The sequence below is a fragment of the Xenopus laevis genome, chromosome 2S, assembly GCF_017654675.1.
Source record: "Xenopus laevis strain J_2021 chromosome 2S, Xenopus_laevis_v10.1, whole genome shotgun sequence".
NCBI classification, from domain to species: Eukaryota; Metazoa; Chordata; class Amphibia; order Anura; family Pipidae; genus Xenopus; species Xenopus laevis.
Genome location: NC_054374.1, coordinates 38,882,573 through 38,954,661, shown reverse-complemented (window position 1 = coordinate 38,954,661; position 72,089 = coordinate 38,882,573). Strand labels below are relative to the sequence as shown.

Below are 72,089 nucleotides of genomic sequence, written 5' to 3'. Positions count from 1 at the left end.
TGAAACTTATGTATTATAATAAATAAAGTACCCCCAGTTGCAAAATATGAGGATATTAGAAGTTACCTTGGAGTTCCATGACCTGTAAAAAACACTCGGCCTTCGGCCTCGTGTTTTTATATGGTCATGAAACTCCTCGGTAACTTATAATATCCTTATATTTTACAAGAGGGGGTACTTTATTCACTATATAATGTATTATATATATTCTTATATATGGCTATAAGATTCACTGTGTTTTTGGTGCTAAAATGGTCAGTTTAGCAGATTAACCCCTGAAGTTTTTGCACCATACCTGATCAGCCAAAAGAACACACTGGGATTCAATAAAGGGCGAAATGTCACCAGTGATCGCTTCATCACACATTTGCGCCACTTTGCCAGGCGAAACTTCGTTACCACTATGCTAATTCACTAAAATGTGAAGTTGAGTCCTGGGTGCCGAATGCTGGCGACTTTTTGCTAGCTTTAGTTCGGCAGTGCGAGCGTTTCAAAGCGAAATTACACTAGTGATTATTTCTATACAGTGAAACTTTGTTAGGCCTCTTACGCTTAGATTAATTTGAATAGGGTGGGTACAATAAAGTCGTATAGACGTCTTTATTAGAGATGTTGGTGCAAATGCTTGAAGTTACTACTTACTAAAATTACTAAATTATTAAAAATGTCCAAGGAACCTGAATAAAGACAAAAGAGATCCTATAATGCCCTACACATGAGCCCACCCTAAAATGAATGTTCCATGGCCTTCAAATGTCTGGGGAAAAATGTTAACGCAAAAAAGTTTAATAGTTAGTACTTTTGCAGGCAATCCCGCTTAATATAGAGGAAAAGTCGCCAGCGTTTTTTTCAACTTTAATGCATTTTCGGCAGACAGGATATGATGTAAGTGACAAAAGATTGAGGAGGCTGTAGCTTCATTTTAGCAGTTCGCCTGGTCTGAGGTGACAAAGCAAAAGAGGTAATGTTCAGCGGAGTTTTTGCGGAGTAACAACAGTTCGCCAGAGCGAAAAGTCAACTGGCGATAGAGTGCGAATGAACGCTAGCGACAGTTCCATTTCACCTTTACCTAATAGTAAATTGGTGATGTCCCTGCAGATGGGATTTCTGGCGAAAAGGCGCTAACGTTAGCCACTTCGCCCTTTAGTGAATCTGCCCCATTGACTGATTACATCTGGTCCCTGTGAAGGTCCCTGTATTAACTACACCATCTTATAATTCTGCATGGATCAGTGCAGTATATTGGTAAGCTTGGACAAACCAGCAAGATATTTAGCAGAGGAGGCAGGTGAAGTTTTTATTTGGGGAGGAAGCCAACACAATTTTTCCATTAAAGATCCTATAATTATATAGGAATATATAGCAGTTGGTCTATTTTGAGGTGGATTAAGCCTCAGTTAACTTTAGTTATAATACAGTCTGATGCAGCAGAACTCCAATCAAAACAGCATCAAAATATTATAAATTCCAAGCAGGTGTAAAATCCTGGAACATACAAATTGGGCATAGAGGAGGGCAGATAATTACTTTCACTTTCCATTCAGCACTTCCTAAATGTCACTGCTCTCCCCACATTCGCTCGTTCTCTTCACCGTTTAATTCTGTAGCCAGGGCATGGGGATGGACATCAGGTCCCCATTCTGGTGCACAAACAAGATTCTGAGATGATGCAAGGCTTGTCTTAAAAATAGCTCCTGCCTGCTTGCTATAATTATGAATTCCCAGATTGAAGGAAACAAGATTCAAATAATTTACACAGTGTAATTAAAGTTCATTTTGCTTGACTAATGTGATAATATAGGATTTTGAATCATTTTTTTGGGTGACGGGTCCCCTTTAATAAAGCCCACTAAACATTTGTACCTCTCCCTTCTACATAAACGACAAACTGTGGCTTGCAACAAAAAAAAACCTCACTTTGAGATTCTCAGCATCTACCATAAGCCAAGTGTTTTTCATTAATTTAATCGAAAAGCTGCTGTAGGTTGGAGAACGAGGATTACAATGGGAAAACACAACAGTCAAATGCCTCAGGTGCCATAGGCCCTAAAATCAGAACCTGACTAGAAGGGCCTGTGGCAGAATATTACCCAGAGGATTATAACAGAGACCTGGTTGTCTGACTTCTTATTGATGGCTACAGTCTTGGAAAGCTCTCTCCCCTCAAGAGATAGAAATGCTGTATTTGTTAATGATAAATGAAGCGTGAAACCCATAACGCCTAAATCAAAAGATAATGTTCCTTTAGGGCTAGTCCACACGGGGAGATAGCGACGCGTTTGCGGTCGCGGCGACAAAGCGTGGCGAGGCATTTTCAGGCGACTGTTGAAAAGCGCATCGCCTCGTGTGGTTAGCACAGGCGTTTTTACATAGGCGCCCATACAAAACCGGCGCAGGCGACAGTTTTGTATGGGCGCCTATGTAAAAACGCCTGTGCTAACCACACGAGGCGATGCGCTTTTCAACAGTCGCCTGAAAATGCCTCGCCAGGCTTTTTCAGGCGACTGTTGAAAAGCGCATCGCCTCGTGTGGTTAGCACAGGCGTTTTTACATAGGTGCCCATACAAAACTGTCGCCTGCGCCGGTCGCGGCGCTTTGTCGCCGCGACCGCAAACGCGTCGCTATCTCCCCGTGTGGAATAGCCCTTAAGAGCAGAGACACAGGTGGAGATTTGGGGAGATTTAGTCAAACTGCCTCTTCTTCTGGGGACTAATCTCCCCTAACTGTCTTCTTGCTGGCTAGAATCGAAATCGGCGGTGGGATGGCACTCGGAGTGCTTCGTTTTCCGAAGTCGCCCAAAGTTTTCTTGTGAGGCAACTTCACGCGAATTAATTCCCTGGGCCCTCAGTAAATATTGCTTGGGCAACTCCAACTTGTGTGGCCTAACTGACCTGTGGTTTTACTGTCCCTACCCTACAAGCTAAGCATAGTCCCAGGGGGGGAAAAACAAAATTGTAATAAATATGCAGGTAGTTCCTGAAGATAATGACATTTAGGGGCATATTTATCAAGGGTCGAATTTCAAATTTGAAAAACTTCGAAATTTAAATTCAAAAAGACCAACCGAAAATAAGGTGTTTTTTTTTTGGCAGAATATGTCAGTTTTCGATCGAATGGTTCAGTTTTCGGGCGAATTTGAATCGTACAACTCAAAGTAATAGTTCCCAAAAAAAATTTAGGTTTTTCAAAGTCCACCAATTGACTCAAAATAGGTTCTAGGAGGTCTCCCGTAGGCTAAAACAACAATTCGGCAGGTTTTAGAGTAGTCGAAGTCGGATTTTTAAAGAGACAGTACATGAATTTTCGTATTTTTTTCAAATTCTAATCTAATTTGGACTATTCCCTGGTCGAGGTACTCTACTGATGTCTTGCCACACTTCTGGACTGCTGGACTGAATAGAATTAATGGAATCTTGTAATGGAATTATAAATACAATCAAAGGCCTGTTGGTTGTCATAAAAGTGTGGCCGTGTATGGGGGCCCCTTGGCGTATCGTAATCTGATCATGGATTTGGATTACCCCCGATATAGCCATGTCTTTAATGCCATATTGGGGAAAGATCTGCTCATTTGGCTATGTCGCCAAACGAGCGGATCTTTGAGTCTATGGCCAGCTTTACTTCAGAGAACTGATCAACCAAGTTCAGAAAATGACCTTTGGTTATTCTGTTTTTTGGGGTTTTTTTTGCCACTATAGAAGCAGGCACCCTACACAAAGGGTATGCACGGACCACCCTATTATTTAGAAATCAGGGCTTTTCCACCAGAAACTTGACCATATTGCAGGTATACTGGGGTTACCTGTAGCTATCCACTTTGAATTTATTAAGCCGTTCTCTCTCTTTGTAATATTTAGAGGTGGGTCTCACAAATTAGGGTCCTGCATGGGTTGGGTAGATGTGGGTAACCACAGTATACCTCAAAGTGCAAAGTCCTGGGTTTGTTTTGGAGTTTATGTGTTTACTGAATTAATTAGAGGTTTTCATATACTGGAAAATACATCTATATGTCCTTTGTCTGCTAACAAATATGAATTTTCTCTTATTAAAGACTAATTAGTGGTTTCTTTGAGAAATGGGTGCTTTATAAATATTGTGGGGGTTCACTCGCTGGTAGGCTGCAAAAGAGGCGACTTCACACACCAGGATCGGTTTAAGGGCTTCCTGCCTGCGTTTATTTTCCAGCGGCTGCAGAAATTTCCCCTCGCAGGGGGAAGGTAACTGAAAAACAGCAGTTTAACAGAAATATCCAGCCTCCTGGCTAACACAAAATAAATGCTTTCTCTTCTGAAGCTGAGAACACCAGCAGTTTGTCTCACACACATTCAGCCCTGCTGCTCAGCATCAGGTGTACTAAATGGCCTAGGGCCTCTTGAAAACCTGGCCTACGGATTTGGGAATCTGCCCCACCCTACTCTTGCGGGTTCCCAGTAAGACCAGTCCCGGGTTCCCAGTAAGACCAGTCCCGGATCATCAATTACCCGGGGCATTGGATATGCATCAAACTTGCTGACCTCATTTAACTTTCTGAAGTCATTGCAAAATCGGATGCTACCATCCGGTTTTGGGACAAGGACAATGGGGCTGGACCTTTCACTATGGGACTCCTCAATTACATCCAGCTCCAACATCCTTCTAGTCTCCTCTGTCACTGCCTGGTGTCGTGCCTCGGGTATCCTATAAGGTTTGACATTGACTTTAACCCCAGGTCCAGTTATAATGTCATGTTTAATAATATCAGTAAGCCCAGGAGAAAATTTGTCTATTCCGGATCAGAAACTCTTTCATCTCCTGCTTCTGACTGTTAGTGAGGGTCTCAGCCACTTTTACCTCAGGCACCTGTGGGATTTCTACCTCTATAACTGCAGGACAGATGGACAGCGATTCTCTATCCTTCCAGGGCTTAATTAGGTTAACGTGGTAGAGCTGCTCTTTTTTCCGCTTGTCTGGTTGGGACACTTTCTAATTAACGTCCCCTACGCGTTCTATAATCACGTAGGGGCCTTGCCATTTGGCCAGGAACTTACTTTCCACAGTAGGAATGCTCTGCCACTGTCACCAACGCGTCCAGGTGTACTGAGGGCCACAGTAGATCCACCCCCTGAAGGCGCACCCTGGGACTTCATGGCCATGTGAGCGTGAACATGTGGAACAGCTCTCGAGCTATGGTCTTTGAAGAGGTGTTCCTTAAGGGGACAGCCTCTGGATACCGAGTGGCGTAGTCCATGACTACCAAAATATACTGATGCCCCCTATCAGATTTTATTAGTGGCCCTACCAAGTCCATGGCAATACGATCAAATGGGATTTTGTTTACAGGTAAGGGAACTAATGGGCTGGGAAAATGGGGCATTGGGGCCGATTTCTGACACTCTGGGCATGATTCACAATAGTTCTTTACATCTGCATGTACCCCTGGCCAAAAGAACCGCTGTAGCATTCGGTCTTTGGTTTTCTCATACGCTAGGTGGCCACCTAGTGGATGAGAATGGGCCAGATTGAGAACTGTTCTCCTATATGGCTGCGGGACCACTAGCTGTCAGTTGTTTTTCCACCTCAATTTGCAGCTGCCAATCTTTCTCTGCAGCCTGCGCCAGTGCAGTGATCTGGGCCTCCAACAGACGATTTGCCTCCTGCTGGGTGGCGTTAGACTGCTGCTGTAGCAACTGGCTCTCCTGGTGGGCCTTCTGTAAGGTTGCAGTGCGCTGCAGCATAAACCTTGAGGACATCCTCCATTTCACAACTTTTAAGTGTACTGTCTCTTTAAATCTCACTTATAAACGATACAGTCCGCACAATACCCACAGGAGACTAACTGTGGTTAGGCCACTTCCGCGTGTGGCAATCGCTACCCGCATCCGAAACCAATTGTGGGGGTTCACTCGCTGGTAGGCTGCAAAAGAGGCGACTTCACACACCAGGATCGATTTAAGGGCTTCCTGCCTGCGTTTATTTTCCAGCGGCTGCAGAAATTTCCCCTCGCAGGGGGAAGGTAACCGAAAAACAGCAGTTTAACAGAAATATCCAGCCTCCTGGCTAACACAAAATAAATGCTTTCTCTTCTGAAGCTGAGAACACCAGCAGTTTGTCTCACACACAGTCAGCCCTGCTGCTCAGCATCAGGTGTACTAAATAGGCCTAGGGCCTCTTGAAAACCTGGCCTACAGATTTGGGAATCCGCCCCACCCTACTCTTGCGGGTTCCCAGTAAGACCAGTCCCGGATCATCAATTACAAAAACCTTGCAGAGAGACATAGGGGCAAATTCACTAAGCACCGAACGCTAGCGTTAATTCGCTAGCGTTTGGCATTTTCGTTACTGCGCAAATTCACTAACGAACGCTGGCGTAGTTCCGCTAGTGTTACTTCGCACCCTTACGCCTGGCGAATTTTCGCTAGCGACGTAACTACGCAAATTCACTAACTTGCGCAGTGTACTGAACGTTACCTTTTACGCTAGACTTCCTTCGCCACCTCAGACCTGGCGAAGCGCAATAGAGTAGATAGGGATTGTTTGAAAAAAAGTCAAAATTTTTTCTAAGTCCCAAAAAACGCTGGCGTGTTTTCTACATTATGGGTGATAGGCTGAAAAAGATCGAAAAATGTTTTGGGGCTCCCCTCCTTCCCCCCTACATTTCCTGACTCATGGCAACTTACCTAGACAGTGGGCACATGTGTAGGGCAAAATCAAATTTTTATTTGCTGATTTGAAGGTTTTCTAGGCATTTGTAGTGCTGATACATATTCCTCCATTGAAATTTGAATTTCGCGCCGTATGCAAATTAGCCTTCGCTAGCGTAACTTCGCTTTACATAGCGAATCAACGCTATCGCAACTTCGCAACCTAATGCGACCCCTGTGCGCAACTTCGGATTTTAGTGAATTTGCGGAGCGCTGGCGAAACTACGCCTGGCGAAGTGCGGCGAAGTTGCGCCTGGCGCAACTTCGCATCTTAGTGAATTTGCCCCATAGTGTTTCTCTGCTAAGAGCACTACTGGTCTCACCTCAGTAAAAATATCTGAGAATCCGTGGCCCAACATACAGTACATACCATCAATCACTTTTCACCAGGAAACTGGGGAATATATATACATTTCCCCAAAAGTGGAAATCTGTTGGATGACAGTTTATGGGCTTTGGCCTTTGAAGATTCTCTTGTGGGTATCCCAGGGTTACAGAATACACAAACGCGTTGATATGGGGAGTGGAAGAAATTAAAGCACAAGCTTTCAAGGTATATTTATTGCAAAACTGGATTAACCATTGTACTAGCCATGAAACATGGCAACAACTGCCATAAATCAAATAGATGACTTCCAGCATTTAAAGGGTTAATAACTATTTGTTATAAATGAATAATATATTATATTTTATGTTGCAAACAAGAAACTCTGGGGTAAATTGAAGTGCCGAAAATTTACCAGCGACGGCTTTGCACCCATCGCAACACTTCGCCAGGCAAAAAATCGCAGGATAGCGCTAATGTATTAAAATCCGAAGTTTCGTCCTGGCTGGCAGGCGCTGGCGAATTTATGCTAGCATTACTTTGGCAATGTAAGCAAATCAAAGCGAAGATTCGCTAGCGTTCAATTCTGCCTAGCGCAAATTCGTTAGAGGTCTTGTGCTTAGGCTAATTTGCATAAGGCTGGAAATTTAAAGCTGAATGGAACTCTTTCTGTTACATGTTGCATCTAATACATTACATTGACACTGATAACTGGACATGTCCAGGGAACCGTTGTTTTAATGTCCTACACCTGAGCCCACTGTAAAATAATGTTCCATATGTTAAAAAAATAGTTTTTTAGGACTTTTGCAGCCTATTATCCTGAAAAAAGGAAAAGACGCCAGTGTTTTTGGAACTTAGAAGTTTCTCCACTCACAAAATATGATATAAATAACTGAAGATTGAGGAAGTTCTATGCACTCCATTGCACTTTGCCTCGTCTGAGCTGGCGAAGGCAAGTCTGGCGAAAGAGGTAATGTTCCGTAAAATCCGCATTTTAGTGAATTTGCGGAGTAACGTCCATTCGCCAGAGCAAGAAGTCATCTGCCGAAAGAGTGTGCATGACTGCTAGCATCTATCTCCTTCGCTAGCGAAGTGACGCCTGCACCCGTTAGTAAATTGGCTAAGTCCCTGTGGGCAGAAACACTGGCGAATCGTTAGTCACTTCACACTTTAGTAAATCTGCCCCTCTGTGTTCAGAATGCCACTACTTGTAACACCAATGAGAACACATTGTGCCAAGTGCAAATAAAGGCCCCAACTAGACAATTTTTGCACATTGTGTTCTGCTCTGTGGTGCAGGCCTCTCCTCTCTCCCTACCTATTCCCTAATTTGCACATCATTCAGACACATCAGAAGTCTTAGCCCATAGCAGGGCCCTGTCTTGTCCACCTACTTTATGGCAGTAACAGTAAGGACAAGGCTTGGCTGTTCCTCCTGACACTGTACTTTTGCAATTGCCATTTTTAAGCCAGCACACAGAACAGAGCATAGACTACCCCAGGGCACCAGTATTGGCAAAATGAGCATTAAGAGGTGCACTCTTGAGCCCCTTAGCACTCTAGTACTAGCGTCCCAGGGGGAATGTAAATGACCCCTTGCTTATTGCCATGAATCATTTCCTACTGACAGATTCTGGGAAGAGTCTGACAAGCACTAAACAAATATTGCACTAAAACACATTAGTGCTGCTAATACAGCAACAGGTCCCTGGGTTCTTGGTTCTGAACAATATGATATTAAATCTCTAGTAATTCACCAGCTGATCTGGAAATTATTGCTACAAAATGCAGGCTAATGAAGACATTCAGAGTGCTTTGTTGCTGGAAACTACTGTGACAATATGCTTGTATTCCCAATGATCCATTTCCATTAGAGTGCTATTGTTTGTCATAAATGCTAATCAGAAAAATTATAATTCATTACCCTTTTAAATACAATTTGACATGTTTATTAACTCCAAAAAGGCATGTCCGTAATGTATGTTCATAGAAACCAGAGCAAGCTTTACAGGTTCCAGTAAAATAACTTTGTCCTTAAAAATCTAATAATCATACATTATTTTATTTGCTTCCTGTATTTATTAACTTTAGCCACTCGGCTGCCACACATCATTATTGTATCTGCAATTGTTCAGGATGTTTTTACCTCTCTGTTGAAGAAGTTATCATCGTTTTCAAAAATATTGCTTGTACTGAAACTGAAATCCGGTATAATTTTCCTCAACCAATATCTCCCCATTTCCCCACTGTACAGATTCCCTCTTCACAATTCGACTCCTGTACTTAATTTGTAGGGGTCATTTACAGCAGACATTGCACAAATATTGGGATTAATTAAAGAAACTTGCACTCCTGCATAGTTACGCTCAGCATTGCTCTTTCCTGCCTTCTGTTGCAAATTGCTCTATTTAGGGTACTTAAAGGGATCCTGTCATCGGAAAACATGTTTTTTTCAAAACGCATCAGTTAATAGTGCTACTCCAGCAGAATTCTGCACTGAAATCCAATTCTCAAAAGAGCAAACAGATTTTTTTATATTTAATTTTGAAATCTGACATGGGGCTAGACATTTTGTCAATTTCCCAGCTGCCCCAGGTCATGTGACTTGTGCCTGCACTTTAGGAGAGAAATGCTTTCTGGCAGGCTGCTGTTTTTCCTTCTCAATGTAACTGAATGTGTCTCAGTGAGACATGGGTTTTTACTATTGAGTGTTGTTCTTAGATCTACCAGGCAGCTGTTATCTTGTGTTAGGGAGCTGCTATCTGGTTACCTTCCCATTGTTCTTTTGTTTGGCTGCTGGGGGGAAAAGGGAGGGGGTGATATCACTCCAACTTGCAGTACAGCAGTAAAGAATGATTAAAGTTTATCAGAGCACAAGTCACATGACTTGGGGCAGCTGGGAAATTGACAAAATGTCTAGGTGATTCACCTTCAGGTTAACTTTTAGTATGTTATAGAATAGTCAATTCTAAGCAACTTTTGCATTGGTCTTCATTATTTATTTTTTATAGTTTATGAATTATTTGCCTTCTTCTCCTGACTCTTTTCTAGCCCCTCTAAAAAACAAAATTGCTACCTTTTATTATTTATCTTTCTGTTCCAACCATACCCTATTATTATTCCATATTCTCATTCAAATCAATGCATGGTTGCTAGGGTAATTTGGACAAACTGAAGAGCTGCTGAATAAAAAGCTGAATAACTCAAAACCCACAGATAATAAAAAATGAATATCACTCTCTACATCATACTAAAAGTTTACTCAAAATTGAACAACCCCTCTTGCTGATGTCATTTGAAACCCATGTCAGTCCTTTCTTCCTTGTTGGTTCACATGCTGATCACCTGCCTCCTATCAGCACCCATCGTCTCCTACATCGCCCACCCTCAGCCCTACATAAAAATATAATCTCTTCATAGTATGTATTATTTCCCATTATGTACTATAAAAAACAGTTACTGGTGTTCATCTCCAATTCCCTGCATCTAATGAAATAATGATACTGTTCTGAGCACCAGTTTCCTTCCCTAGAAGAGGGCAACATTTCTAGGCATTACCCACAAAGAGAGCATCAACCCCCTGATAGACTTAAGCTGGCCTTAGACGCAAATATCCGATCGTACGAATCATCGTACAATCGGACTTTCCCACCTTCCGACATGCCACTAACTATTCCGATCAAATAAAGTACAAAAGAACAGATCAGCCGATGTTCTGCCCCTGACAGCAATCATATGAAAGTTATGTCCGAGAAGTGGAGATTTGTCGCCGGGCGATTAATCTCCGCGAATCTGCCGTGTGTCTCTGCCCTAAGAGTTGCCTCATAGACACATGCTAGAGTGGGATCTCTTTTGGTTTCATTCTTAATCATTTTACAGGTTAGAGGAAGACAATCTGATGTACATTATCTGCACATTGTTACTTATTTTTATCAAATTAGAGAACAACAGCTTCAGTTTTGGTTTATCTCTAACTCCCTTCACCTAATGATAAACTTCTCTGCACATTAGTATATATTTTTATCTAATTACAGAACAATAGTTATGATTTCTGCACATTAATGCCTCTTTTTATGCTATTATAAAAAATAAATAACAATGTGCAGAATTAGTATACGAGCAGATGCAGGGAGTATCGACATAAAATTATATATGCAGGCTGGGAAGTTCAGCCTTTCAGTCAGTGTGTGACCATTTTCTGTGGGAGAATGAAGAGACACTCCCAGTAGTGATGTGCGGGTCAGGAAAAACTCAACCCACACTTGACTCTAACCCCCAAAACCTTAACCCACCAAATGTTGCCATTGTAGGACCGGTGCTATATCCGTACCACGTCTTATCGCTCTGTACACTACTTCTGTGCTGTCATGGTTCAAAGACAGGGAATCTGTGGGAGCATAAAAGGATTGTATTTCCCCAGTCTGACCCACACCCAATCCTAACCTGCATTGTTCACCCAAATTTCAACCCAAACCCCCCAGTAAACCCATGGGTCTCCCTGGGTTTTGGGTCAACCCACACCCCACTAACTCCCACCCCTCATTTTAGATTTGGAAGGGAAAGGAACTCTCTGCAGCTCTAATATAATTATAGAAGGTAAAATGCATTCATAATTTTTTTTTGTATCAATACATATTGTAAGTATGAGAATAATATAACTAAATATAATTATTATTTAGATTTGTATGGACAATGGCACATAGAGCTCTTTCATTACCCTCACTGCACAAGGGGCAGATGTGGGTCGACCTTCTATCTGCTGATGTTTTAAAGTTGACAGAGAAATAATCCATGCGTCCATTGGCCTATGGGTCTTTTGATGAACCAGTCTACGTTGCAGCTAAAAATATGCTCTGTCTAATGTCAACTTAGAACTAATTATTCATTTTAGATTTCATTAAGGTTAAAAGCAACCTTCAGCCTTTCATCTTGGTAAATAATTGTCATTATTTGTATATATAATTGTCTAATTATCTAGCAGGTTTTTACATAGTTTTAAATAGCTCTTCTTTTCAGCCTCTGCTTCAACTTTAAACATGTGTGTCATGTATTACATAACATTCTGAACTAAACATATATTATAAAATGCATAACTTTAATTCTATTACCCATGTTATTAGTGCTTGAATTATATACTGTAATTATCACAACATTTATGTTTCATTTTTCCCCATTTGTTTTTAACATTACAGGTATGGGACCTGTTAACCAGAATGCATGGGAGCTGGAGTTTTCCAAAAAATGTGTATTTTCAGAATTTGGATGTCCATACCTTGAGTCTCCTAGAAAGTAATTAAAATATTAAATAAACCCAATAGGCTGCTTTTGTCTTCAGTAAAGATTAATTGTGCAAGGTACTGTTTTGTTTTTACAGAGAAAAAGAAGAAATATTTTTGCAAAAATTGATTATTTGGATAAAATGGAATCTATGAGAGATAGCCTTTCCGTAATTTGGAGGTTTCTGGATAATGCGTTTCCAGATAACAGATCCCATTCCTGTACAGCATATTACTTATTAACCAAAGTATGCAAACTTTGGGGAGTATTGTGAGAGCGATAAATAACACCTCTAATATTCCATTCGTGGCCATAAACAGCAGGTCAATCAAAGAATTCCTGGACTCTGGTGCCCTCCCATCTGCTGCTCTCCCATGTGTTACCACAGACCTTCCCCCCTGTTATGCAATGGTGTATGTGGGTGCACACACAAGGGTGGAAGAAGCATGGTGGCCGGACAGGTTGCCAAGGGTCCAAGACGGCTTTGCTCGGCCCTGCCAGGATACAACAGATTACATCAATGCCTCCAAGCTCAAGAGAAACTGATTTGCTGATTTACTAAATCATTTTAAATAGCTCCTTAAAATGACATAGCTCCTTAAAATGATTTTTTCTGGGAACCTAGTCTATGAACACATGCATGAAGTACCAAATTTTATTCCCATGTCCCTTTTGTGCACAACACAAATGAACAACTAGCAGGTAGGTAGGTTTTCCAAGTCAACCGCAGCTACTATAAGACAAACCACAAATCATTTTACTGAAAAGCAAGGGTATATCTATAGAGTAAATGTACCCCACAACTGCTGGGGGGGACCAGGAACAATAGGGGGAACCCATGGGACTTTAACTGATAAGCAGCTGCAATGTATGTTTATGGAAAATCTCTTGTTCCAAAATTTTAGAGGTCCATTTGTAAGGAAAACTCACCGCCACTCCGTTCTGCCTTCCCAAGATGGTGTCAGATTGGACGCAGTGTCATGACGCCAGCGTCAGAATGGATACAGAGTCACAACGCCAACATCATGACATCATCAGGTCCGTTTTGGTGCCAAGAGACCTATTTAAGACGCCAGGACACTACAAACATTGCCCTATTATAGGTTCTACCTAGTGTGTTCCTGGTAGGGTTGCCACCTGTCCGGTAAAAATGATGGCTGATCCCAATGTTATAAATAGGGAAAAAAGATAAACATATAGGAAGGCCGGTATTTTTTTCCAAAAAAGGTGGCAACCCTGGTTCCTAGGTACGCTTTATTGATTCTATTTAATAATTCCTGTGTTTGACCTCAGCCTGTATATTCCTCTTGAACCTTTCCTGCCTGCATTGACCCTTCTGCCTGGACATGAACATTCTTCTGCCTCATCCTTGTCGGTTACCTTGAACTGTGTTGGACTGGTGTTTCCTCCTTGGTCCGCTAATCCTAACAGAGCCTACGGACCCCTTACACTATTGATGTTGCTGTGGTCATTCTACTGCTGAGAAGTCCATGTTGACGATATATAATATATAATTCATTAAATAGATAATTAAATAGATCCCAATTAATTCATGTAATTCATGTAAAATCAGTCAATTCATTGTGGGTCAGAGTAATTCCCCTTGAGTTTTTCAATTTATTAGTAAATCCTACAGTCATGATCTGCTGCCCTATTCATTGCTTATCATTGCTTGCTACATCTTACCATCATTTACAAACACTTTGTGCTATGGGCCTGGAAAAACAGTCCCCCTCTCCGCCCCACGATGTTGGCCCTGATTATCAACACAAGACTGAGAAGTAGGCTGGTTTTCTGTATAACTGATCAGTCAGAAATGAGAGGTGTTCAGGCTATTGTAAATATATATGGCTATGTATTTCCAGGAGTCTCTGTAGGAGGTATTATCTCCTAGCTTGGCATGTTTATGTTGGGATATCCATGAAAACATGGACAAATTTCTTTATATTTTTGACATTTCATATTAATGGATACTAAGCCGCAGTTATTGTTTCAATACTGAATGTGTATCATCTTGACAGTGTCCTAAGGACTGTATTAAAGGTTGAGTTATTCTACCCTAGCACTGTTAAGTGGACTTGGAGTAAAGGAGGCCAAAGACGCAACAATAATTTCGTACAATATTTGGTGCGTCTTTGGCAGGAGACAAGCTGATCAATAGATGTTTCCTGCAAATTGTACTTGTAACATCTATTGTCACATTTAGGGGCCGATTCACTAACTTCGAGTGAAGGATTCGAAGTTAAAAAACTTCGAATTTCAAAGTTTTTTTGGGCTACTTCGACCATCGGATGGGCTACTTCGACCTTCGACTACGACTATCAAAGGATTCGAAGTAAAAATCGTTCGACTATTCGACCATTCGATAGTCGAAGTACTGTCTCTTTAAAAAAAAATTCAACCCCCTAGTTCGCCATCTAAAAGCTACCGAAGTCAATGTTAGCCTATGGGGAAGGTCCCCATAGGCTTGGCTAACTTTTTTTGATCGAAGGATATTCCTTCGATCGTTGGATTTAAATCCTTCGAATCGTTCGATTCGAAGGATTTAATCATTCGATCGAAGGAATTATCCTTCGATCGAACTATCTGCGCTAAATCCTTCGACTTCGATATTCAAAGTCGAAGGATTTTAGTTCCTAGTCGAATATCGAGGGTTAATTAACCCTCGATATTCGACCCTTAGTGAATCGCCCCCCTAGTGTAAGATACTGGATTCTGAACCTAAACTCAAAATTGTACCTCTGAAAATGAGGTTTCATCAGTGTTGGGACTGTATACACTTGCACAGGCAGTTATGGATAGGAAACCCAAATATTTCATCAGTTGATTTTATTAAAGTTTATTGTTTTGAAAAAAAAATGAGATCATTACAAAGCTGTGATAGATTTGCTGGTGAACATTCTGGCTGAGTTTTGATGCAAGTTGTCAAAACTTGCCATGTGACCCATTAACAGAGCCACCACCTTTGGGAGACAGGCAGTGCTTCCATCAGGGGCCCCATTGCACAGTAAGGCCAGGACCAGAATAAATGTTCTTGAGCTGTCAGGCCTCAATCTCTATTCCTGATTTACAGCCCCCCTTTCTAATGAGATGACAAATTACTTCTTATGAAGAATTTTCATCATATTAAATGTGTGGATGCCTTCTCTTCATTCTGTATTTCTTGGGCATCTTGGCCATTGAGTTCTATAAAGATAATCCTGTTAGACAAGAATAAATACAGTAGGATATTAAAAAGACACCACTTTTAAAGGGATTGTTTGACTTTACATTATCTTGCTAATTAACTAAGTATGGTGTAGACCGGTGATCCCCAACCAGTAGCTCGTGAGCAACATGTTGCTCCCCAACACCTTGGATGTTGCTCTCAGTGTCCTCAAAGCAGGTGCTTATTTTTAAATTCCAAGCTTGAAAGCAATTTTAATTGAATAAAAACCAAGTATAGTGCCAAGTAGAGCCTCTCGTAGGCAGCCAGTCCACATAGGGGCTACCAAATCATGCCAATCACATCATTATTTGGCATGCCAAGGGACTTTTTCATGTTTGTGATGCTCCCCATTTTTTAACATTTGAATGTGGCTCATGTAGACAGTGTATTCTAAGACAATTTTCTATTGGTTTTCATTTTTTGTTATTTGTGGTTTATGAGATTTTTAGCTTTTTATTGAGCAGCTCTCCAGTTTGCAAGTTCAGCAATCTGGCAGCTAGGGTCCAAATTACCCTAGCAACCATGCATTGATTTAAAGGTGAGTCTGGAATATGAATAGGAGAGGGCTTGAATAGAAAGATGACTAATAAAAAGTAGGGATGCCTTTTTCAGCAGGAATCGGCCGAATCCTTCTGCCCGGCCGAACCAAATACCCACCCCTAATTTGGTATTCGGCCGAATCTTTCGCGATGGATTCGGTGCATCCCTAATAAAAAATAGCAATAACAATAAATGTGTAGCCTTACAGAGCATTTGTGTTTTAGATGGGGCCAGTGCCCCCCATTTGAAAGCTGGAAAGAGTCAAAAGAAGAAGAAGGCAAATATTTAAAAAAAACTATAAAAAAGAAAAAATTAAGACAAGTTGCTTAGAATTAACCATTTTATAACATACTAACAATTAAAGGTGAACCACTCCGTTTACACAGAAGAAAACTGCAGTTTGTTTTATTGTCAGTACCTCTAGGGGCACATTTACCTGCTGCTTATGTTTGGGCCAGTGGTGCGGTCTGGGTAATCAATTGCTGAAAACGTCAGTGAGTTTTATCACATCGACTGTATACTCTGTCCATTTCTACTAAATCCCATACATTATAAATAAAAATCATTTCTTTAAATATACAAATATTTTTTTATTTGCAGTTACAGAACAGGTTTTTTTTTTTGCAAGTTAAATACAGATTAAGCTTTCAGCAATTATACTCTTTTCCTCAAGCTTCCAAAAGGCTGGCCATAGACGCAAAAATCCGATCGTACGAATCATCATACGATCGGACTTTCCCATCTCCCGACCTGCCACTAACCATTCCGATCAAATAAAGTAGTGAAAGAACAGATCAGCCGATGTTCTGCCCCTGACAGCAATCGTACGAAAGTTATGTCCAACAAAAGATGGTGACTGACTCCCACTGAAAATCGTACGATCCGCAATACATGCAAAGATATTATCGTCAGCCGACAGAAATCTCCAATCTCCCCCGGACGAAAAATGTCGGGACTCTCCACACACGGCCCGAAAATCGTACAAATCCTCAATTCGTACTATCAGATCTTTGCGTCTATGGCCAGCTTAACATTCCCTTTGATCTTATGAAATGCATCAACCTGCAGGGTATCTCTTCTTTACAGCATATGTATATTTCCACCAGTCTGTTCTTACATTTGGAATTACTTCTCTATTTGGTTTTGTTTAATTATGTTATTTTGATTTGATCTGATTTGATAGAGCATTGTTAATAGATTGGGATATTACCAATAGATGATACAGAAAAGGCTTGCTTTAGGGAAGGACAGAAATTGAATTTTCCCAGGGCCGTCAGTATCAGATTGGCTACTTGGGGAAATATTAGATATAAGGACATGCTAGACCTGTGCCAATTTCTTCCAATATCCATATCACCAAGTTCACAAAAGTATTTACTTTTGGCAACAATTGTGGCATATCATGGGGCATTAACACCTATAAATAGCACTTCCAAATCAATTACATTGAATTTATGGTAAAGAAGAAGTTTATGACAAACTACTTTCTGTAGTGTAAAATCAAATACAGGCATGAGATTGTTATCCGGAAACCCTTTATCCAGAAATCTCCAAATTACAGAAAGGCCATCTCCCATAAATGCCACTTTATCCAAATAATCCATATTTTTAAAAATTTAGATATAAACTAAGATATAATTAATCCATACTGAAGGCAGAACCAACCTATTGGGTTTATTTAATGTTTAAATGATTTTCTAGTAGACTTAAGGTATGGAGATCCAAATTACAGAAAGATCCATTATCTGAAAAACCTCAGGTCCTGAGCATTCTGGATAATAGGTCCCATACCTGTATAAACTTTATAAATATGACTTACAGACGAAAATGCATCAGTACTCACCTTCAGTCAGAATGAAGAGCTGCTACCTATAAAACTGTTATACTCAGTAGAGGTACTGTGATGTCACATCACATGTCATGTTTAAGACTATGCATGCGCACAGCAACTCAATGAAATGTTTCTTTTGACCAAGTTAAAGGGGAAGCATCGTGAAAACAAATATTTAATGTTAGCTTCATCTAACTGAAATAAGAAACTTTTTAAATTAAATCATTTAACAATTCTGTATTGTTTCTGACATAATCGGTTTAGTTTTCCCTTCTCAGCAATCCTTCTTTATATGCAGGAGTCAGAATTTTTTAATTGACAGCTCTTATATATCTTTAAGAGCCTAGTTACTGTATATATAACTAGGCATTAGTTCCACAGTGCTTTGCTCATGTTAATTATTTCTTTCATGTTTTTTGCTCACTGCAGTAATTGTTGGTTTCCAGGCCATACTGTATTTCTGCAGATTGATGATTCTGGCTTTTGAACTAGGTGATTCACTATATTTGATAGGATGATTAATGTATACATAGACAGATTTACAGAATTCAGGAGCTCGCTGGCCTTTGTGGCTAATTGCTTAATAAGTGACTCTAGTTTGTGATGAAAATGCCAAACAGGTTAAGCAGAATTCACCTAAAATGACTGATCCAAAGTACACAAAACAGCCGTGCACTTTGGATCTTCCCCCAGATATTCTGCAACAGGAACTGGTGAGTTTCATTACCTGCTGAAAATGTGCAAATAACTATGCTTAGCAAACATTATACTTTTATACTCTTTATAACATATATATTTGAGTGTATTTTTATGATAGTGTCCAGCTTTACTGCCCCTCTATCCAGACATGTGTCCCTTTTGCATAGCCATATGACTGTAATCTGGAGCTATAGTATATCCTGGTAGTCTAAACAGCCAGGCCCAGATTTGTTACATTGGATGTTTACCCTGCATGCCCCCCCCCCAAACACACACACACACAAAGTCTGCTCCCCACCCTATGCATGTGTATGTGCTCACCTGTCAAGTTACTGGAGAACTGGGGACTTGGAATGGGATATTTAAACAATTGTCAAATCTCCTGTGTGCTGAGTCTCAAGTGCTCCAATTGCACATACAGCTGGGTGGCACCCAAGAACTGAGCCTTTATGGACTTCCCACAAGTCCAGGCCTGTAAGCAGCTTTGATGATTTGACAAGAGCACTGCATCTCTGCAAGCTAAGACAGCTGTACTTAGGCAGGAAAATGTTATTCAAATATACTGCATGCCATTGGCTGTTTGCGATGCACAGGTCCGACATGTTCTTGCCTTTATTTTTTCAACTTGGGGCTCATTTACTAATTTACTTTCCATTTACTTTTCCAACTTGGAAAAGTAATTTACTTTTTCAACTTGGGGCTCATTTCCTAAAATTTATGAAAAGGCTTTTTCCAAATTTTACAAACTTTCCCCCTATGTTACAATGCTTTAATTATTATAGTTTATCACAAACACATCCGAAATCATAGCAAATTGTAGTAAATCACTATGCTTTTGTGATATCTGCCCTGAGCCATGTCTTACCTACTTGAGTTGCTATATACTAAGTAATGTCATGGGAAAAAAATTTTTTCCCCAAAACTAACAGTTAATAGTGCTGCTCCAGCAGAATACTGCACTGAATCCATTTCTCAAAAAAGCAAACAGATTTTTTTTATATTCTATTTATATGAAATCTGACATATAGATATATTGTCAGTTTCCCAGCTGCCCCAGTCATGTGACTTGTGCTCTGATAAACTTTGGTCATTCTTTACTGCTGTACTGCAAATTGGAGTGATATCACCCCCTCCTTCCCCCTCCTCCCCAGCAGCCTAGCAACAGAACAATGGGAAGGTAACCAGATAACAGCTCCCTAGTAGATCCAAGAACAACACTCAATAGTAAAATCCAAGTCCCATTGTAACACATTCAGTTACATTGAGTAGTAGAAACAACAGCCTGCCAGAAAGCAGTTCTATCCTAAAGTGCTGGCTCTTTCTCAAAGCACATGACCAAGCAAAATGACCTGAGATGGCGCATACAGACCAATATTACAACTAAAAAAATACACTTGCTGGTTCAGGAATGACGTTTTATGTTGTAGAGTGAAATATTTGCAGTGTAATCACTGTAATTTAGAAATAAAAACATTATAAAAATCAGGACAGAATCCCTTTAAATATTGCATTGAAAATGTCAGGGGTGGTCAAGTCAGGTGCCTAGCATATTATATATTATAAACAAAATAAAAACTATTTGTGCATGGTAATACCAACACTTTATTATCTAGCATGAAGTGGTGACTAGACATAGGTTCCATAAATAAAACCATTACACAAAAGAGAAATGTAGAAAATAAAATAATTAATTAGAAAATTTTTTTCTTGTTAAAAGACATTCACTACTGGTGCTTCATATTCAAAAGCATCCCCTTCAGTTGCAACTGGTGATCAGACTGGTCCCCATTTCAGCATTCAGCTTTTTTTCATCTCTGCTATTTGTGGCTCTGAGTTTCTTGGGAGCCAGAAAAGCAATAAATGTACACAATTGTATTAAAAAAATCAATATATAGTGTGATACATGGTGCTATCCCATGGTTACTTGTCATGTGCTTAAACAGGGAGATCATGTTGCAAAAGGGAGACCATTGAACTCTGTAGAATACTTTTGCCAAAGACAACAGAAGTTCCAGAGCTAATGGCTAGATGCCAGCTGGGGTTTAGCTGTAGTGATGGGATTGTGCATATCAGTCTTCCTCTGCATCACTCACTAGTATATTACTAAAGCCATGGGGTGACCTTCCAATTTGGAAGACAGGGCAGTGTTTAAAAAAATAATGGGGCCCAGGCCAGGACAGGCAATCTTTGGCTTCTGGCAAATGCCAGAGGGGCTGCTGTAAGATGCAATAGACAGTCACTTTTTAAAGGGGAACTGGTTGGGCCTCTGTACACTTACAATGCCTGGTCCTATTCTGAATTCCAATCCAAACCTCGTGGGGCACAACACTGCTAATGAAGTTTTTTTTACATTTGTTACCAAATCCCCCAGCAGGGGTCATTTAAAGGGGAGCTATCACATATATTTAATATAATTACATCATACTAGAATTAAGAAACTTTCTAAATACAATCAATTAAATAGTCTGCATTGTTTCAGAAATAATCAAGTTTATCTTCACTATCCCTCTCTCAGCATCTGTTTCTCTTCATTCTTTCTTCTTACATGAGTTGGGTGTCAGATAATCATTGACAGTTATTTCCAATACATCTTATGGGGGGGACTTCATTTCCTAGCAGATGTATTAGAGCTCACTCAGATAACTGATTCCAGTACAAACAAAATCTAACAAAACAACTGCCTTTTGCAGAAATCCTGCATGTAAAGACACGATGTCTGGGGAGTGAGCTCTAATACATCTTTTAGGCCAGAGATGCCCAACCTTTTTCACCCATGAGCCACATTCAAATGTAAGAAGGGTTGGGGAGCAACATAAGCATGAAAATAATTCCTGGGGATGCCAACGAAGGGCTGTGATTGGCTATTTGGCAGCCCATATGTGGACTGGCAGCCTACAGAAAGCTCTATTTGCCAATACAACTGTTTTTTATGCAACCAAAAGTTTTCTCATAGCCTGAAATTCAAAAATAAGCACCTGCTTTGAAGCCACTGGAAACAACATCCAAGGGGTTGGGGAGCAAAATGTTGTTCACAAGCTACTGGTTGGGGATCCCTGTTTTAGGCAAAAGGAGCCCCCCTATGAAATATATTGGATCTAACTGTCAATGAATATCTGATACCCAACACCTGCATGAAGAGAGAAGCAGAAGCTGAGAGAGGGATAGTGCAGATAAACTTATTTCAGAAACGGTATGGAATTTTTATATATAGAAAACTTCTTATTTCAGTGTGCTGAAGCTTATATTACATTTTCATTTCTGCGATAGTTCTCCCTTTAACAATGCCCCAAAGGTAAGTACAAGAGCAGCATGATGGGGCACAAAATCCTCACTCAGTGCACCTCTACATCTTGAAAATGACTGCACAATGCACAGCTCTAGTAGGCTCAATACAGCCCTCTCCTTACAGCCTGCAGTTTTAGCAACATTTACTTTACATGCTAATTTACACTACAAGGAGAAGCTTTATATTAATACCTCAGCCGAAAAAAAGACCGCTCCAACCATGCCGTTTCGCATCAATCCCCTTTTGGTGCATGCGTGTCGGAGTGCTGGCCAGTGTCGGACTGGCCCGGCGGGACACCGGGAAGAAACCTGGTGGGCCCCGACTCTCATGGGCCCCCGCTGGGCCAGACTCCCTCTCCACACATGGTCTTCATGTGTGCGCACCGAGCGGCGCCTCATAGTAGGGGGCGGGACGGAGAGGCGGGAGGGGGGCCCTGGACAGCGGTCCCGGTGGGCCCCAGGCCCCCCAGTCTGACCCTGGTGCTGGCTACAAATAAAGTTGCATGAGTCAAATCTTGAAAAACGTGAACCGCACATCCAATAAAAATATATCCTTTATTGTTTGGCTAACAAATTATTAAGATCAAAGACCACATCATTGCCTGACGCGTTTCGAAGTACACTAGTCCATAATCATAGGCTTCATAGTGTCTTATTCAAAGATCATTTAAATACACAAACGATAAAATCCTATGGCATTTAAATCCAATCGAAAACAGCTTAGTCTCAAAGATACAAATATCTTTGAGACTAAGCTGTTTTTGATTGGATTTAAATCTATTTAAATATCAAAATATTATATGAATACCTCAACCTTTTCATTTACTCATAATGCTGGGCATTTGGCTTGAAATTAAAGTTTTATAAACGCGACCCTCAGTTGTTTCCCCACATTCGTTCTGTTTGGTGGGCAGAACTGTAAAAAAAAAAAAAAAAAAAAAAAGCAGTTTTGCTTCTGTCACTTTAAGGCGTTTCGTGATTCAGCAGCCAACGAGAAGATTGTCCTTCAGCGGTTGCCGTCAGAGGTGTGTGCTCTGGAAGGTCGGGTGGCAGAGGTTACAGCTGCACCACGTGTGTATGTGTGTGAGAGATCAGCCGGCTCTGTCCTTCCTCTTAACTCCGGAGACGCACTGAGACACACAACGGAGGACATGGTCAGCAAGACGGAGGAGCCCGGCGTGCACAGCCCGCTTCCTGCAGCACAGACTCCTGACAAGAGCCCGGAACCCTGCTGCGGTAATTAGGGGAGCTGCACATACAGCCCCATATCATTGCGTTACCCTTTAGCTTCTTATAAGGCACTTGGCATTCTGGCTGGACTACGAGCCCCGACATCCTGCAACGTTGACTTCAATGTAAAAGCATGCTGGGTATTGTAGTCCAGAACCAGATGAGGAAGCCAATGATTACTAGTAGTTTCTCTCTCTTCTACTCACTAGGTCTGTTCTGTGTGTTTCCCATCTGTGACAATGTTTGAATCACTTACAGCCAGTGCATTGCGGGTGGGGGGATTCCTCAGGAATATGCTGAAGGAAATGTTTGTCTGGATGTCCTTGAGTAGTTTCCTTACAGAATGATGGAAGTACGTTAAACCTTTATTATCCGAATTAAGAACATGATCTATGCAGAATATGACTGTGCTGAGGGTTTGACTTTGTCCATGCTCTTGTACAGACTTTTCCTTTTTTTCAATGGGCAGTAGAGACTTGAAGCACATCATGAAAACTAGGGTATTGGCTCAAATGGAATTAAAAGAGTGCTCCAATGAGCAGTAGTTTATCGATTTTTAGTGTTGTCTCTGATATTAATGCCAGGCTCTCAGCTCAGCAGATCAACAACCTTAACTCGCTGCCTGCATAGTCTTTTAACCCTATAGTCTCTGACAAGGATCCTGAGAGAGAGCTGTTGTAGTGAAGTCTGATATTGGCAGTGTAAAATCGCTAAAGTCTCAGACACTGCTAAAATGTATTTAAATTAGAAAAGTGTTTCGAGGGGCATTCTGAGTAAGTTTACATTTATTTCATGCTGCCATTGCCATGCACTTTCATTCATTTGTAGGATGCCTCCAACCCTGTTTTGAATTTTTTCAGGGGGTGGATTTTGTGCAGCTTCCTTCAATGGCAGCTTTGATTTGTTCCCAGAAAGGCCTGCTTTGTGCTTGTTGATGCATGCAATTTGTTTTTCTTAATCCAAGGACTTTGAAGTTAAACTTAGCACTGTCCTTGGTTTCAGTGCTATCTGGAATGTCTGGCTAATGCATAAAGCAAGGCTGTGGTTATTCAATTCCCTTCTTTTAAAACCCTACTTTAGCTTTAAAACACTATTATATATATAGCGCAATCATTAAAATCCATATAAAAAGCGAATGGCTGCAAATAGTAACATAGTAAGTTAGGTTGAAAAAAGACACATGTCCATCAAGTTCAACCTTTTAACCTGCCTAACTGCTAGTTGATCCAGAGGAAGACAAAAAAACCCCATCTGATGCCTCTCTAATTTGCCTCAGAGGGGGAAATGTGTTCTTCAAATGCCCATCAATGTCTGGCTCTTGACCCTTTTAGCTGGCATGAAGTTTTTTGGTGTGTAGCAAAAGTGGCTGCAGATCTGGTTGTGCAGGAGTTGGGTTGATGGACTGGACCTACGTGTATGGCACCAACATAAAGGACACCTGTTGGGTAAAAATGTTATCCTAGACAAAGGTGCTGGCTAATAGAGCCCGCATTCCGGTTGGGGATAAACGTAGGTTTTTGTTTTTTTTAATAAAAGCCCCCCGCCAGCGCTACGCTACCTGCACCGGAGGGAGCTCCCAGTGCGAGTAGCCATGTCCGGTCACTCGCATGCGCATAACGAAAAGCTGCCCCGGATTGCTCATTATGCATGTGACATCACATGCGCCTTATGCACATGCCAGTGACACAACATGGCTGCTCACACTGGGAGCTCCGTCCCGGTGCTGGTAGCGTAGCGCTTGCTGCTTGTATTACTTGTCTTGCTAATGGCCTCTCATATTAATATACCAACCTCTAATTTAAACCAGTGCATGGTTGCTAGGGTAATTTGGACCATAGCAACCAGATTGCTGAACTTTCAAACTGGAGAGCTGATGAAGAAAACACCAAATATAATAAAAAATAAAAACCAATTGCAAATTGTCTCAGAATATCCCTCTCTACATCATACTAAAAGTTAACAAGCCCTTTCAGGCATCATATAAACTATAGGGTCACATACAGAATTTGTAAAATAAGCCAGAAGGTGATTGGCCAGTGGATAATGGAAAGCTTTAGTTGGTTACAGGTTGAATCTTCGCTGTGACATTGGGTCAGTAGATTATGTTGTTGGGGGGGGGGTTCATAGGAAAATGTGTCAGAATGTAATAGAATGGACCAGTGACAGTGTATTATAGGCAATATTCTCTTTTATAAGCTACTCATGCGACCCCCCCCCCATCTTTAGAGGAGTGGTTTCTCCCTAAGGGTTGTCCCACTGGGAATGTTTATGTTACGCTAGAAAGTTAATGTGAAGGCTTCTACCCTTGTTCCGCTGCACTGCTGTGGGATAGGTACGTTACTGATTAGGCGCTATCGCTGAGCCTTGGAATACGGGTAACTGATCTATTGATTAGAGCTGTACTGTACTGAGAGCATTCCGACTGGGATTCATAAGGGGACAGTACTGTGTGGGCAGCGAACGTGACAGGCTGATGGTCCGGGCTTCCGCATGTATTTATTGGCGCGCGTTTCTGTCTCAAGGGTTGTCTCAAATATCGGGCTCGCTCGAGTAGTTACGAGCATTGAACCTGTCCCCCCCCCTGTTGCTGTGGCGATGAAACCCGGTGTTCGCAGCTTCCTGAAAAAGGTCACCTTCAGCAGACACTACCATTTGTTCACTCTTGGAGGGGTGTTTAGAAAACCTGAAATACTTATGCGTTCTGTAAGCGCGTTCTCCACACGTGCTGGGGCAATCTACGATACACGCACCTCGTTGTATTTATAGTGTGAGTAGTTCTCAAAGGCTTTACACGGTAATTTATACGGCTTAAAGGATTTGGTTGTTGCGCTGCCTCCTCCTTTTGTTTTAGCCTATGGTGGTATGTTCCATGCCCTCGGAACTTCTCCCAGACAACGCTAGGATTAGCAGGTTGTGTGGGAGGGAACCGGAAGTAATTGAGAGGTTAGTGATGAGAGGATGTGTTAACCCTGTATTACTTACAAAAACAATTCTTCCACATTTCTACAAATGAAAGCATTTCATAGATGTAAGGGTAACCTGCAAGACCTATTACTGTGCATTTTGGTAGATACACAAGCAGCAGCTTTGAGAATTCTGTGAATTTTATTTAAAGGGCACATAAAGGCAAAAAAAATAAAATCCCATTTTTACTTTCTTTAATGACAAAGAAACCTGTCTCCAATAAACTTTAATTAAAAAACGTACCGTTTTTAAAAGAATCCTGACTGTAGTGAAATTCTCCCTTCATTTACTGCTGTAAATTTTCAGATGGTCCCTAACTGCTGAGCGGGGAAACAATCATACTTATGAACAGCAGGGGGAGCCCCCGCCCAGACTACACTGAGCATGTGCACAGTCTTAGTCTTGCAAAGATGTTTAACAAAGTTACAAGATGGTGACCCCCTGTAGCCATTATTTGTTTGATTAGGCTTGTGGTGCAGTAAGTTCATGTTTATATTTAGTATACAAAAGAGAGCATTTCTAGCCTTATACTATTTTAGACTTTACAGGCCCTTTAAAGAGAAAGTGTACCCCCATTTCAACTTTAGTGCAATGAATTGTGCTTGGACTGGACCTAGTTTTTTAATGGAATACTGATTCCAAGTGTCATATAGCAAAGTGTAACTTACATTTAAGCAGTTTGATTAATTTTCATTAACACCCAGGCCTGTATAAATACTGGGTAAAATGTCTCTTGTGAAATTACCCTTAATAAATGTCTTTTATTTGTGAGGTTGAGAAACAAGTTTTAAAGATTTCCTGTGTATTTTGGTGCAGTTCACCATGAAGTATTTCCTTACTGTGAACATGTATATGTATTATTTACTTCTGATGAAGACGTGTTTTTCTATGGCACGTTTGATGAATTGAGTTTTCTTAATTTTCTTTTCGTTAATTTCTATTGGAGTTGTTAAATGAATCAATACGATAAAATGGAAGAGAGTCGCACAACACCATTATTGTTGCAGGTGGGGAGCTTCCCCTTATATTTTTCACCACTAGTAAATCAACGTTTCGGGTGGGGGGGGGGGTTTCGATAAAAAACAGCACCTCACTTTTATAACACACAGAAATGGGACCTGTTATCCAGAATGCTCGGGACCTGGGGTTTTCCGGATAATGGATCTTTCTGTAATTTGGATCTTCATACCTTAAGTCTACTAGAATATCATGTAAACATTAAATAAACCCAATAGGCTGGCTTTGCTTCCAATAAGGATTAATTATATCTTAGTTGGGATCAAGTACAAGGTACTGTTTTATTATTACTCAGAAAAAGGAACTTTTTTTTTTTAAAATTTGGATTATTTGGATAAAATGGAGTCTATGGGAGACGGCCATTCCATAAATTCGGAGCTTTCTGCATAATGGATCCCATACCTGTAGTTTTAAAAAAAATTAACATATGGAGTAAAAAAGATTTCGGATTTATGAATTTTGCTTTTTGCAGATGCTCTAACTAATTGTGAAAGCTCTCGAAGGCTGTAGTTTGTGTTAAATTTTGTACTTTCTAATGCTTAGTGTGGGTACTGGGGTTCATTTTGGTCTGGCTTATTTTAAAACTGGACTAACCGATCAAGGAAAAGTTAAAACATTTTCCATTCATTATCCAATATGTCAGCACTCACTCATATTTAATGGGAAGATAGCCATTAAAATGAAAAGAAAGGGAACACTGAAACCGTTTTGCATATACAAATGTACTGTAGTCATCGTAGCTTCATTAGAAATCCTCAGGATCTAATGAATTTTGAAATTGGTAAATCATTTTCAGGAAGTACAACTATAATGGTAGGGAGTTCAGGGTACCAGTAACTGATTGTGTGAAAAAACGGTAAAACTTGTAGAAAACTTGTAGAAAATTTAAATAAGAGGGGCTACATCAACTTAATATAAATGCAGTGAGTCTTCATTTAGCACCTTGCATTTAATAGGTGTGGCCCTGTTTTTTCAACTGTTTCCTGGGAAATATTAAGCCCATGTCCGATATTTAAACTCAGACTCATTCTTCTGTAGAGCGAAGTCAGACAGTGCTTTTAATTCTTTCATTTTAGAGTTGTCTATTTCTCTGCTGTCGTTTTCTCTGTGCTGATTAAGATGGGCAACAGCATTTGCTGTTGTTACTGTAGATATTGCTTGGAAATATATTCTCCTGGGGCGGTCTCACATTCAAAAGGAGAAACAACTTACCTGCTTCCACAATTGAACAGTGGTTCAATACAACCATTGGCTAAAACTAATTATGGAATTTTTGAAGGTAACCAGCATGTAACGTTGCATCAGGATGTGCTTGCAAGTGACCGCTCCATCTGGCCTTTCAACTCGCATAAAGAAGTGAATAAGAAGCTTCATGATTGCAAGGTGTATGAAAAAATCTGTGGCTGTGATGAAGTTTATCCACACTGTTGCCATTGGGTGCACTCTGAGGCCTGTCACGTTCCTTTTGCCTTTCCCAGTGACCTTGAATCAGCAAAGTGGGCAAGCCAGACTCCTTCACTTCTCGCATGTATTAAACCCAATGCTCATGGTCTGACTTTTTCTTCACAAGAGCAGAAGAAACATGTGGAAGCAGCTGACATGAATGCCTGTCCACAAGCAAATGCAAGGACATTACAAAGATAAATACATTTTACAATCAGGATTTGTGTGCCTACTTAGGGTTTTTGTTTAACTGTTATGGGAATGAGTTAAATGTTACAAATCAGTGCATATTAGTGAATATGACAAACCAAATGCTCATTTTGCCATGCTTAAACATCAATCTACAAGATTCAACCCAGTAATCCAAATGTGATGCAAATACTGATTCAGTCCCTACTGAAAAGAAATAATCTTAGATGAACTTTGCTAGAATATGCCCTGTTGCAAAATGTCAACTGCCATTAAAAGAAGGCATAGAAAAATAGCCCTGTAAAGGGTCAAGTTCACATACTTATACCTATATTAAATATGTTATATTATTGTACATATATTAAATATGCGTTAAAGGGCAACTTAAGCTCTCTTTAAAGGTTAGCTTTATTACATCTGCCAGCTATAAGAATTTTTATTTATTAGAAGTTACTTCAAGGCATGTTTTGAAAAATTTATTTTGGTTTATACAAAAGTTTGCTGGGGATTCAAACTCCCCTACAGATTTAAGATGCCGTGCTCACAAATGTTGTAAACACTAAGTACATTTGAGCACAGACTCCCAAGACTATAATCATTCTTAAACCATATCCTGGTTTCCTTTCAGCAATATTTGGGATCTCGCTCACTGTCTGATTTTTATGGAGCACCCATTAATTTGGTATTGTGTATAACAATGTTTTTGCAGTAAGTTTTATGGTGTATTGTACTGCTTCTCTTTCATTTAATTGTGTTACACAGATAAACTTGTGTTGCTGGTAGAACAGCTGATTTCAATGCTGAAATAATTCACACCTTTCGTTCTTCTGTTTGAGCAATTATGGCTGCTGTTTGAACCTGCCCTCACATGTTTGTATGAGCGCAAATAAAAATGGAAAGTGTATTTCTCTGGGTGCCTGGTGCAGTAGTTTCCTAGATTGTGTAGTTGCCTTACTGAGGGGTAATAGTACTGGCAGGGGTACTTAGTCTGAAGGGCAGTTAGGGTGAGATATGGGGAGAATTCCATTTTCTCTATAAATGCATTAGGATGCCCAATTTAAAGTAAATTAGGGTGACATTTGGGGTAAAAACCTATCTGATGCCATACAGTATATATTATTGAAACTATGAATGAATTGCTGATTCCAGTGTTTTCCTTTACTTGTATCTTTAATAGGATCCTGATTTAAAGAGATACTGATACTTATAACGTTGCCATAAAGTATTTGCAAGACATTTGCATGCAGGGTAAGCGTAGCGGAGCACATGGGCGCCATCTTCTTCTCTTCGTTAATGTTCGGAAAGTAAGCACCATATCGGCACATGCGTAGTTGATGCAAACCTCCGGTTCTGGACAACTGCGCATGCGGCAAAAGGGACGGAAATAGCCAAAGGGAAGGAAGAAGACCTGAAGATTACAAAGAGAAGAAGATGGTGCCCGTGAGCTCCGCTGTGCTTACTCTGCAACAAGGGGTAATTAAATGATTAGGGGCAATTACTGGTTATCACCTGTGTGGGCGGGAGCAGGGAGGGGGCACTATGTAGGGTCGGGGGTAGTGGGTTTTATTATATGGGGGGTTGAATTCTCCTTTAATCATACCATTACACAGAATCAGCAGCATGTATGTCATGACTGTTGGGTCTTTTGGTTTTCTATTACTCGACTACACCTACTAGTAAATTATTTTGTGTGTGTGTATATAGAAATACTTTTTATGGGGTATGGTAACCCCGTATTATTGCTCATTCTACTCCCAAATTATTTTGAAATTATGATTAGGTGTGCTGTTTTTTTGCTCTTCCTATGTTATGACAAACAATTATGTCAGCAGTTGGGAACTTCCTTATATTTGGAGTTTAGGCTTACATAGGCAACTTTTTTTTCTGCTTGGTTGTTGCCTTGCCCATATGTGACAAATAGGGCCTGACTACTATCACACATGAGTGTATATCTGAGACAACATTCTTGAGAGCCTAGCCCTAGGCTCCTTGAGAAAGGAGGGACCGAAACGTCGGATTTACATGTAACATTATATGAAAATAAAGCACTTTTTTCACTTCAACTACAGTGTGTGCTGATCCTCCATTTGATATATATATATATATATATATATATATATATATATATATATATATATATATATATATATATATATATATATATATATATAAATAAATAACACTGTAAAGATGCACTGAAACACATTTATTTATTGTTGCTGTGAGTGCTTTTGTGGACTACTACTTATATTTGTGGTTAGCACCTGGCTGAGCCTTTTGCTTTGTCTCACAGTCTGTGGGAACCACCTTTCTGTTCACTGGAAATTAAGAAATGAGATCTCAAACGGCAAAATATTTAACATAGGCATCATTTAATCTGGTTTTGTGATTGTCATTTTCCTGGGGTACGTGGAATTGGCAGCCTGTTTCTGTGACATGATGCCTGTCTACTAATGCAGCTTGGCCTGTAGGTTTCTTTTCTGTTAATGGGAAGGGAATGTATAAACTCACCAAACCAACACATCCAGTTCACTGTTGTGCAGCCTCTGCCCCAGGTGGTTGACACACCCATTGGAGAGCATTTTTCTAAACTCTGTTTGCAGCATTTGAACATATTTCTTCCTCCGCCCACTCTCCTGTATCAGTCACAGTCTTTTATTTGTGCCATTCATTTGCAATAGAAAGCAGATCTTACAGAGCCAGCTATTTCTGTGTCCTACAGGACACTGGAGTTGTACAGGTAATAATCTCTCTCCTTTCAGCTTCTATTCTTATTTCCTACTGGAGGTAATAGATAAAAGTTGCTTGTGCTTTGGACTGATTAGCTTTTGTACTTTCTTTCTTCGATTGTACACTGCTTGTCTTAACATGCTTCGTGTAAAAGTGTGCTCTAGTGGGGTTTTGGCTATAGCAGTATATTTACTGATAAGAACTTTTCCTCGTCAGTGAGGAACTATACCGGTGATTCAATCAAAATATTTTTGCCTAGTTTGTGTGGCCTATCGGTTTAAAGGAGAACTTTTATGTTTGTGTATCTTCACTACCCCAAGGTGACCACAAACATTTAGCTGTAAAGATCTGAGCCTTTGAAAATGCCCACAGTAAATCTCAGTCTTCTATGCTGCTGCTTCAAAGCACGTGCTATTAGTTGCCCTAAGTTAGGGACTCACTCACAATGTACAATGACTGTGTGTGTTTATGTACTCATACAGTGCATTTTAGGCAAATCTAATTTTTAAGTGATTTGCTTCTCTAATAAACTAATAGTAACCTTGTAATTGATGGTGACCAAACATTAATCCATATTGGTGGCAATCAAATCCAATGGATTTAAATAATTTTTAGCAGTCTTAAGATTCAAGATCCAATTTATGGAAAGACCCTTTTTGGAATAATTAGCTCTGTAGCATTTCATGTAGCTTGATATGAGTCTCATTATCATGAACCTCATTATCATGAACCTCTTAATAAGAGTCCAGGTCACACAGAGCATGTTGAGTGTCACATGATGGCCTTAAAAGTTTTAAGATGGCGAGCTCCTGTGGATAACTTTAAAGGCCTGAAAGGGGTTGTTCACCTTCCAAACACTTTTTTCAGTTGAGTTGTTTTCATATTGTTCACCAGAAACAAAGACTTTTTTTCAATTGCTTTACATCTTTTATTTTTTACAGTTTCCCCAAAATGTAAGTTTAATAATGTTCATGTCCCTAATGTTTCAATCTAGCAGCCCAGTGATCCAGGAGCATCTGAACTGTTACAATTTGCTACATTTAGTTGATACAATTAGTTGGTACATTTCTCGGAAGCATCTGTGGAATATTAGCAACTATTGTATCCATTCTAACAGCTGTCTTTAAAGGGGAACTCCGGCTTCCAAACCAAAATTTGAAAAAAAAGGTCCACATAACATAGAAACCCCTAATATACCCATCACAGTTACCTGTTTCTTTAAAACGTATGAATAAAAGCCATTTCTATGCTGAAATCCAGCTGTTTAACAGTTCTTCTCTTTCTGCATCTTTTGATATCCTGGCAGGGAAGGAGGGACTAAATACTGATGTTACAAATTGTTACAAATTGTAACAACTTCTCCACAGCTTACAGACAGCATGCAGGAACTACATAACCCACGATGCATTGCACTGTGATGTTCCTTTCCTTATTAAAATCACGTGTGCAGGGAATTGTGGGGTTTGGAGGGTGCAGACTAAGGACAGATGGCTGCTGATACAAAGTAACAGTAGTCAGCCAGCTCAGCAAAGTAGTCAGACAGATCAGCAGAAGAGCAGTGGGCTAGGCATAGGGAACTGTTCCAAACCATTAGAAATCATGAAAAGTCTGCATATTTTCTAATTCATGTATATTGCAAAGTTGCGTGAAATTATGTTTACTTTTCAAAAAGCTTTAATGAAACTCAGGGATTCTGCTCAACAGGGACAAAGATAACAAATGTATCAATATAGAGCAGTGTAAGAGTAGGCGACCCCCCACCCAGAGCTGGTTTAGCAGGTGAGAAATGAAACTTTAATCTCAAATATTAGATATAATAATAAATAATAAATAATTTAAATCTTAATATCTTAAGTCTACTATCAAGTCATTTAAACAGTAAATAAACCCAATAGGCTGATTTTGCCTCCAATAAGGAATAGTTATATCTTCGTTTGGATCAAGTACAAGGTACTGTTTTATTATTACAGAGAAAAGGGAAATGTTTTTTTTTTTTTTTTATACAAATTTGGATTATTTTATTATAATGTAGTCTATGGGAGCCGGCCTGGCCTCCCTGTAGCCAATAATAATAAACCCCAATAATTTTTATGCACACAATAATGCTATCCTACTTTACTATGTCCTTGAAATTCTACTAGAATACGTTTCAAACAGGGTATAGTTCTCAGACGATGCCTAAATAAAGTTATGTAATGAGATATAGTTTGAAGGAAATAAAAAACGACAACAATCAAAACAATTTAAGTCTTTGTTGGCAGGTTAAGTTCTTTTGGCAAGATGTAAGCAGTATGGAATAGAAACATGCAATCAGACTGCTTCTTCTACTGATATCTTTAAAAAATGCTTATAGATTATTTTCATATGAAGTTTGACTTATCATTTTTTATTAGGTCAGTGGGTCAGTGCACAAATGGGGTTAATGGTTTATTTCTTACTGAAAGCAGAATTTATCAGTAAGTTGGCCCCTGTCCCATAGAGGTTACATGTTTTTTTGCTTGAGAGGGGGTACCATGTTTAGCATTGCTGCTTTGCAGTATTTGGGTCCTAAATTCTATCCCAGCCAGGGCAGTACTCCTATGGAGTCTATGGGAGATTGGCTTTCTGTAATTTGAAGCCTTCTGTATAATAGGTTTCTGGATAACAGATCCCATACCGGTAATAATAATATTAAGTGACTTGCACACAGCCTTAAGTTTATATCAATACATGATTTATTAGTCTGATGTCTCTGTTACTCCTGCATATAGTAAAATACAGTTTCATATGAAGTTTTCTTCCTCAAGTGAGCTGGCAGATATAAATGTTCATTTATCTAAATTGGTTGCAAACAGGTTGTTTTATGCTACAGCGTGGCTCCTGATCTTATAACCCCCTTTGGGCTGGCAGGATTTTTTAGGGGGTTATATTGTCTACTGCCATGGCCATTCAACCTGCCAAACTTTGTGCCACAAACGACCCCCTGTATCCATGCTAGTATACGTAGTAATAATTACAGCTTTGCTGAATATTTGAAGGTGTAGTGGTCCTTTAATTCTCCTCAAAAGTCACACTCCTAACTTTTATTCTAGACAGCAGATTAAAGGGGTTGTTCACCTTCCAACACTTTTTTTAGTTCCGTTTGTTTCATAAAGTTCTCCAGAAATAAAGACTTTTTCCAATTACTTTTTATTTTCTATGTGTGACTGTTTTTCTAATATAGATGTGAAAAGTGTAATTTTTCACCTTCTAAAGCAGCGCTGGGAGGGGGGTCGTCGACCCTGTAAACTGTTCTAAATTGATACATTTAGTTGATGTTAGTAAATGCTATGATAGGTTAATGATAGGTTAATATGGGTTACTAGACAGCAACTTGTATACAACTAAGATACAGAACTATTTTCTTAATTCCCTCTGCCTGCCGAGTTGGATCTAGTTATCAAGCTTTAAGCTATTTCACATGCACATATCATTGTAGTCTCAAAGCATTCTTTGCATCTCTGCCAAAATATAGGTTAATTAGCTGCTCATATGCTACAAAGATATACCCAGCCTCTAAGGTTTGCCTTAAACAATACAGCTGCTTAGTGTTCATTGCTAAATCGAGTCTGTAACAACATGTATCTGGAAAAAAACAAAAACATACGGTATGTTCTGAGGACATTCATCGTGGAGGAAAAACTGGTTAGGCCCAAGTTCCATAGTATTGTTTTATAATACACAACAGCCATATATAAATGGGTTTTTTTTTCCCTCCAATTTTCTTTTTTTATTGAAAAATATTTACATCAACTTCAAACAGTATCGGTCTCGCAGGACCTACAAGTGTATCATATGCTTGATCCGTCTCATACCAGGTCACGAGAATTATGCATATATCAATGGGATGGGGAGGGGGGGATAAATATGTTTTTTTGACCCATCCTCTTGGGATACTGGTCACTTACTACTTACCGCAGACTGGCCCTCTTTTTCTTCAAAAAATACACCTGTCTGGGGTAACTTTTATGTGCACCATCCAACCATATCCTGCACTGCCCTGGGCCATTGAATACGTGGTAGAGAATGTTTATAGACTCCTTTTGGACATGGAACTCCCCATGTACTTCTAATATCTTAATATTTTAGACTGGAGTGTACAATATTCAATATTCAAATACATAGAAATTGCACCTTAAAATGTCTGCATTCTACTAAATAAGGTACTGGTATGGGATTTGTTATCAGGAATCCTGAAAAGAGGCTTTTTCCATACTACATAATACTGTGTAGAAAATGACTATGGTATTTACACTAACTCCTAATACACATTGCCCCCAGTAAAGAATAAAATACTTTTAATAGCAGATTATGTTTTATTTATACAGCAGTTTGCTTTTCTTTTTGTCCCCTCCCTTGTCATAGCATGGCAAGGGAGAGAAACACGCAGTGAAGGGAGGGGGGAGGAGGCAGGACAACAAAAAGGGCAGAGAGGGGTTGAATGAACAGGGCAGGGAGGGAGAGAGAGAAAAACAAATACTGCAGGGAGGGGTTAAATGAACCGGGCAGAGAGGGAGAGAAATGACCAGTGTAGGGAGGTGGTTAACTGAACAGGGCAGACAGGGAGTTAAAGGAACAGTGCAGGGAGGGGAGGGGGAAAAGAAACAGGACTGAAAGGGACAGTTTAGTGAAAGGAAAGGGTGATCTGATGTCTGCAGCGAAGGACTGAGTGTGACATCACAAGCACACCCACTCCTCCCTCATTGGCTGCTGATCTGTAATTTAGGGAAGGACTCCACAAGCGTTTTCAGCGCAATCCGACGCGCTGCGGACAAAAATATGGTAAGTAATACAATTGTTGCGACAATTTTTGACGCATGCGTTTTGTCGCAGCACGTCGGATTGCGTCAAAAACACTTGTGGATTCCTACCCTTAGGCAGAAGGTTCCGACTGCTCTACAGCCTGGAACTGGAAAACTCTGAACAGAAAGTTGCACAGGGGGAGGGCTGGGCACAGTTTTCAAACTAATAGACTTTTCTGACCCAAAAGGTATTCAAATAAAAACTATTTCTTCTACATTATTTTACATGGTTTGATGCATTGTGAAAATGTATGGTATAGGTGCAAAACTTTCCTTTGGCAGAAGCTCAAAGTTGCTTATTTTACATTGGAATTCAAAGTTCCTTATATTACATTTGCATATCATAAGATAATTCTCTGTTTCTCATTGAATGTAGATCATTCAACCGGCATGAACTTGATGAACGGTGATGGAGCCCATGAGCACGAGGCTGAAGCAGAGTCAAATCAGAATGGACATGAAGTGGAAGACAAGACTGAGGAAGGAAACGAGCAGGAGGTTATTGTTATCCAGGACACCGGTTTTACGGTGAATGTTCAAGTTCCCGGAGTTGAGACTTTTTCTATCCAAGTAAGGTTTTGGTCTATGTCTAGTAACTTTAATGATTAAAGAAAGGTCTAGCTTAGTTTGTTATGGACAGATGACTGTTGCTCTGTTTGGAAGGAATGCTTACTTTTTGGCGTTTCTTAAACCTATATTGAAGGCACCCGAGTTTGTTGAGAACTCTTTGCTACTAGCATATTGTTATAGGATGTATATTTGTTGGCCCTCAAACTGCTGTGTAGTCTGAGTGACCTGTCCTATTTTTAATTATTTGGCTCTTTGTTCAGCAGAATATTGATTTGGAATTCAAGTAGCTACCTGGTTGCTAGGGTCATGTGGTTTGACTTAAAGGTATGTAGGAAAGGGACTCAACTGAAAGATAAATATAAAAAATAGCAATAACATTGTGGCCTCTGCCTCTGCAAATGTAAAAATTATCCAATCAAAAGTTGCTTAGAATCGGCCAAGAATGTAAAGTACAAGAGGTCTGTCGGAGTCACAGTGCAGTAGTGATTATATCGCCCTACTTCTTTATGTCAGGTCTCTCCCCAGGAGATGGTGCAGGAGATCCATCAAGTTCTCATGGATCGAGAGGACACCTGTCACAGGACATGCTTTTCTCTTCAACTTGATGGAAATGTACTGGATAACTTTGCTGAGCTGAAGACTATAGAAGGCTTCCAAGAAGGCGCAGTTCTAAAGGTTGTGGAAGGTGAGTGTGTGCTCAGAATTCAGTTCTAATGGTGCATGTGTTTAGGAGTTTGTTCTAAAATTGGTTAAGGGCAAGTCTGTTTTTCTTCCAGGAACATATAAAATGTAGATTTCTCCCTCCAGCTTGTAGGAGATAAGCACATCTGGTTTAATTCAATGAAATTTGTTACAGTATTTTAAGGCTATAATTGGTAGAAATGTTTTGGCACACCACTGACAAGTGAAATTATATTTAATTCTATGTTAAATTGTTTGTTTAAATTCTCAAATGAGCCATACATACCACAGTGACAGGCCCCTTCATTATTCAAGATAAGCCTGCAGTCTAGAATATATTTAATTTTTTTTCAGTTCTAGTTTTGCTCCAGCAGAATCCTGCTCAGAAATCCATATTTTAAAAGAGCAAACAGATTTTTTAAAATATTTAATTTAAAAAATTGGCATGGGACTAGACATGATGTCCATCTCCCAGGTGTCCCTAGTCACGTAACTTGCTCTAATTTCATTCACTTTTTTCTGCTGCACTGCAAGTTGGAGTAATATAACACCCCTCCTCTTCCTTCCTACTCATGCAGCCCATCAGCAGTTTATCAACAGAACAATGGGCAGCTAACAAGATAGCAGCTCCCTGAAGGAATAGTTTGCATCATTAGGTGAGACTAGGGAGCATGACTATGGTCATATTAAAGTATCATGAGAAGGGGAGAAATAATATTTGTCTCAAAGCAGTTCCATCCCGAAGTTGGCTCCTTTTCAAAGCTCAGAGTATGGTCTCCACACCAATATTACAACTAAAATATTTACATTTGTTGGTTCAAGAATTATAGTTTTAAATGGTAGAGTGAATTATTTGCAATGGAAACAGTGTAATTTAGAAATATAATAAATAAACCATAAAAATCATGACAGAATCCTTTTAAAATGTCTTTCAGCAACATGTTTTTTTTTTTTTTTTTTATCACATCTTTGCTTCCCCTCATAGAGCCATATACCGTTCGGGAAGCCAGAATCCATGTCCGTCATATTCGAGACCTGTTGAAAAGTTTGGATCCTTCAGATGCTTTCAATGGGGTGGACTGCAACTCCCTGTCATTCTTAAGTGTCTTCACTGATGGTGATCTTGGAGGTATGTAGCATAAGAGGATGCCTGACAGATTAGTTTAGGTATTGTTATACTAAGGACACTTAGTTCATTAATATTTTTTAGAATCAATATAATATTTTTTTCAAATAAGAATTGAGGTACCATTTGCTTTGGAAACACATGGACTTGTATATAATCACTGGGCAAATTATTGGTTGCCTTTGGTTACAGGCCATTGCTCATAAAAGAGACCCACCGTTATGTGCCATATATGTAAAGATCTGCTTGTTTAAGGAGGTTGTCAAAAGAGCAGATTTTTCCCTGACTGTGACTGCAGGCTGTCAAGACAAGAATGGCATCAATGAGCCCCGACAGCATTTTGAAATTTGCCCGGTCAAAAGTTATCAGCTGGCAGACCCTTAAACCGAGCAACTTTTATTTGCACTTATATGGCCACCTTACGGCAGGGAGTTGCTCATCCCTCATTATATTTGTTAGCATGCTGATTTATTGTTAGCAATAAATTAAATGCATATGCTTTGAAATAAAATTAGTAATAAGTAAGGAAATTAAAACCCTTGTTACGTAATAACTTAAACCACTGGATCAAAGCAGAGGTCTGACCAAGGTCCGTACTATTATGATTCTAAAACTAAGGCGAGGAAAAAGAACCCCACTTGGCCTCTTATCATATATAATAGTCACTACACAAATATTGCTCCTCTATTCATAGATAATAACTTAAGAGCTAAATTAACCTTAAAAAAAACTCATCGGCCCCTTGGAGTGAGTTGATTGGCAGAGAGGGGCATCTGTGTGCTCTCTTTGTTTTTACTTTATACCATATCTGATTTTAAAAATAATTTTTGTCCGGTAACGTTTGTGTATGAGTGGCGATTAGGTGCCTCATTGTTCAGTTCAACCTTATTCTCCATCTCTCTGCCAATCTACTCACTCCAAGGGGGCCAATGATTTGTGTTTTTCTTAGGTTAATTTAGCTCTTTACAGCTTGGGGCAAGTCTAAACAACGAGATCACAGTCATAGTTACCCTGCCTTCTCCAGCTTTGTGGTGTCCCAGGGATACAAATTACTAGGCAGAAGCTTTTGGGACAACTCCACCACTCTTTATATCATTTCTCTCTGTCTTCATGAACTTGAGCAAGTGGCCGTATTATTTATTCCATTGATTTATAATTATCGACTCCATTTTCTATTTATATATCGGAATTAATTTGGGAATCAAATCTTTTTATTAAGTATTGCACAGCACTTTAGATCACTATTTATTTAACTTATTGGTGAATTCTTAAAATAATTGGCGCGCTAATTGAATTAAGTGATTGTGTTTTCTAATTAGAATTATTCATCACCTAAAATAATTACTTGATAACCTTACACTGCACTTTAGTTATTAAACTTAACTGTAAGCATCTGCACTTAATATACCAATTAGTTGGATTAATTAGTGTGATTTTTTTATAATCGATTTCCTGATCTTAAGTTATTATCTATGAATAGAGGAGCAATATTTGTGCAGTGGCCATTATATATCATTAGAGGTCAAGTGGGGTTCTTCCTCTCCTTATTTTTGAAATAAAATGAATCATGCACATGAGAACACAATTAAATAAGAAAAAAAAAATCTAGGTTTGGCTTATTAAATCTAAAGCTATCCTTAAAGGTGATTTGATGGAGGCCCACATAGCACAGAAACCCCTTTTATACCCATCACCGTTACCTGTTTCTTCAAAAAGTATGAATAAACGCCATTTTTTATGCTAAAATCCAGCTAACAGCCCTTCTCTTTCTGCATCATTTGAAATCCTGGCAGGGAAGGAGGGACAAACACTGATGTTACAAATTGTAACAACTTCTCCATAGCTTACAGACAGCATGCAGGAACTACATAACCCACAATGCATTGCACTGTGATGTTCCGTTCCTTATTGAAATCATGTGTGCAGGTAATTGTGGGATTTGGAGGATGCAGGCTAAGGACAGCTGGCTGTTTATACAAAGTAACAGTAGTCAGCCAACTCAGCAAAGTAGTCAGAAAGATCAGCAGAAGAGCTGGGGGCTAGGCGTAGGGAACTGTCAGAAACCATTAAAAATCATGAAAAGTCTGCATATTTTTTAATTGATGTATATTGCAACTTTGCTTGAAATTGTTTTCTTTTCAAAAAGCTTGTTATGTTTTGGTGGAGTTCCCCTTTAAACAGAAATTTGCAAATGTTTTTTTGTGCTATGTATTAATATAGTATTTATTTATTGGTGAGATGCTTCATTATCCATTGTATAAATGTCACCATTTAGACAGTGGAAAAAAGAAAAAGAAAGGAAACGAACTTGAGCAGATTGATTGTACCCCACCTGAGTACATTGTGCCTGGGAGCAAGGAAAGACCATTAAGTGTACTGCAGCCTCAGAACAAAGACTGGAAGGTAATGTGTCTTGGGTGGCTTGTCCTTTCTTTCTAATGAGAAAAGATTAATGCTTGCCATACACAGGCCACCACCTCCATACTACTTCAGCAGCTTATTGGCTTGTGTATGGGACCTACCAAAGGCCTACATAGTCAGTGGCTAGCTGAAAAATCATCCAGATATCTATTGGGCATGTTTGAAAGTTCCACTAGGCAAGGACCACGTCAGTGGGGTCATTTTAGGCACCTCAGTATGATCCAATCTTTGGCCACCCAGCCAACAATCACATTAAAACTGACCTACTTGTTGATTAGCAGTCTCACCAAACATACACATCTCAACGTACATGTCCAGTTTATGAGGCTGCATAATATTAGCAGCTGTATGTATTCGATAACTGGAGGGGTTTCAGTCTGATTCCAAAGGAAGAAGATAATATAAAAATAAAATAAATCTTTTGCATGTTTTTTTCACTCCAAATGCTTGTGTTACAGCCCTTGCAGTGTCTGAAGGTCTTCACTATGAGTGGCTGGAATCCACCTCCTGGCAACAGAAAAATGCATGGTGATCTGATGTATCTTTATGTGATAACCATGGAGGACCGGCATGTCAGCATTACTGCATCCACAAGAGGATTTTACCTCAACCAGTGAGTCTTGGGCTTTACATAAACATGAGATGACTCCGGCAAAATAATTAACTCAAATATTCATGAGGCTGTGCAAGAACTTGAATGCATTTTAGTTGCATTAATTGGCATTTTACAGAAAAAGATATGTTGACATTACATATTCTTTAAAGTGAAATACTACTGTATTGAAAGTGATTCTCTATATACTTGTTTTTTCCAAATAAATTCCTAGTAAATTACAATACATGTAGCGCTCTCACTAATAATATAATCCGTATAATATAATATAATATCGTATTTGTTGATATCCCATACACAACATACCTCATAGGAGTTCCTGATGTTATTTCCGGAATTATTTACCATGGTCACCCAGTTTTTTGACTGCACTCCATGGCAATAGGCTATGACCACTAGGTAGAATTCTTTGGCACTTTATTGTTCAATTATCAGAATGCAGTGGATCAGGCAGTCCTTTCAGTTTTTTCAGAAATAATTGGGAGTGCCAGCAGACACACAGCACTGTAATACCTTTCTGAAGTTTAATGGTGAGATGACCTATCCATGGTATCCGGTTCTGGAAGAAAGAGGTGTAGTTCTCCACAATCCTTTAATGTTAATAACTTTTATTCCTCTTCCTTTTATTATTCATTCACAATTTCAGAGACACATTTGTGAAAAGCCTTTACAGAAAACAATGAAACATGTTTGCTCCGAGCTTTATGTAGCTTATCTGTGCCTTTGTACACTTTTGTATTGATTTATGCCTTTTTCAATTTTCACATGCAAACAATTTTTCTGATGATTTTATGTGAATGTGTGCCACACCCTGTTTTGTGTTACTGTAACAGGCACACTAATCTTCATGAAATACATTTACAGCAATTAAATCAGTAAATGTTCATTTGCCAAGAGAATCAACTTGCATAACTTGTCAAACCTTGCTCCCCTGCAGATCAACAGCATACAACTTTAACCCCAAGCCAGCCAATCCCAGTTTCCTGAGCCACTCCCTAGTAGAACTGCTGAATCAGGTCAGCCCAACTTTCAAGAAGAATTTTGCCGCCCTACAGAAAAAAAGGTAAATCTTGTTCTGTTTAGCTTCGAGTGTAAGTATATCAGTGGAAAGCGTGAAAGCACAGTGTCTTCTTCTTGTGCTGAAACTAGGGATGCAACGAATCCACTATTTGTGATTCGGCCTAATCCCCGAATCCTTGGTGAAAGATTCAGCCCAATACCGAACCGAATCCTAATTTGCATCTGCAAATTAGGGGCAGGAAAGGAAAAAAGGGGAAAAAAATTCTTCTTTTGTGACGAAGTCACGTGATTTCCCTACCCACCCCTAATTTAGGAATCCGATTCAGTTCGGTCAGGCACAAGGATTGTGTCAGTATGGAAATTTGCTTGGGTAGGGGTGCTTTAAGGGGACATGTCATCCAGGCAAAAAAGCTGTATAATAAAAATTCATTTTCAAATTAAACATGTAATTTTTTTTTCTTTAAATATCCATACATTTTAAAAACCTCAGTTGTCAATGATATTTTGCCTTCTCCTCCGGCATAGAAATCACTTTAATTTTTGCAATTGCTCTCATTGCCATACCTGTGTGGGGGTGCATTTGTCAGGTTGTCCTCCTTTTCTGGTGCATACATTAAGCCTACATTGATAACTGTTTCCAAAAAGGTACCTGCCTGTATGTTTTAATCGTGGATTTCCAATGAATGAAGAAAACAAAATTTATATCATTTTATAAGTTATTTTGCTCAACTAAAACAATAAAATAGGACTTAATTTCTTAGGGTGACAGCTATTGAGTCCCAAACATTTACATATATAAGCATGTACCTGTTGTCCTTAAAGGGCATGTAAAGTCTGAAATAGAATAAGGCTAGAAATGCTGTATTTTGTATATTAAATATAAACATGAACTTACTGCACCACAAGTCTAATCAAACAAATAATGTTTGCTTTCAAAGTTGGTTACAGGGGGTCACCATCTTGTAACTTTGTTAAACATCTTTGCAAGACTGAGACTGTGCACATGCTCAGTGTGGTCTGGGCTGCTTAGAGATCGTCACAAACAAAGCTTGAGTTCTGCATGGCTGAGAAGTAAGGTGGGGGCTCCCCCTGCTGTTCATAAGTATGATTGTTTCCCTGCTCAGCAGTTAGGGACCATCTGACAATTCCTATCCACAGCAGTAAATGAAGGGAGAATTTCACTGCATACAGTCAGGTTTCTTATAAAAACAGTACACATTTTTTAATAAAAGTATATTGGAGATATGTTTCTTTTTCATTAAAGAAAGTAAAAATGGGATTTTATTTTTTTGCCTTTACATGCCCTTTAAAAGGGCCGTTATATGCCCCTTTGATCATTTTCAGTTACATTTTTTGTGCTAAACAGGGCAGACATGCAGATTGAGGCATTCCATTTTTGGTCCTTGTGAGGAAGATAATTAGATAACCAGTGCACATATAATCTCCAAGCATAATGGACTTCTGCTAACAAAACAGGCTCAGCAACGTGGGTAAAGGAGGGGTTAGTATAGAATTTCCTACCTTACAAACGCAAAACATGTAGTAGCTTTATTCTCTCTGTTTGCCCTGTTAAACTCAAGAAATGACAAAAAAATATTAAAATTATTAAAACCATTCAAATACTATTTATTGAGCTCATGTTAAACAAGGGGGTATGCTGCCTTATCAAACTTGTATCATAAATGTTTATATTTGAATACATAACAATAGCAATCTATATAATGTTTAGATAAATGTAGTAACCAGTTACCAATTTGCTGTACATTTTTTTGTGCTAGTGCACATACTAAAGAACATTTGCCAGTTTCTTATAACAGAAAGGGTACTGTTACTGAAATTAATATGTGGGTGTAAAACATTTGCCTTACTTCATTATTATTTGTTAAGCCCAAAGAACATTTACTTGACTAGTATTTTTTGTTTGTTTTTTGTTGAAAAGAGGCTTTTCTCTCTTAGGGATCTGTGTGTAATAATGGAGAAAACAATAGAAGCTGATTAGCATTCTCCATACCTAGAAGAAATGTCTTTCTTTTCAAATATTAATTTTGTTTGTATATTTAGTTTCCTTTCATTCTGTTGGCTTTCAGAAATAAAATCTCTGTATGCTGCTGAGTTTAGGAAACTAGGATCAATATTCCATGTACGGTACCTGATTTTGGGTACAAAAGCCCATTGCCTCCCTTTGTTCTGTCTCAATTATCTGAGTAAGAGCAAATTCCAAGCTATAATATGCCAGCTATATAATTTTAGACTCTCCACAGGACACGAACCCCTCATGCGAGCATTGTGGGCTCTTTTCCCCCTTACCTTAAAATATTTTGTTGAAAAAAAATCTCAAAATGAAGAATGTGATGGAACTTCTAACCACAATATCTGTTTGAAATGTATGATGTTTTATTAGAGAGTATTTAAAGTGGTCAAACATGCAGGTGTCGTGGAAAGTCACCACTTGAGGTATAAAAAAAAAAGATAACGTTTATTTGACTCAAGCTCCGTGGATTCTGAAATTGCCAAGAGTCAGAACACCAAAGGACAAAGGAATCGCTGAGTTTTATAGACTTGGGAACATATGAAATGAGAATCTACCGATGGGAGAGCATAGAGATATCCTGTTCCACAGCAAAGAAAAACAAAGAACCTCTCTCATAACAAATCAAGTGCATACACTAAATTGTATTCTTTCTCACAGAGATAGCATATATTTATGTTTAATGTGCCTAATGAATGTGTGAATTTGTAATAAATATCACAAGGATTTTTTCTTTCATAACCAACCTTTTTTAAAAGTGTATTATTAGCTGAGTAACAGTGGTTTTTATCAGGCGTACCTTTTGTCCATTCAATCATCATTTCATTGTTAGTTTCTATATAATTTTCACGGCTTAATGGACACCTGTCATTAATTTTCAGATTGTTCCTTTTGGAGAGATTGATTTGAAAAGCATTGTCTTTAAAGGGGAGGTTCACCTTCATAAAAATGTCATAACATTTGTATGAAATGGCACAGGAAATATGAACCTACAACTATTCAAAGGGCCACAATAAGCCTTTTCAGAGATCTTTCCAATGCAATGGATCACCCCTTCTCAGTCCTCCTAAGCGTTTCTTTTGTCATATGCAGTTTGGGTAACTGCCTGCTTCAGGCACTTTAGAAGTCTATTTAATACTTGCAGGTTGATATCTCCTAAGCCATTTATTTTTGGGAATGCATATATATTTTGAAAATGCTTGAGTAGTGTAGTGAAAGCCAAATGCACATTTTATTATGAAGGTTAAAATACTCCACCTAAATTAAAAGTTAAAATTCTTACATTGCAAATATCGAATTGGTTGCATTAGTACAAATTTGGCCAATGGATCCAAGTATCCTTGCTATTCATGTTCCTTGCTTATTATGTTATGCATCTAACCTTAAATATTGTACACACTTTTTTTTACCTCTATTTTTAAGGATTTTAGAAAACATCTGTAATCATATAAATGTAATTATCAGTCAACGTATGCATTTTAACAATAGAATAATATCCATTGTAATAAACATGTCTTTTTTTGACTAGATATATGTATATAGATGGAACTTATCCCTACCCTATTAATTTCAAGACTTCCGTTTTATAGGGTTCAGCGCCATCCATTTGAGCGGATTGCAACCCCTTTCCAACTGTACAGTTGGACTGCACCCCAAGTGGAGCATGCCATGGATTGTGTTAGAGCAGAGGATGCATACACCTCCCGTCTTGGATATGAAGAGCACATTCCTGGCCAGGTAAAGACGTTTTTGCTTTGCAAAAAAAAAAAATCTGGCTTACATGCATAATAACTGTGTGTGATACTGTAGGAAAAAGACCACAGTAGGGTTGGTTTGTAAATGTGCAGACCTTTGGTAATAATCCTTCAACACTTGGGTGTAAATTTATTAAAGGGCGTGGCTAATGCTGGTGACAATTCGCCAGCATTACCACTTTTGGCCACTTCCCCGATTTACTAACCGGCATAGGCGACAATTCGCTAGCGAAGGAGATAGACGCTAGCGCTGATTCGCACTCTTAACGCCAGGCGCCTTTTCGCTCTGGCGAATGGACGTTACTCTGCAAATTCACTAAGATGCGGATTTTACTGAACGTTGCCTCTTTCGCCAGACTTGCCTTCGCCAGCTCAGACCAGGCAAAGTGCATTGGAGTGTATAGAACATCCTCAGTCTTCAGTTACTTACATCATAATTTTTGAGTGGAAAATTTTCTAACTCAAAAAACGCTGGCGACTTTTCAGTTTTTAAGGGTGATTGGCTGCAAAAGGCATAACATTTTTTTTTCGGGTACCCGGTTTTCCCCATACATTTTCTAATATATGGAACATTGTTTTAAAGTGGGCTCATGTGTAGGGCATTAAAACAACTGTATTGGCTTTATTTAGGTTCCCTGGACATGTGTAGTTATCAGTGGAAATGTAATGTATTAGCTGCAACATGTAACATACAGACCTCCATTCAAGTTTAAATTTCCCACCCTATGCAAATTAGCCTGACCAAAGTTCTGTTAGGCAGATTTGAATGCTAGCGCTTATTTGCTTTGATTTGCTCGCATTGCCAAATTAATGCTAGCGAAAATTCACCAGCGTCCGACGCCCAGGACGAAACTTTGCATTTTAGTAAATTAGCATTGTCTGAGCAATTTTTGCCTGGCAAAGTGTTGCGATGGCTGCAAAGCCGTCACTGGCGAATTTTCGCCGTTTAGTAAATTTGCTCCTTGGAGGGCTGCGTGGAAACGATCCTTGGTTTATAGGACCCATTGTATTCTACAGAGCTTATCTGCTATGTAACCTCTTTTCCCTTTCTCCTTTTTCAGCTTTAATGAAAAGTGAAGGGTATCTGTATTTCAGGTAGAATTAGATGGAAGCCTATTATTAAGGGGCAAGATAGAATAGCAGGGATTGTAAATGCAAGCAGATGCTGGGGTCTTAGGAGCATTGTGGTGGGATCAACTGTTACACTCCACTTGCAGTTGTAGGGGGGTAGATAAAAGGCATGGGGTTTAACTGGGAGCACACCTCACTCAATGTGGTCAATAGGGAGGTGCAGACTCCCAAAAATGTTGTTTGCTGTGGTTTATTGGCACAATAAATAAAGTTTGTTGCAGTACATTAGTGTTTTTGCTTCCTTTATTGTCTTTCTACATGCTTACTGCTTTTTTAATACCACTGTTGTTTTATTGTATTGTTTAATTACATTTTATTTCAGACAAGAGACTGGAATGAAGAGCTGCAGACCACACGGGAATTAACTCGGAAAAACTTGCCAGAAAGGTTGCTGCGTGAGAGAGCTATTTTTAAGGTAAAATATAAATACATCTAAGTATTGAGAGGGCATTTATCGCTATTACAGAAGATATGATAACGTAGGTGGACTGTCTTACATATCAAATTCATAATTGAAATGTCACCCAGGCTATCGGATTCATTTTTTAATCTGCAGTAATGGTATAGTATCTTCTAAAAAAGGTTGAGAGTAAGAACTCGGCCTCTGTTTTGGGCACTAATCCTGCTTGTCTTTTGTAGTTTGTGATCCATGTCTTCTATGTGCCAAAACTGATTGGAAACATGATATATAATTATGCTGCTTTTGATCAGGGTCATCAGATGCATGCACATTCAAATACAAAAAAAACCCAAAAGTTAATATAATGTAACAACTTTCCCAAGTTAACTAGCGGCATATATGTTTGTGTTCTCATAAAATGAATGGTGTGTGAGTTGTGCGTTGTGCCTGTGTGTGTGTTGTGCCTTAAAAGGGGGACCACGTCCACTGATCTGTGCAGGCACTTCACCTGTGGCCAAAAGAAGGGAATGGTCAGGTGGGTTAGCAGCTGAGAAGTTTTTTTTTTTGGTTTTTTTTTAAGGCTTTCTATAGGTGCACTTTGGCAGTATTTAAAGGCACAGTAATGGCAATATCTTGTACTGTTGCCCTGCACTGGTCCACTGGTAAATACGTGGACAGCCATTCAAGCACAGGATAAACCATAGATAACAGAAAAGTTCTGTAGAATCCCATTATATACTATAGAGCTTATCTGCTATCTACTGTGTAGTTCAGCTTTGAATGGCTGCCCCCATAGCTACTATAGTTTAGAAAAATAAGCTGTGTGTAGAGTTTCTGAAGCAAACACACCAGTTTTACCAGTGCAGGGCAACCGTACAAAATATTGCCATTCTTTTAAAACGCTTACATTTTTAGATGTTACTGTGTTTCTAAAGCAAATACACCAGTTGTACCGGCACAGAGCAACATTACATTGTATTGTACTTACTTTAAAACAGTATAATTTTTTTGGTGTTACTGTTCCTTTAATGTCAAAAGGACCCCATTCTTAAAACAAGGTTTTTATTTGTAGATTTAGAAGAATTGCTCATCACTGCTCAACATTTTTTGCTTGTAGGTCCACAGTGACTTTACAGCAGCTGCTACAAGAGGCGCCATGGCAGTTATTGATGGAAATGTCATGGCAATCAACCCCAGTGAAGAGACAAAGATGCAAATGTTTATATGGAACAATATCTTCTTTAGCTTGGGGTTTGATGTCCGAGATCACTACAAGGATTTTGGTGGGGACAGTGCTGCATATGTATCACCCACAAATGATCTAAATGGGGTAAGAGCATATAATGCAGTGGATGTGGAAGGACTGTACACTTTGGGGACAGTGGTGGTGGACTACCGAGGTTACAGGGTCACTGCTCAGTCCATCATTCCTGGAATATTAGAGCGAGAGCAAGAGCAAAGTGTCATTTATGGGTCCATAGACTTTGGTAAGACAGTTGTGTCCCATCCAAAGTACTTGGAACTGCTTGAGAAGACAAGCCGTTCCCTGAAGATAATAAAACACAAAGTACTAAATGAAAAAGATGATGAAGTGGAGCTTTGTTCCTCTGTGGAATGTAAGGGTATCATTGGAAATGATGGGCGTCATTACATTTTGGATCTACTACGCACCTTCCCACCTGACCTCAATTTCCTACCAATTGAAGGTGAGACTATGCCAGAGGAATGTACCAAGAATGGATTTCCTAAAGAGCACAGACACAAACTGTGTTGTCTACGTCAGGAGCTGGTGGACGCTTTTGTGGAGCACAGGTATAGTTGTTGATCAAATATCAACACTTCTGCGTTGAAGTGATATTCTCAATGATGAATATTTGTGTGGAGTACGTTGTAAGCTGTATCATCTGAGCATTCCAATGAGGTTTAATAATGTTTATTGAAGGATTGAAATTTCTTTATGTAAAAACAGAATTCCTTCTCTCCCTTGGCTTAATGGAGAACGGAATAAAAAGACAGTCCATCTTGAGATGAAATGCATAGGCCCTCCTATACTAGGATGTGTGCTTGTGATCGCTCTATTCTGTGTCATGAAAGAGCTGTGAATGTAAGCACATGAGCTAACATTATAAATGACGTGTAAAATAACATTGGTAAATTGCAAATGACTGCAGCATAGGACATATGAAAAGCATTTACAGCCACCAGAGAACAAGAACTCTTTACTGAAGGAGACCAAAAGCCACAGTATAAAGTAGAACACTATACAATAATTCCAACATGCAGTGAAAATTGATAACTGAGTTAATCACTTCCCTACATTTTTATTACATTATTGTTTTGGCTTTTGAGTAATACCTTTTACAGTGAACTTGAATAGAACCCACTTGTAGTCGAGTAGGGTTGGGATACTTACAACCTACAGCAAAAATACCAATGAAGTAAGCCAAACCTGCCTGTATGTTAACAAATCAGCTTGCTTTTCTAAACGGATCTCTGCATTTTCTCAGTTTGGTAATTTCTTAGTATTTTTTCATTCATTTTTTTGTAAAAGTGGTTAATTGAGCCTTAGTATGTAAATACACTAGGGATTTACACGTGTACATTTCTGTAATGTGCTTTTCATGCCTGCATTCTTTGTCTCTCAGTTAAAATTGCTTTTAGCAAAGGGCAAGCTATCCATTACACAGCAAAATAATGCAGATTCCTTAATGTATGGCTGTATATAGACACTTTTCAACAAATGTTCTATAGTTTTCATTTTTAATGGTACTGTATAGCATAAAACTAACTAAGCTTGAGCTGGCCATAGACACAAAGATCCGATTGTACGAATCGAGGATTCGTACGGTTTTCGAACCGTGTGTGGAGAGTCCCGACATTTTAAAGGTTAAAAGATTTCTGTCGGCTGCCGATAATATCTCTGCATATATTGCCGATCGTACGATTTTCAGTGGGAGACTGTCACTAGCTTTTGTCAGACATAACTTTCGTACGATTGCTGTCAGGGGCAGAACATCGGCTGATCTGTTCTTTTACTACTTTATTTGATCTGAATGGTTAGTGAGATGGGGAAGTCTGATCGTTCGACAATTTGAACGATCGGATCTTTGCATCCATGGCCAGCTTTCGCTTTGCCCTAAATTTCTGCACTAGAGATGGTAGGTAGTTAAATGGGTTGTTCACCTTCCAGTACTTTTTTTGTTGGTTTCAGATTATTCACCAGAAATATAGACTTTTTTGCAATTACTTTATATTATCTATTTGTGACCATTTTTCTAATAACATTTTTAAAGTTTAATTTTCACCTTCTTATGTCTTTCTAATGGTAAGACCACACGAGGAGATTCGGGGAGATTTTGTTGCTGGCGACTAATCGCCTCGTCTTTGGAGCAACTATCTCCCCAAACTGCCTCAGCGTTTTTCCCCATAGGCGATGGCGCTTTCTATAGTGGCCTGAAGTTGCCTCAGTGAGGCAACTTTGGGCAACTATTGAAAACACATTGCCTTATGTGCATTAGCACAGACGACTTTTCATTGTAGCCTATGGGGAAAAACGCTGAGCTGAGGCAGTTCGGGGAGATAGTCGCTCAAAAGACGAGGCGATTAGTTGCCAGGCGACAAAATCTCCCCCGAATCTCCTCGTGTGGACTAGCCCTTAAGCCGCTCTGGAGAAGGGGGGGTCACTGACTGTAACTTTGATACATTTATTATCATTGGCCCTGCTGAGCAGAATCCCTGAGTTTCATTGCTAAGAAATGTATCTACTAATGTAGAAAATTGTAACAGTTCATAGTCTGAACCTGGATTACTGAGCTGCCAGACTGAATTCTAAACTTGAAAAACAAAAAAGCAAATTTAAAAAGTTATTTCTCTTGACCAATCTAAATGCATATGAACTGCAAAAAAAAGCGTTTGGAAGGTGAACAAACCCTTTAATATCTTTTTGGCAATTTATGAACATTCCCATAGCTGGTTCTGTGAGCTTAGATACTATAGAGGTGCCCTCTGGAATGCACAACCCATAGCTACTTGTGAGCACATTATATATCTTCCATTATTATTTGTACTGCATTGAGCATTCCTGCCTTATTGCTTGCCATGATAAGGCAAACCTGCATCCTTTATGGCCATAAATGCTTCTTTTCAAGTTTATGGAGAAGGTTTTTACATAAGGAAATAATCATCTAAGTACCTCAGGCCTTGCAGACCTCACCTCTTCTTTGTTCGTTAAGTTACCACATTCTAGTTCAATGAGATTAAAATTTCCCCCAAGAAACTGCTGGTGTATAACTAGATGCTGGAGCGCAGGCCAAAAAAAAAACTAGAACCTGAAAGTTTTGGCATGTGCACCATTTCCTGGGCTTCTACTTTCGTTGCTCAGATACATACTTCTTTTGGACAGTATTAGAGATGCACCAAATCCGCTATTTTTCCCCGTCCCTAATTTACATACATACATGCAAATTAGGATTCGGATTCAGTTCGGCCCGGCATAAGGGTTCGGCTGGGCAGAAGGATAGGGCCAAATCGGAATCCTGATGAAAAGGGCTGAATCCCGACCCGAATCCTGGATTTCGTGTATCCCTATACAGTATGGACGCTTTGATAGCTTTGCATAAACACAAGTGTGTGGCAAACACAATCTCTATGCACATAGCAAGTCATGATGTTTATTATGGGGACTATGTGAAAGACTGGAGTAGTTCAGTTAGAAAACCTGGCATGGAGAGTAGGGCCTTAGGGCAGAGACACACGTGGAGATTCGGGGTGATTTACAAATCGATTTGCAAATCGCCTCTTCTACGGGCGACTAATCTCCCCGAAGTGCCTTTGCGCCGACTAGAATCTAAATCGCCGGCAGGATGGCACTCGGAGCGCTTCGTTTTCCAAAGTTGCCTCACGAGGAAACTTCAGAAAACAAAGTGTTTCGATTTAAATTCTAGCCGGCGGGAAGCCATTGCAGGGAGGAGATTAGTCGCCCGAAGAAGAGGTGATTTGTCATTGGTCGTCTAATCTCCCTGAATCGCCACGTGTGTCTGCCCTTAAGGAGGGGAATCTAATTACTTTAATAGAAATATATACACGGACCTAGACGTTTAGTAGATTAAAAAAATAAAAGTACAGGTATAGGATACATTATCCAGAATGCTGAGGACCTGGGGTTTTCCGGATAATGGATCTTTCCATAATTTGGAACTTCATAAGTGTCTACTAGAAAATTATGTAAACATTAAAGAAACCAAATAGGCTACCAATAAGGATTAATGATATCATAGTTGAGACCAAGTACAAGGTACTGTTTTAGTATTACAGAGAAAAAAACTTAAAGATTTGGATTATTTAATTGTAATGGAGTCTATGGGAGACAGCTATTCCATAATTCAGAGCTTTCTGGATAAAGTTTCCCATACCTGTACCATGAGAATGCAACAGCCTCAAGCAAAAGTTAAGGGGATAAAAGATATGTATGTTGAAAAACTAGTAGTAGTTTTAAAAATAGCCCAAGCAGGGTTCTTTTCTTCAGTTTTATTAACCAGGCTTGTTTCTGGTTTTGTTTATTCCCACTCTTGGCTTTTTGTTCCTGTTTATTTTAACATCTACGGTGGCGTATAATAGCTTTGAGAATTCTGCTGTAAAGTCTTATAAATAGGCACAGCAGGACTTTTCCATACTGAAAAACAACACTGTACAAGTATATTATACTCTTTTAAATATAGAAGAATTGTGCTTTAAAAAGTAGTGTTTCAGGCTGATTTATTGAATATTTCTGCAAAAACCTCCCTTCTGTTCCACTTTCTGGTCAATGAATTATCTGGCTGTGCAGGGGACCCAGCAGCACTCGGCATAATGCACTGTAGGATAGGAACCAATCAGCAGCTAGGCTGACCTGATAGGGAACTGAAGCCTATCTTTACTTGTGTGACTGCAGGGTTGTTATTGGCGGGGACTGGACATGCCCACCCCTCATTTGATAGATGGGCAAGGACCAAATAACATTTAGGGGGAGCTCCAATAAAGGGGCCATTTCTGAAGACAATATTAATTTACAGCCCAAAGTATAACCAGCACCATCTAGTATTCATAATTGCCTACAATATTAGCGAGTTTTCATCTATCCTATATGTCTCCTTTAAACTGATATTGGAATATACTGTTGCCATTATGGGTTTTGTCAGTAGATTACCTTTATTTTGGGAATGCTGCGCTACAGCCAAGGCTGGAATTTAAATGTGGATGTAACTAAGCTTTTAATAGTCTTACAAGTTAGAGCCAGGGATTTAATTTCTTACTGAATGATGCACAGCTGCCAGGAGTTGGCAAATCTTTTTTTATAATAGGCTTTAAATCCACTTTGGGTTCTATAAACATTGAACCCGCCAAAGCATGGGAAGAACATATACACTCTTTGGAGACAGTGGGGCTCATTTATAAACCCTGGGCAAATTTGCACCATAGCAACCAATCAGTGATTAGCTTTTTTCAGTCAGCTGCAGGGTGACCACTGAAAGCAATCATCTGATTGGTTGCTATGGGTTACTGCCCAGGAGAACATTTGCCCAGGGTTTATAAATGAGCCCCAGTGTCTTATTCTCTAGACCTCCAGTGCTGCATATGTGCAATGCCAACAGCTCTGCCACCAGGTAGAGTCCTGCAGCGGGTCGGGTACCCGCAAAAACCTGTGGTACCCTGTGGGTTGCAGGTAGAAGTTCCGGGTGCAGGTATAGACGTGGGTCTTCTCAATAGAGATTTTCTCTCCTTTTTTATCACAACGTCTACTTTTGATGTCACTTCCGGTTTAAAATGACAGCACTTCCTGATTCTTGATGGTCAGCGGGTCCGGGTTGCGGATAAGGTATTTGCAGGTTGGGTAGCGGGTTCAGCGGGTAAGAATGCGGGTTGCGGATCTGAGGTTGCAGGTACGGGTTCCAAAAAATGGACCAGCGCAGGACAACCAGGATCTGCCCAACAGTATTCTGCTTCCTCCCAAACTCCAAAAACCTTGTGTGAATGTGTACAGATCCTTAGAATATTAGCTCCACTGATGAATACTGCCTGTAAAGTGCTGCAAATATGTTGGTTTTATGTAAAAAAAATAATTCTAAAACCGAATCAAAGTTAACAGAAACTCCACTTCAAAACCGAAACACTAGAAACGATTAAATGCTCTTCATGCCCTCTGCTTGTCTGTTCCTCAGATATCTCATGTTCATGAAGTTGGCTGCCTTGCATCTAATGCAGCAAAAAGCATCAATTAAGGACACACTGGGAGCTGATGCTCCAACTGCTTCATCTGATTCCACAGAGAAGACTGAGCAGCCGGAAGGAAACGGTCAGTCTGAAGAAAAGGAAGATGAGGATGAGGATGGAGAGGCTCAGCTGAAGGTGCTGGAAGAGACCATGGCAGCCCATAAAGAAACAGGTATTTTATACTCCTATCTTAACAGTGGATATTTCTAATAGTACATCTATGGGATCCCTTATCTGGAAACCCGCTATCCAGTTCTAACTTAAGTGAAGTGAAGGACATTTGCTAGAAAAGGATTTTAAGCAAATATTACAGCTTTTTAGGCAAACATTTAAAAATGTCCATTTTGCGGCATAAACCCATATTTGTGGCAAAAAATCCTATTGGGTTTCTTTAATGTTTAAATTATTTTTTTTAGCAGACTTGAGTTCAGAATTCCATTATAGCCCTTATCTGGAAAACTCCATGTCCTCAAGAATTGCAAAAAATAGATCCTTTACCTGTTTTTGTGTCTAAGGATGTTTGAAAGAACAAATTCTGATTTACATTAGTTTTTATTGCGCACAAGTTAATGTAGTTAACCAATTCCGGTGCTCTGATCGCTTCTCTTAATATCGACAGCCAAACTTGTCACTTAGCGTCTACTATACATGGACAAATCTTGCCCAAATAAAACAAGCTATAGGTGGACATAAAGTTCCAAGATACCTATTTTGTCACAGATAGGTACATCTCTGTAGAAGTGTGTATCCAGGGGATAATTTTTAACTTATTTTTGGATCATGTAGTTCTCAAGATGGTCTTATTTTGCAAATACAGGTATGGGACCTGTTATCCAGAAAGCCTGGGGATTTACGGATAATGGATCTTTCAATAATCTGGATCTTCATACCTTAGGTCTACTAGAAAATTATGTAAACCATAAAAAACCCAAATAAGCTGGTTTTGCTTCCAATAAGGATTCATTATATCTTAGTTTGGGTCAAGTACAATGTACTGTTGTAATATTACGGAGAAAAGGGAAATGATTTTTAAAAAAATTATTTGATTATAATGAAGTCAGTGGAGACCGCCTTTCCTTAATTCGCAGCTTTCTGGATCCCATACCTGTAATACTTTGAGTTTAAAGCTGTTGGCTGCCCCTTATTTACTTATAAATATTTGATATAAGTAATATATATTCATTTTATATTTGTGCACTTCCATATTCTACCTTTGTGAAGAAGCTAACATATTTTTTTGTAGAAGTTGTGTGTCAGTTCCCCTGATACAGAAATGTTGGCTTCACCAGTAGTGCCATTGCTATAAAAGTCCATAGCGCAATCCTATTGGCAGTTGCACCTTTAATGAAGAATGTGGTTTTCTGCAATATGTACTCTAGGCCTTGATTGTCTTTTGTAAGAAGGATTACATATTTGGAATGTTAACATGTCATCAATTTTCCAAACAGTGGATGCCAAAAGCAAAGAGGTGATTCTGCAGGCTTGCCAGGAAGTTGGCTCCATCAGCAATACATCTTTCGACATACGATTCAACCCAGACATCTTTTCCCCAGGTACAAAAAAGATTCATTACTGTAAAACTGGTTACATATTGGCTTTCCATCTTTGCTGGTAGTAAATTCCACATACAGATGCCAAGCTGCCACAATAAGTAGGGAAATTCAAAGGCAGAAAGACCTGCAAATAACAAGATAAATGCAGTGGCTGGTGTAGTCCCACATGTGATTCAGTAAATTAGACTGTAACCCACCTCATGCAATATTATTTACACGGAGTTGCTCATAGTACTTGGTTTATTGTTCTATTGTGTTTAACACCCATATTTAATTCAGTATATGAAAGCCAATATTTCGCAGGCTGTTCAGAGATCACAACCTCTCTACTTCATTGGACATAACAAAGATTACAAATTGCACTTATCAGCAAATGGTTTTGGGAAATATGAAAAGAAGGAAGTAGGATTCATTCTCAATTTATTTTGGGTACAGAAGATTCCTTCCCTGCCTATTTGTTTGTGAAGCCACAGAATGTCATACAACGACAGGGCTTGACTAGAAACGTTTTTGTTACAGGAGTGGTTGATAAGGGCAGTAGCACTCTCAACTATGCAGTGGTTACTTCTGTGTGTGTGTATATATATATATATATCTCCATTCTGCCTTTGTGTAGGTGTTCGTTTCCCGAATGAGTGCCTGGAAATAGTGCAGAATCAGAAGCAGCTGTTGAAGGATGCAGCAGCCTTTGTCTTAACATGCCAGATTCCATGTTTGGTAAGAAATGCATTATGTGAAAGAATAAATACACTTGTGCATTGCAAGTGTGACTATCACTTGCCAGTAACATGTGGCAGCTCTGAAGATGTGATATATTGCTTTATGTAATAATGGCTTTAGCTGTATAGTGTTTGTTTGCTGTAGTTAACCAGCATCTGCAGATTCTCAGGGTGAAGACATTTGAACTAGAAGATCTCTTTACGGGTCGTTAAAAGCATAAGCTTTAGTAGTCTGTATTAAAACATAATGGTTGATTCTTACATCCACAGATCAATATTTTCCTCTTATTCTTAATTGGCTGTGTATGGGTTGTTATTTCTTTGTCAATAAACCTAAATACCTTTCTACAGATCAAAGACTGCCTTGACCACAGTATTGTGCCAATGGATGGATCCACCCTGGCTGAAGCGATGCACCAAAGAGGAATAAATATGCGCTACTTGGGGAAGGTTATTGATGTTGTCAAGAAATTCCCTGTTCCATCACAGCTGGATCATATCCATGTAAGTAGGCCTGATATTCCTTCACTATAGTGGGATATACAGGGAAACAATTGGCTCCTACACCCTGGTGTTTTTATCAGCGTGTTTTTTGTAGGATGAAAATATTTACAACTGTGTAAGGGAAATGGTTTATGCAATTTTGTTTCATAAGTATTCAACACTCTTACTGCGAAACCCTAAATAAACTCTGCTGCACATTGCCTTCAGATGTCACATAAACCGTTTAAGTGGGTTAACCTGTATGTAGTTTCATTGTCACATTATTTCAAAATACTACACCTATGTCTGTTAATGCTCCATGGTTTGCAAGAAGACATATCGTAAACAGCATCATGAAGACCAAGAAGCTAGGAAATCAAGTCTGCAATAAAATTCAGGAGGAACGTCAATTTTGACTGGGTTGTAAAAAAAAAAAAAAAAACAAGGAACTATTGCTCAAAAAAGTAGATTATGAATCTGCCAAAAGGCATAAGGAAAATGCAAAAAAGTGGGAAAAGGTTCTTTAATTAGAGCAGTGTCTGTAGAATGTTTTGGTTTAAAAACAGATTGAACATTGAGCAAGCAGATCATTTAGTTGTATACTGAGTGCATGAGTTGGTTGAAGATAAGGGGAATTAGATGGAGGTTACCAAGATCGGAGTGATCGAGAACAAGGAAAAGGCTGAATAGATGTGGTAGGGATTTGACTTAATTAAGGAACATAATGTTTAAGGTGTATGGAGATAAAAGGATTTTTAGTCTGGTATCTTTTTGGGAATTGTTGGAGTGGCTTAAAACAACCCTGAGTGCCTCTCTAAGAGTGATCCAATCGAAGCTCAGACCTCAATGTGAGAATCTGTAGCAAGACTTGAAGAATTGCTTTTCATCATCAAACCTGACTGAGCAATTTCTTTGGCAGATGTGTCTCTTTAGCCATATGGTCAAATGATCCAAAACACCAGCCAGTTCTCTACACAAGTGGCAGTAAAAATCTACTGTTAATGCTAATATGAGTATCTTTCAGTGTTTTTTTACTTTGTTTCTTCTTCTTTCATCAGAAAATTTTAATCAGTGAAGTGATTACAAGAGCTGCAAAGCACATCTTCAAAACATACCTACAGGTAAAATTGCCACTTGTTCCATCAAATACATGGTACTGTCTTATGATAGAGCAAATGCATTGGAGCAAAAATGAAACATTTTTAAACCAAGATACTATGGGAAACGGTATAACAGTTTCTAAAGCTTTCTTGATTAATGTCGTTTGGTTTAAATTATGTTTTATAAATTAGTGAAAAAGTTGAAGTACAAAGAGGGGTTGTACAACGGTTAATATATTTTAAACCTTGTCTTCATAGATCCAGCTCTGCTTTATCTAACTGATTTCCTTCTCTTAGGGTGTGGAACTTTCTGCCTTATCTGCAGCCATCAGCCACTTCCTGAACTGCTTCCTTAGCCCTTTCCCTACCTCTGTAGCTCATCTCCAGTCTGATGAGCTGGTCTCCAAGAAGAAGAACAAGAAGCGCAAAAACAGAAACCTGGGCAATGCTGACAACACAGCTTGGGCCAACACCACCCCCCAGGAACTTTGGAAGAACATCGGTTCAGAAGCCAAAAGCTACTTTGATTTTACTTTGGAATGGTGAGTTTGAGATAGGGTGTCAACGTAAGTGGAAGCAACTGTGGACTTCAAATAGGGCATGAAAAATGACGGTGTTTATCATGAGCTGAACTCACTAGGCTATAGGGACTTTCTAGGTGAAGCTTAAATTGCATCATTATATTTATTAGAACTCCTCTTCAGGGAGGGCTAATTTTAATAACTTACTACCATCTGAAGACTGAAGGTTTTCATAGTACATGGGTATACAGTGCAACTACTAGTAAACTAAATGTGGGGAAATGCTAATCCAAGTTACCTACAGCTGCATCCCTCATGAACTCACAAATCAAATGTCCTCCATTCAGCACAGTGTCAGTGAGAAACACTAAAAAGACCATTTGGACTGGGCAGAGGGACCAGAAGAAGGCCTGGATACAAGGGTAGAGTAGTACAAACATCAAATAGCACAAAGACCAACATGTAGGGGTATGTAAGGAACAAGCTGATATATCAGTAGGGCTTAGGGCAGACATAAAAGAATGAAGCCAAATTCTGCATCTAAAGGTTTGTTGTAAGAGACATGAGTGTAGAATGAATGTTGATTGGTGGTAGCCAGTGTTACATAAAGTTTGTACATGTAATTCATTTGCTTTTCTTCACTTCTCTAGTGACAATGTGGACCAGGCAGTGGAGGTGTACAACCTGCAAAAAATCAGCCTACTGAGAGAAATATGTCTCAAAGTTGGAATTCAGGTAAAGAAACACTGTGGAGTAGGACTGAATTAGACTTCTATATCCCCATTCATATCAAGACACATTAATTGAGCCTTACAATGACAAGGAAATTGAGGCAGCTTGTGGTATCAGTAGTTTCAGTGCTAATTGGTGCAATGAGTCTGCCTTTCTGAGCAAGGGTTGTTAGGGGTCTGCTATTTACCATTTTGCCTACTGTGCATAAGAATCAATTCATTGCCCCGAGACAAAGGGAAAGTGCATGTAACTGTGCTAGCTGCCACAAATGCACCAACATGAATTTGCCAGCAGGCTTTGCTGTGAGCATTCTAGGAAATAATGCAGATTGTACCAGTCTTACATCCCTGGTCAGACCAGGAAAATATCCCATATTCAGTTTAAGTAATTTCTGGTTCTCTAATTACATCAGTTGATATCTCAAATGCATATGTTCCCTTTGTGCCATAAATCTCTACCGTATGACGGTGTCTGATCCCATAAGCAGCAACCAGACCTGCTGAGGGCTTGTTGGGGCTGCTAAATTCCCAACCTTTCATGAACCGTTCAGTCTTTTCTATGCTATTGTTTCCCTTTGGTTTGCTATAGTGTTGCTTTTATTCTCTTAGCCACTCACTTTTTTATTATACCATTTTTCTTTGTTTCCCTCTTAGATTCTTTTGAAAGAATACAATTTTGATAGTAAACACAAGCCTACCTTCACTGAAGAAGATATACTGAATATTTTCCCTGTGGTGAAACATGTCAACCCTAAAGCAACCGACGCTTTCCATTTCTTCCAAAGCGGCCAAGCAAAAGTACAACAGGGTGTGTAACTTCAGGCTTCTTTTGTGTGATTCCACTGTCCTGCGTGCACTTAAAAACATTATAGTTAGCAACCCTTAAATGAATGGAGGCATCATTTCATTGTTTTCATGTATTCATTGATAATAAAGACAGGTTTTCAGCATAAAAATATGAGATCCATAACCAAAATGGCTTACTGTCAGATTAGGTGTATAGGAAAACTGAGCAGCTAGTAGCCTGTATATATTAGATGAGAATAAATGTGAATAAATGTGTTTAGCTACTAATCAGTAGGAGCCAGTACAGCCCATTTTTTCAGGGTCATTACATAGAGGAAACATTTATGCTAATCTAGAGCAAGTAGATTTTTTTTTACTATTTATTGCTTTTTTCTGAACAAGGAAATTTACTGATTAGTTCCTTGGTTTACTGGAACCACTGCTTTTTGGATACTGTGCCCTGTTGCCCTATATAATATTTCTCCAAATTGAACACTGATTTTGCTGCACCACTCCGTTAACTAATGTCTATAATATTGGTGGCCCAGCAATAGCCTGCTTTGTCAACCTGGTTTTTTTCCAACTATCTAACAGGTTACCTAAAAGAAGGATGTGAATTAATCAATGAAGCCTTAAACCTGTTTAACAATGTATATGGTGCTATGCACGTGGAAATTTGTGCTTGTCTACGCCTGCTTGCCAGACTCAACTACATCATGGGTGATTATTCTGAGGTAAGCAGACAATCAGCTGTGAGTCATGGCACCCCTTTTCTGCTAACCATGCATATCTCTGGTTGTTCCATCTGTAGATTTTTAGCAGTTAAGATATAGCTTTTTTTTGAGTACCCATTGATTGTTTAGGGATCTGGAGAGTTAGCTGGGGGGCTACATGGGCATTCCTGAATTTTAGAGGTAATAAACTCTAGTTAGTGACCTGGCTTCTGGGATCTAAGCTCCTGTGAGACTATTGAAGACATTCGATCATGTAAAAGTCTTATTTAATATTAAGCAGACAAGATGGATAAGGATAGCAATGATATTCACACTCAGACATACCCCACAAATGTACAGGTATCTGACAATGGAACACTTCATGGAGGTAGTTGGGAGCTCAAGCACTATAGTCAACATGATGATGTTTCAGTTCTGCTGGGGACTCCCAGTCTTGTTGCTTTTAAATAGACATTGAGGGGTTTTGGGCTTGGATTTATTTTAAATGTGTTTTTCGGACTTCTCAGTAAAACAGGGCATACAAATATTCTGCCTGATTTTCTATTTGCTTGTTTACCTTTAAATATTTTAAAGTTAACTTTTTGTTAATGTCTAATGATTATGTTTTCTTATAAGGCCTTGAGCAACCAGCAGAAAGCAGTATTAATGAGTGAGAGGATTCAGGGTATTGAGCATCCCAGTACCATCCAGGAATATGTAAGTTCATTATGAGTTGGTTCAAGTTGCTAAACTAACAACTATTTGCTCATCCTTTTCTCCTTTTGTCTCCTTGTTTTTATAAATGACTAAAAAATATAATAAATATTATAGGATGTTCTCCTTGAGTAGGTTCTATTTGCTAAACTAACACCTATTTGCTCATCCTTTTCTCCTTTTGTCTCCTTGTTTTTATAAATGACTAAAAAATATAATAAATATTATAGGATGTTCTCCTTGAGTTCTATTTATTTTTTTCTTGGTCCGTTTACATTTCTCTGTTAATTTGCCTATGTATGTTTAATTTCTTTCAGATGCATTTAGCCCTGTACTGCTTTGCAAACAGTCAGGTCTCTACATCCTTAAACTTGCTGTACCGGTCACGTTATCTCATGCTTTTAGTGTATGGCGAGGGTCATCCAGAGATGGCACTGCTAGATGTAAGTACAGCATTGCAACTGCTAAGAACATCCTAACTGTATCTTTCTGTGGCTGGAAGTGGTTGAAGTTTCCAGAATGCTGAGTGGAGAATAAAGGTGGTGATAAAACTTCAGAAACATATTTTTCAGTGCAGTAGATTAAGAATAAACAAGGATGATTCAGCCATGACCTCTTTTACACAATATTGCGGTCAATCTGTGTTGAAGTTTGCTCTGGGCTGTACTCACATAGTAGTACCTGTAATATATTAAAGATAAAATTAAACTGTTACAATTTAGGCTCATAAAGTATAGAAAAAATGTGTCTAGAGTCCAAAAACTTAGTTATTAAAGGAGAAGGAAAGGTTAAAACTAAGTAAGCCTTATCAGAAAGGTCCATCTAAATATACCAGTAAACCCCCAAAGTAATGCTGCTCTGAGTCCTCTGTCAAAAGAAACACAGCATTTCTTTCCTTCTATTGTGTACACATGGGCTTCTGTATCAGACTTCCTGCCTTCAGCTTAAACCTCATTGCCCTGGGCAAGAGCATGCTCAGTTTGCTCCTCTTCCCCACCCCCTCCCTTCTCTACTGTAATCTGAGCCCAGAGCAGGGAGAGACTCAGGCAGGAAGTGATGTCACACCATGTTAATACTGCAGCTCCTATCCTAAACAAACAGAGTTTCTAGAGCTTTTTACTCAGGTATGGTAAAACATTCTACAGAATAAATATAGCATTCTAGCTTGCACTATTGCAGCTAATCTATTGGCAATAAAATGCCTCCGTAGCTTTCCTTCTCCTTTAAAAGACTCTTATGGGTTTCACTTGCATGTTTTGATCTATATTAAACGCATGGTGTTACAGGACAGCAGGTTGTCTAATTTCAACACATTCATGTTGGGAATGAATATTGGGTTTACTTTGATCAGACCTAACATTCCTATACATTAAAGCATAATGCATATTAGCAAGAGCCGAAGTGCTTGAGAACCACCCTTTATATTGTCATACAGTGCCTCATCTACTGCCAGTGCTTTGCTTCGTTATGACCCACTGATTCCTTATAACTATGTTTGAACTTTTCCTAGAGCAACATTGGTTTGGTGCTTCACGGAGTCATGGAATATGACCTCTCGCTCCGGTTCCTTGAGAATGCTCTTGCTATCAATTCAAAGTACCACGGAGTCAAGTCATTAAAGGTGGCACTCAGGTGAGTTCTTTCCTGAGCATTCTGCCTGCCTCTGTATTTACATTATGTATAAAGTATATAACAGACTTTACTAAATCATAATTGTCTTTTAGTCACCATCTTGTTGCTCGAGTGTATGAAACCAAGGGAGAATTCCGCTCTGCCTTACAGCATGAGAAAGATGGATACACGATATACAAAAATCAGGTCAGCTCCTGTGCATGGCTGTTTTATTAGCAAGAACTTTATTTTTTTTTTTAACAATTCTTTTTATTTAGCATCTCGTTATTCAAATTGCATTACATACAGGTAATAAGAAATGTTCTTGTTTGCGAGATTACTACATTTTCATTAAACTTTTCATAATAACCAAAACAAATTGGTATCTTACTAATAACCATTGTTCCTAGAAGGCAATGTTGAATGAAAACATAAAGGAAATACAAGCAAAAAAAAATAAAAATAAGTAAATCTCTGTATACCTCTTGTACTATTGACAAAGCATTGGATATAATGTATGGCAATTACTTGCTTTGCATACATACAGAGTATAGATACCAATGTACATTGAGCATGACTTGGGGATATGTCTTCCACCTGATTGAGTAGCAGTACACTGGGTTCCATTGGCAGAGATATATCTGCTTTTCCCCTTATTAATTGTATTACCTCTTTCCAAAATATTTGAATTAATGGGCATTCCCAAGTCATGTGAAAGAATTCAGCTGGGGAGTGCTGACACCTGGGACATTCTTGACATAGCAGTGGATTCATTTTGTTTAACCGTTGTGGGGTAAGTTCGGTGAAGATAATTTAGTTGTGCCATTTTATCTTTGCTACTACAGTAATTACCCCTTCAAAAACATTGTCTAAAATATTCTCCCAGGTCTCAGTTGTGATCTCCAGAATGCCATGTAGCTTTCAGTTTAGTGCACCCTGTGTTGGTCAATTGCGCATAGAAATGTGAGAGGGGATTAATTAATTCCGCTTTGTGCGTCCCAGCTTCCAGGCTATTTGGAGTTGTCTATAATACCCAGTTTGAATTAAGCTTCCATTGCATGCCTTAGTTGCAGGTACCTAAAGAACATGGCATTAGGGAGTGAAAATGTTTGCTTCAGTTCTTGAAACCCCAACAGCTTAACATTTGCAACATATTTTATATTATGCCTTGCCCAAATGTGTGGGTCCGGGGATACCTGTCAGGTGTTTTAGGTTTGGATTGCCCCATAGTGGGGTAAACATTGAGCAGCGTTGTTGTGATTTTGGTAGGAGCTTTCCTGTGATTTGCCAGGACTTGACTTGCTTTCATCAGAGGGGAGGCCTTTGTAGTGTATGTGGTGCCTCTGTATGGTAAGTTCTTAAGCTCTTCAAATGACCCCAATACTTCCAAAACAGTGGCTGCGTTTGTATGGGATGATAATGTCCAGTTTCTAACCACTGTCATTTGTGTTCAAAATTGAACTTTAACAGTAAAACTGAAACTTGCCATCCTGGGTATTGGCTGAGCATCACAATGTATGTGTAGCTTCGTACACTGCTGGGCTTAAAGGAGAACTAAATCCCCCTCCTAAAGAGAGTCCCCATCTAATAACCCCATTCGCCTTCCTCCCTGCATAGTCCACTATTTAGGAAAGCATTGCAGAAATTTGCACAGACCTTCAGAAACGTTCACTAAACGTCAGTCGAAACTAAGTTATTTTCGCACATGCACAGTTGGAGCTGTTTGTAATATGCAACTATTGCGCATGCGCCAGAACACTCCATAAATAGAAAGTTTATAAAAAGAAGTGTTTACAAAGATGGCGCCCGTGAGCTCCGCTGCACTACTCTGCATGGAGGGGTCTGTGCGACATTCTGCGAAACGTTTATTAATAGTGGACTATGCAGGGAGGACGCAAGCAGGGGGGCAAATGGGTGCTATTCCAGGCCAGCGGAATAAAGATGATTTCATTTCCTTTGTTTTACAGTCAAACCTAGAGTGTAAGGGGATAATCAAATGCTGCTTTCAAAAATAAATATCTTTAAAACCACCGGAAATGTGTATTTAAGGTATATTGGAAAGTTACTTAGAATTATATTTTCTTTCATTATGCCCCCCCCCCCAAAAAAAAGGACCCAAAGAGGACCGAAACGTTGGAGATGAACTTGTGAATAAAGCACATTTATTTCACCAGAATGAATGAGTGCGGGCGGGTCCATTTACTGGAATATAACATAAGACCTTGACCAACGCACCACCGTCGATAAAATTGAATCCGGGAGGAGTGCGTTCACTGTACCGACAGTGTGTGTGTGTGTGTGTGTGTCTATATATATATATATATATATATATATTTTGGAAAGTGTAATATATTGCTGATTACATATGTAACCTCTGTGTTGATTCCCTTCTAGCTTGGGGAGCAGCATGAAAAGACCAGAGAAAGCTCAGAGTATTTGAAGTATTTGACCCAACAGGCAGTGGCCCTGCAGCGCACAATGAATGAGATTTACAAGAATGGATCCAATGCCAACATTATGCCTCTCAAGGTAACACAGCCTTTTCTCAATTGGCGCTGCTTTTAGTCTTGATTATTGGAGACTACGCACAAAACTTTGGTCATTTATAAAAAGGACATTTTATAACTTTTGCTAATATTTACTTTCATACCCTGATGGAACAGTCTGATATTAAAGGAAAACTATACCCCCAAAATGAATACTTAAGCAACAGATAGTTTATATCAAATTGAATGACATATTAAAGAATCTTACCAAACTGGAATATATATTTACATAAATATTGCCCTTTTACATCTCTTGCCTTGAACCACCATTTTGTGACTCTATCTGTGCTGCCTCAGAGATCACCTGACCAGAAATACTACAACTCTAACTGTTACAGGAAGAAGTGAGGAAGCAAAAGGCAGAACTCTGTCTGTTAATTGGCTCATGTGACCTTACATGTGGTTTGTATGTGTACACAGTGAATCTTACGATCTCAGGGGGCGGCCCTTATTTTTTAAAATGGCAATTTTCTATTTATGATTACCCAATGGCACATACTACTAAAAAGTATATTATTATGATAATGGTTCATTTACATGAAGCAGGGTTTTACACATGAGCTGTTTTACTCAGTATCTTTTAATAGAGACCTACATTGTTTGGGGGGTATAGTTTTCCTTTAATACATATCACTGGCCTAGTACATGAACACTTTTTTGCCTTATGCACTGGATCTCTTGTTTTATGGTGCAGGGATATTTTTGTCATTCTTCTATCCATTGTTTTAGCTGCTAGTTTAATAAGGGACAGTCAGTCTGAAGCTTTATTGCAAATGATCCACTGAGAAAGCTTTAACACTGGCCCAGTACTAGATAAAAGGCACTGAAAATCACTCCCACCAGACTAGAGTGGGTAATAAAGCAGATATTTCAGTTTTCTGAGTTTATTGCCAAGACATGAGAATGCTTCGTAGGGGTCTGTAAAACTATTTTATAATTGTTTCTTGTCATTTGTCAAACTTGCATATACCCTCAAGGCTCAGATGTGGTCCCGGCAGCCATTAACAAGTTAAATCACTGTATGAGACATACAGTTGTGTTCAGAATAATAGCAGCGTGTTTAAAAAAAAAAAAAGTGAATAAAGCTCATAATCCTTACAATAGCTTTTATTTCCAAACACGCAAATGCATTGGGAACACTGCACATTCTATTATAAATCAAAACATGAAGAAAATGTATCAAATTTGTGTTATTCCTTTTATTAGGCTGTTCAAAAAAAATAGTGTCTGCATTCTTCTTTACATTTTGCTTTCCTTTGAATGACTGAACTAATATTTAGTTGTATAATCAGTGTTTCTGAGAACTTCTGCACATCTGTGTTGTATGGAGTCCACCGACTTCTGGCACCTGTTATATTCCACAATTCTTCTGCATTTCTTGGTTTTGCCTCAGAAACAGCATTTTTGATGTCACCCCACAAGTTTTCAATTGGATTAAAATCCTGGGATTGGGCTGACCACTCCATAACGTCAATCTTGTTGGTCTGGAACCAAGATGTTGCTGGTTTACTGGTTTACATTGGGGCCATTGTCTTGTTGAAGCCCATTTCAAGGGTTTTCCTCTTCAGCATAAGGCAACATGAGTTCAAGTATTTTGATTAATTGAAACTGATCCATGATCACTGGTATGTGATAAATAGGCCCAACACTATAGTATGAGAAACATCCCCATATCAGGATACTTGTGTCACCATGATTCACACTGTACTGTGACTTGAATTCAGTGTTTGGGGGTCGTCTGACAAACTGTCTGCGGCCCCTAGACCCAAAAAGAACAATCTCGCTTTCATCAGTTCACAAAATGTTGCGCCATTTCTCTTTAGGCCAGTCAATGTGATCTTTGGCAAATTGTAAGCTTTTCAGCACACGTCTTTTTTTCAACAATGGGACTTCCAGTTTTGTCCATGTATTTCAGGTTTGGTTGCCATTTTAATGTATTTTAAGACCATTTTAGCTGAAAAACCTATCATTTTCTGCACTGCTTTATATGTTTTCCCCTCTCCCATCAACTTTTTAAGCAAAGTAAGCTGTTCTTTTAAACAATGACTGGAATGACCCATTTTACTTAGATTTTCAGAGAGAAATGCAGTATAACCAGCATGCACAACATTTGCTGCCTTCCTTCCTTCCTTAAATAAGGGCCGTAATTGACACCAGTTTTTCACAGAATGAATGACCTTGCGAATTGTACTCCACACTATTATTTGGAACAAGCTTTTATTATTTTCAACAAGCCTCAATTATACAGAATCAGCAGCATGTATGTTATGACTGTTGGGTCTGTTGGTTTTCTATTACTCTACTACACCTACTAGTAAATTATTTGCCATGTAGAAATATAATTTCTACCAAAAACACTTATTGATCAGGTTAGTGATGTCGGACTGCTAGTATTCTGAAAACAACTGTAGAAGGTGGGGCAAAGACATGTGAGCACAATATCCACCAGAAATAAGCACAGTCCTGAACTTAAATCCAAACCTCATATAATATAAATTATAAACGTTTATACCTAATGATAATATTCCATTTTCAGTTCACAGCTCCAAACATGACTAGTGTACTGGAACAACTGAATATTATCAATGGAATTCTTTTTATCCCACTCAGGTGAGTACTGCTTCTCAGCAAATACTTTCTTATTTCAGTTTGTAGCAGTTTCTTTTAAAGGAGAACTAAAGCATGACTTAAGAAGTAGGTAGAAATGTTGTACATTGGCTTTTGAGCTTCTGTACCAGCCCAAGGCAACCACAGGCCTTTAGCAGGGAAGATCTGTGTCTCCAAAGATGCCCCAGTAGCTCCCCATCTTCTTTTCTGCTGATTCACTGCACATGCTCTGTACTGCTGTCACTTACTGAGCTTAGGGACCCACTCACAATATACAGTACATATAGAATATAAATGTCACAATATAAGTCTGATTAGTAATTAATACAGATACAGATAATTACTACATGGCAGCACAGAAACCAGTGCAATTAGCATCAGAATTTAATAATCAACCCTGTAGCATCAGCTTTTATTACAGACATGACTTTGAAGATTTTACAGGTCATGTTATATCTAGTAAATCTAAAAACAACTGGACTTGCTGAATAATCATTAAAGACATTTCACTACTCATCCGAGCAGCTTCTTCAGTTCAACTGACTGGTCTGGGAAATTCTCGGCATATAAACTCTTCCACTAATCCAATCACAATGGCACATTGTAACTCTTCAGAGAGGCGACATCTGAAATTCACAGAGGTGTTGATTCTGTGTAGTTACTGTGATAGTGGAAGAGTTTATATGCCGAGAACTTTCCACACCAGTCAGTTGAACTGAAGAAGCTGCTCGGATGAGTAGTGAAACGTCTTCAATGATTACTCGGCAAGTCCAGTTGTATTAGAATTACTTATTAGTTATATCGCAAACCAATCTCATTTTCTGCTGGATAATTTGCAACAACCCCTAAGCTTATCTTCTCAACAGAGTGTCAGACACTTTCCAAGATGGTGACCCCCTGTGACAAGTTTGAAGTCGTGGATCGTTGCTGCTATTGACAAGCTGAAACTTTAGGCTGGTACAATAAGTTTAGTATATACAATGTGCCATTTTAAGCCATATTCATTGTCAGTGTTTAGTTCTCCTTTAAGGATGGTTAGTGGTCTGTTGGGTGCACATTTACATAATGAGCCCTTGATCGTCTTTTTCTGTAGCCAAAAAGATCTGGAACATCTAAAAGCCGAAGTTCAACGCCGCCAGCAGCTTCAAGAAACAATCAAAGGGGCTGAAAATCATGAGGCAAAGACTAAAGAAACCGAGAAGTCCGAAACATCCGACTCCAATATAAATGCAGCCCCTGTGGTGCCAGAGAGTTCTGCTTAGATCCTTCTCTGCATTTTTATTCCCATTGTTTAAACAAAAAAACACAGACATTCAGCCTCAATGGGTTTTTATCAAAGAGTGACAATATAATTGCACAGGTTCCGATATCAATAATACACATTGCAAATAAGTGACCAGTGTAAAGTGTCTAATCCTGTGTCTGCTCAGCTGAGACATCGCTGTTCTCAAAAGGGCACGACATGTAGAAAGCAAATGGCCCAGCCTGACACTGGGATTGTGTGTGTGCGTGTGTATACGAGCGTGTGATGGAAGATGACATTAATGCATTTGTATATTTAAAAGAACGATTGGGCGTTGACTGAACATTTCTCAGGTCATTACCCCCGTAGAACTCTCTCCCTCCCCGGCTGAGCTTTGATTGACAACTGACCCTGACAATTCAAAGCTGCAACACCATTTGCTGAGCCAATCGTTACAGTGCTCCGACTTTTTCAAAGCCATACAGAGACTGTGAATGAAGGCAGTATGTTTGCAGGGTAAACGATCGATTCAGGCATGGATCTGGCACGCTACAAAACATGGGAATTCACCTTCTAAAAAGAGCAGTTTCATTTTCTTTCCTTTTTGGTTTTTTTTTTTAATGACTGGTTTTATATAGCTGCTTTTTTATGTATGGGTATAAGCAATGTGTGACTATGTTTGTTTGGATTCTTTCTCCTCTTTAAAGGGTTTTTTCTAGCTCTGCTGTCTCTTTTCTGTCCTCTCTGAGCTCTCTCACCATTCAACTAAATGGCAGGTCTTGCTCATATGTGTAGTCAAGTCTGTGGTACTTTCTTAATGGGGCAGAGACTTCCAGAAGCAATTCAACATGTACCGAACACTATTCAACTTTGCCTTAGGAAATCAGAATGTCCTGTGCGTTGGCCACAAAGCATTATATTGTGTTGTGATGCTGGAAGGGCCCACAATGCACTGTGGCAAGAGACATCCATGACAGATGTATTGTGATATATCAGCCTCATTTTCCTAGAAACAATTATTCTTAGATGCTTAGTTACAGTTATTTCATTTTGTAGACCAGCCTGTGGTTCTCCAACTGTTACTGATCACTACTCCCAGCATTCCATGAGAGCCAGCGGCTGAGTTGTATTTCAGCACCACCTGGAAACTGGTTGAGAACATAAGTCCGCAGGCCATGATGCCTAATGGGTTCCTTTAGAAGCATGCCCATGAACTTGGCTCTGTTATTGTGCCCTATGCCTCTAGGGTTGTCTGATTTATTAGTCACTAATGCAGTATTGGACTGTAAGGATAACCGTTCTGTCATCATCTGCCCTGACTTGAACATGTCTTTCCTCTTTGCCATGCAGTTGCCTTCTTGGCCAGATTTACTAAAAAGGGTCATCTAGTTTGTCTTCTTAAAGGGGAGCTATCGTGAAAATGAAAATTTAATATAAGCTTCCTCATACTGAAGTAAGACAATCAATTAAAAATTCTGCACTGTTTCTGAAATAATCAAGTTTATCTTCACTATTCCTCTCCATTCTG

The 72,089-nt window shown here is 39.2% G+C and overlaps 1 protein-coding gene and 1 pseudogene across 4 annotated transcripts; both read left to right on the top strand.

The window, feature by feature from the left end:
• The first annotated feature begins 22,845 nt into the window (after positions 1-22,845).
• On the top strand, positions 22,846-71,634 carry LOC108709352 (clustered mitochondria protein homolog). Of its 4 annotated transcripts, none has more exons than XM_018249117.2 (26): positions 22,846-23,084; positions 36,618-36,811; positions 37,325-37,496; positions 38,478-38,621; positions 40,894-41,021; positions 41,498-41,652; positions 42,590-42,715; positions 46,291-46,438; positions 47,909-48,001; positions 49,104-49,798; positions 55,183-55,406; positions 56,683-56,787; positions 57,404-57,504; positions 57,858-58,010; positions 59,048-59,110; positions 59,387-59,631; positions 60,261-60,345; positions 60,996-61,149; positions 61,722-61,861; positions 62,477-62,557; positions 62,872-62,997; positions 64,065-64,186; positions 64,279-64,372; positions 66,560-66,694; positions 69,248-69,321; positions 70,412-71,634. In XM_018249117.2, exons 1-26 carry the CDS (start codon positions 23,000-23,002, stop codon positions 70,578-70,580), a joined length of 4,011 nt encoding a protein of 1,336 aa, XP_018104606.1. In that variant the 5' UTR covers positions 22,846-22,999; the 3' UTR covers positions 70,581-71,634. The 4 variants fall into 4 exon arrangements, with proteins under 4 accessions (XP_018104606.1, XP_018104607.1, XP_041439605.1 ...); XM_018249118.2 differs by lacking the exon at positions 22,846-23,084 and adding an exon at positions 25,300-25,410; XM_041583671.1 differs by lacking the exon at positions 22,846-23,084 and adding an exon at positions 25,513-25,845.
• Positions 27,371-29,595, top strand: LOC108709353 (annotated as a pseudogene).
• Positions 71,635-72,089: the final 455 nt, after the last annotated feature.

Bases quoted from the DNA above. Each gene is read 5' to 3' on its own strand.
- LOC108709352 (XM_018249117.2), top strand. From the start codon at position 23,000: ATGGTCAGCAAGACGGAGGAGCCCGGCGTGCACAGCCCGCTTCCTGCA. The intron at 36,812-37,324 runs GTAAGGTTTTGG...TCTTTATGTCAG, and splicing joins TTGAGACTTTTTCTATCCAA to GTCTCTCCCCAGGAGATGGT. The intron at 62,998-64,064 runs GTAAGTACAGCA...AACTTTTCCTAG, and splicing joins CAGAGATGGCACTGCTAGAT to AGCAACATTGGTTTGGTGCT.